This window comes from Triticum urartu, chromosome 5, assembly GCF_003073215.2.
Source record: "Triticum urartu cultivar G1812 chromosome 5, Tu2.1, whole genome shotgun sequence".
Taxonomy (NCBI): domain Eukaryota; kingdom Viridiplantae; phylum Streptophyta; class Magnoliopsida; order Poales; family Poaceae; genus Triticum; species Triticum urartu.
In genome coordinates this window covers 474715981-474788069 of record NC_053026.1, presented here as the reverse complement: position 1 = coordinate 474788069, position 72089 = coordinate 474715981, and the positions used below count along the sequence as shown (strand labels likewise).

At 46.0% G+C, this 72089-nt stretch overlaps 3 protein-coding genes and 3 pseudogenes across 3 annotated transcripts; 4 read left to right on the top strand and 2 right to left on the bottom strand.

Moving 5' to 3' along the window:
• Nucleotides 1-509: 509 nt before the first annotated feature.
• LOC125507181 lies at nucleotides 510-1960 on the bottom strand (annotated as a pseudogene).
• A 32051-nt stretch (nucleotides 1961-34011) lies between these two features.
• LOC125507180 (ankyrin repeat-containing protein At2g01680-like) lies at nucleotides 34012-36687 on the top strand. The gene is made up of 5 exons (XM_048671847.1): nucleotides 34012-34240; nucleotides 34350-34429; nucleotides 35002-35079; nucleotides 35841-35872; nucleotides 36675-36687. Exons 1-5 carry the CDS (start codon nucleotides 34012-34014, stop codon nucleotides 36685-36687), a joined length of 432 nt encoding a protein of 143 aa, XP_048527804.1.
• Nucleotides 36121-36195, top strand: LOC125511780 (annotated as a pseudogene).
• On the top strand, nucleotides 36559-36634 carry LOC125511789 (annotated as a pseudogene).
• A 17223-nt stretch (nucleotides 36688-53910) lies between the features above and the next one.
• Nucleotides 53911-55803, top strand: LOC125509942 (nuclear transport factor 2-like). Its single transcript, XM_048675011.1, has 2 exons — nucleotides 53911-54291; nucleotides 55484-55803. The coding sequence occupies exons 1-2, from the start codon at nucleotides 53998-54000 to the stop codon at nucleotides 55556-55558; spliced, it is 369 nt and encodes a 122-aa protein (XP_048530968.1). The 5' UTR covers nucleotides 53911-53997; the 3' UTR covers nucleotides 55559-55803.
• A 591-nt stretch (nucleotides 55804-56394) lies between these two features.
• LOC125509943 lies at nucleotides 56395-58711 on the bottom strand. Its single transcript, XM_048675012.1, has 2 exons — nucleotides 58159-58711; nucleotides 56395-56863 (listed from the first exon to the last, which is right to left on the bottom strand). The coding sequence occupies exons 1-2, from the start codon at nucleotides 58502-58504 to the stop codon at nucleotides 56832-56834; spliced, it is 378 nt and encodes a 125-aa protein (XP_048530969.1). The 5' UTR covers nucleotides 58505-58711; the 3' UTR covers nucleotides 56395-56831.
• Between the last annotated feature and the right edge of the window lie 13378 nt (nucleotides 58712-72089).

Here is a 72089-nt window from a genome sequence, read left to right as displayed (position 1 = left end):
GAGAAACTACCCAGGTAGTGCGAAGCTACGTTGACTACATCCTTGTCCCAAAAAATCGCTGCGCCCCCTCTAGTCCCCGTTGCCGGCAGCAGCACACACCCCTGCAATCTTCTACCTCCTATCTCGCTAGCTACCGCAGTCGTCCAAGTGTCGATCTTAGTTTCCTGTAAACAGAGCACTGCTACTCTATGGGAGGAGGCTACGTCGCTGACGACCGTGCATTTTGTCAGGCAGTTCAAACCTCTAATGTTCCAGGTCATGAAGGTTAAATTGCCGTCATCCATCGAAGAAACTGAAATTGCACCGCCAAATGAACCATCTACTTGAAACAAACAGAGACACCATACAACGAAACCAGGGGCGACGACGGCCACCAGTAGCCCCAAAACCCCGTCGTCGTTGAGCCGTCCACAATGCCAGAGAACTAAACATAGAAACTAATCCTAACTCGAACTGGTTTAAGACCAGCCACTGGCGGAGACTAGCTAACACTAAAACTACCAACATAATCAGCCTTGCATGATCTCCTTCGCGTCAGCGATTCCTGCCATGCCTGCAGCAATCTTCAGAGCACCCTGGTCGAGCCCCGTGAGCTTGGCAATCGCAGCAATGTCACCGTCGGAGAGTGGTTCCTGGAAGCGCTTCATGATCCGCGCTGTAGCTCTTTCAGTCATCTTGTCCTTCGGGCCGAGCTCTCCCAGCTCCTGAACAAGGCGCAACACCGCCCTTTGCGCCACGGGGGTGGAGGTACCCACGGCCGCCTGCCGAGCGCTGCGGCGAGATGGGGCGGAGGTGGCCCTGGACTTGGGCGGGGCGGAGAGGCGAGGACGAGGAGGCTGGCTAGAGAGGATCGGGGCGGCACCGGGGTGAACAGCTCCTCAACCTGCGCCTTCCCATTGTCGATGCACATGGTGCCCACCTGGTGGGTGACCGCCTCCATCTGGAAACCCACCGTCACCGTAGTAGGGGAGGCGATGCAAGGCAGCAGGCACGGAAGCATCTCCGGGCTCTCCAGCTCGGGGGGGTTTGCAGCTTGAGGGGGAGGGGGAGGGGAGCGGCTACCGTCTTCAAAGGCTAGCGGGGTGACCAAGGCTTCCTGCATGGCGCTCTCAAGCTCCAATTGCATGCAGTCCGTGCGCGGGGGTGGAGGTAGGGTGCGCCCATTATCGGAGAAGGAGAAGAACTAGGCCACCGGGTCCGCCTCTGCCGCGGGGGGAGGAGGAGGCGCAGAGCGCAGGGGGAGCGGTGGTGTTGCGCGCAGGACTTGAGCACCCGCGGCCTTGCCGCCCGCCTGACGGCCACGCCGGTCTGTCCCATGGCGACGCCCGGCAGGGGATCTGCTGCGGCGCCGATGCGCCTCCCTGACGACGTCCTCGTTGCAGCTCCTGGCGTGGCAGCCGCCGCCAAGAAGGCGATCCCTCCAGGAGCGGCTTGCCCCAGCGCCTCCACTTCCGCCGTCCTCCTCGCGGTCACGGGCACCACCTCCGAGCACAGGGCCGCAGGCCACAGCCCCGACGCGCGGCGCCCGGCTGCAGGCCTTGCCCTGCCCATCCTCGACGTGCGCCACCCATGTGCCAGGCTCGTAGCGTGGGAAGGGGCGGTCGTCATCTTCATCCGAGGATGGCAGCCCGCTCTGGCCGAAGTGCGAAGAGCGCGGCGAGAGGGGGGTCCAGTCCTCCAACAGTTCGACGTGGATCAGGAGATCGTAGCGCCGAACGCCTGGCGGCGGGGGGATGCGGCGATCAGCGGGGGCGAGGCCGACGATCTCGTCCGCCCGGCCCGCGCCCCGCTTGAGCACCCAGAGCGCGCGCTTGGTGGGGATGTGAGCAACATCCCACACCCAGAGCCAGAACGCGAATGTCTTGGTGTGCCCTCTCTCCGGGGTGCGCGAGTCGAGCCGGTCGATGCGGCCGACGTCGCCGAGGGCCTCCTCTGCACCCAGCAGCGACCAGAACTGCATGGGCAGGTCTTCAACGATGACGCGAACGTGGTGGTGGAACTTGAGTAGCGCGGCGTGGTCGTCCTCATTCCAAGCCCTGATGAAGTACTTGCATCCCTCCACCTTGATGATGCCCCGGCGCACGGCGTTGTCCCGGTGCGCAGGGAGGTCGAAGTGGACTAGGAAAGCTTCTGGCTGGTGGGCACTGACGCGAAGCAGGTGCAGAGGGGTGGAGAGCTGCTCGAGGATGACCCTGCCCACCGAGGCGGGGGTGGTGGAGTGCGAGCGGTCCGCAGCGGTGAGGGTGACCGCGTGCTGGCGCAGCACGTGCTCCTCGATCTCCAACGCCAGGGAGGCCACGATGATCTTGCTGCTCTCACGCGGCCTCCTGGCCGGGTCGCAGAGAGCGAGGCCTGCCATGGGGGCAGGGGGCGGGTGGGGGTGGCGCTGGCGGGAAGATGACGCGGTCGCGGACCGGAGCTCTTGGCGCAGCCAGGAAGACCAAGCGAGCACGGGCAGCCCCTCCCGGGCAACCGTTTCTTGGGTTTTGAGGGCACTCCTTGCCGAAATGACCCGCCCGCTTGCAGATGATCCAGCAGAGGGGATCCCGGCAATCTACACAGCGGTGGCTCTTACTGAGGCAACGGAAGCATTTACCTTTGAACTTGCTAAAAAAGGCCTCCCTCCCTGCATCCGCATTGAATGATCTACGGCGGTCCGAGTGCTGGGTCGGAGCGCACCCGCCTCGATTCGCCGAGCGGGAGCCGGCCCTCCCCTTCTTTCGGGACTTGACCTCCGTCCATCCCCCCCCCCCGACCGAGCTGGCCTGGCCCAAAGAGGAAAGAGAGGCCGGTGAGGAGGGGCAAACCACAAGGATTTAAGGCGCGTCTGGCCCCCGAAGGGAGAGGCCCCCAGATCCGGCGGTCCGAGCCGCGCCCCGGCCCCGGATGGCTTGCCGCGCCGCAGGATTCGCGGCGTCGAGGCCGGATCTGACGCAGCTGCCGTCGAGCCCGCAGACCGAGGGGAGGAGACTGGGATGGTCCACCGGATCGAAGCGCGGCCCCAGCGGGCGGGGAGGGGCTCCGACGGGCCTACGCGGGGAAGCAGGAGGCGCAGCTGGCAGCCATAACGGCCGGGATTTGGTGGCCGCCGCGGCCGGAGCGGCCAGCGGCACGGGCAGAGGAGAGAAGGAGAGAGACGCAAGAGATCTCACTCGCTATTTTTTTGATTCGGTGGGTGTACGTAACGTGCTTCCCCCCCCTATCGCTTTAGACTTCCCAATTAACGTGAAGCATCAGCGTCTCAGCCCATATGTACAGCCCAATCTCTTTGCTTTTTTTAGGGAAACCCAATCTCTTTGCTAGAAGCACAAAATGAGGATAAGGAAAATAACAGCCCATCGTGGAGGACGAGAGAGGCTTTTTGCAAGGCCGTACTACGCACCCACGAGGCCACGACCTGGATTTGGACCACGCACGCACATATTGCTAGAGGCTAACCTCTTCGTTTCCAAGCCGCTTCTGTGATGGCTGCTGATCGGATCTCTCCATCGCGCCTCCATCGAGAAGAAGGGTCAAAGGGAAGGGGATGCGGGACACGCAGGCGCTGATCGATCCACGGAGACGGTGCCGCCTTCCGGCAGACCGGACGTAGTGATGAGCTGCAAGCCTATGGCAGTTTCGGGAGGAGAAAACTGGTACTGGATCGGCAACGTTGGAACCAAAATCGATCGACCCCGGGGATGTGACGCTGCGCTCCGCGACGATGGAACAACGCCAGGATATTGTGCGGTTAGTCTACTTTGCTGATATATATTATACAATGTTTGTTTGTACGCTTAGATGGAATCCGCTTACCTGCGTAGATTTGTTTTATCATCATTTAACCTGATTATATACCTTTAACTGAATGAATTGTAAATTGTGTATGTATAGTCGTGAATAGGAAAATAATTTATCCATTCTACCGCGGAACTGGTTTTACAACCTGAATTTGGCTGTATGTTTGAAAGTTTCTATCATAATCAACGAGAAGCTAGTGAAAAAACAGTACCGATTCCAGTCCAACAAATGACCACACTTGATCTAGTGACAGTAAACAGTTGGAGATGCAAAGCTAACGCTTAGGATAGCCATATCGTTTGCTCATTTTTTACTTGTTGTCTTTTGCCCCCCTATGTCTAAATCCTGGCTACGTCCCTGGATCAGCATCTAGAACATCATTCCTCATTCTTGAACTCTCTGAGATCAACAATACATCACAAGAATATCATTATCAAAATGCAAAAAAAACATAATAGTTAATGAAACATGAAGGTGGAAGACATCGACCCGGCTGGCAACTCTTACATCCACAAGTGATACTTAGCACTTCTGCCCCGTCAAGCTCCATTCTAATCATGCCCTCCTCCTTCAGCTAGCTTCCTTCACCCGCTGCGATCTAGGTTTGAGCTGAAACGGCGGGCACGGTGTGTACTAGGTGCGTGATGTCTTGGTCGCTTGGTCGACGCCTGTGTTGTACTCGTGTAGCTGCTACTAGTTGGGCCATGCCCCTTTTCTTTAGTGTAGCTAGCAGGACTTATACATAGAAATTTTTGGGCTATTCAATACCGGAGGAAGATCGGAAGAACCAAACAAGACGAGTAGTCTCCGTTAGGGAGCGTTACATGTGTGTTTGCCTCTCTCTGTGTGGCTCTTGTTGCTGACTCCATGCCTCTAGTTAGTCGTTACTCTATTACCAGCTGCGTACTTGGGAGGGGGGCCCTGGACCTTGGGAGCCCCCCCCTCTCTCAGGACCAGTCCTGCGAACGGAGCCGAAACGAGCTAACATTTTTTGTGAATTGTTTACGAAATATATCAGAATTTTGGGCCAAGGATTCAACATAGGGAGGTGTTATACCGCTGCATAAAGGGGGAGAGAGTTGGTGATGATGGGGCAAAGTTGTTGGTGTAGATCACCGTCACGATGGTTCCCCCGGCGGCGCTCCGGCACCACCAAAAGAGAGGGGAGAGAGCCCCCTCCTTCTTCTTCTTCCTTGGTCTCCCCACTGAATGGGAGGAGGGTTTCCCCTCTGGTCCATGGCCGTCATGACTCTCGGAGGGCAGGAGCCCCTTCGAGATTAGATCTCTCTCTATGTTTCGCATTCCTGTTGTTTGGCCGAAAACCGCTCCTTATATTCCCGGGATCCGTAACTCCGATTGAGCTGAAATTTTGAGGGGATTTTTATCCAGATACTAGATTCCTTGCGGCAGAAGGACACCCGCAACCGACCATTGAGGTGGCCACAAGTACAGGGGCGCACCCTAGGGTAGGAGGCACGCCCTTTGAGCTCGTGGGGCCTGTGGGCCACCCCTTACATTGATTCTTTTTCCCAAAAATCACATATATTCCAAAAAAATCTTCGTAAAATTTTATCGCGTTTGGACTTCTTTTGATATGGATTTTCTGTGAAACAAAAAACATGCAACAAACAGGAACTGGCACTGTATCAATATCTTAGTCCAAGAAAATCATATAAAGTCTTACCAAAAGTATGTGAAAGTTGTAGAATATTGGCATGGAACAATCAAAATTATAGATACGACGGAGACATATCTGGGGTAGGGTGCGCCACCTGCATTTGTTGGCTCACCGAGGGTCTTCTCTCATACTTCTTTGTTCCATATTTTTCATATATTTCAAAAATAATTATCCAAAAAATTTCAGATCATTTGGAGCTTCGGAGAATAGCTATCTCTGTTATAGCTTTTTCATGCTCAGAATTCCAGCTGTCGGCAATCTCCCTCTAAGTGTATCTTGCATTTTAAGAAGGAAAAGACATTAGAATTGCATCATAAGGTGAAATCTAGATCTAGAACATTATAAATAACAGTAAGAAATCATAATGCAAAATGGATGTATCAACTCCCCTGATAACCCACAAGTATAGGGGATCGCAACAGTTTTCGAGGGTAGAGTATTCAACCCAAATTTATTGATTCGACACAAGGGGAGCCAAAGAATATTCTCAAGTATTAGCAGTTGAGTTGTCAATTCAACCACACCTGGATAACTTAATATCTATAGCAAAGTATTTAGTAGCAAAGTAGTATGGAAGTAACGGTAACGGTAGCAAAAGTAACAGTAGTAGTTTTGTAGTAATTGTGACAGTGGCAACGGAAAAGTAACTAAGCGGAGAACAATATGTGAAAAGCTCATAGGCATTGGATCGGTGATGGAGAATTATGCCAGATGTGATTATTCATGCAACAGTTATAACATAGGGTGACACAAAACTAGCTCCAATTCATCAATTTAATGTAGGCATGTATTCCGAATATAGTTATACGTGCTTATGGAAAAGAACTTGCACGACATCTTTTGTCCTACCCTCCCGTGGCAGCGGGGTCCTAGCAAAAACTAAGGGATATTAAGGCCTCCTTTTAATAAAGTACCGGACCAAAGCATTAACACATAGTGAATACATGAACTCCTCAAACTATGGTCATCACCGGGAGTGGTCCCGATTATTGTCACTTCGGGGTTGCCGGATCATAACACATAGTAGGTGACTATAACTTGCAAGATAGGATCAAGAACTCACATATATTCATGAAAACATAATAGGTTTAGATCTGAAATCATGGCACTCAGGCCCTAGTGACAAGCATTAAGCATAGCAAAGTCATAGCAACATCAATCTCAGAACATAGTGGATACTAGGGATCAAACCCTAACAAAACTAACTCGATTACTTGATAAATCTCATCCAACCCATCACCGTCCAGCAAGCCTACGATGGAATTACTCACGCACAGTGGTGAGCATCATGAAATTGGTGATGGAGGAGGTTGATGATGACGATGGCGACAGATTCCCCTCTCCGGAGCCTCGAACGGACTCCAGATCAGCCCTCCCGAGAGAGTTTAGGGCTTGGCGGTGGCTCCGTATCCTAAAACGTGATGAATCCTTCTCTCTGTTTTTTCTCCTCGAACATGAATATATAGAGTTGGAGTTGAGGTCGGTGAAGCTCCAGGGGGCCCACGAGGCAGGGGGCACGCCCAGGGGGTAGGCGCGCCTCCCACCCTCGTGGACAGGGTGTGGGCCCCCTGGCCTGATTCTTTTGCCAATATTTTTTTATTATTTCCAAAAATAATCTCCGTGAAGTTTCAGGTCATTCGGAGAACTTTTGTTTTTGCACAAAAATAACACCATGGCAATTCTGCTGAAAACAACGTCAGTCCGGGTTAGTTCCATTCAAATCATGCAAGTTAGAGTCCAAAACAAGGGCAAGAGTGTTTGGAAAAGTAGATACGTTGGAGACGTATCATCCCCCAAGCTTAGGCCTCGCTTGCCCTCAAGCGAAAGCCGAACTCAATAAACATGACTACAAGTTGAGAGAGAGAGAGGTGTCAATAAAAGAAAATACGGACATGGCAGCATCATGCTTATGTTCATTATTATAACAACAATTATTCAGCATAAAACTTCTCATGATAAACTAATAATATATCCACAAGACAAAGTATAAACAGTAAACTCTTTTGGAGACTAACAAACTATGCTCACAGTCATCCAAGCAATTACAATTCATCATATTTTTCATAAAGGTAAATAATATAAGAGCTTTTGATAAGCAAATTTCAGGTATTCAACCATCATATAGTCTTCCATGATTGCTGACACTCAAAGCATATTTTTAGAACAAACCATTTCCAGTAGACACAAAGGAAGATAGGGGTTTATTTGTCACCACCCAACTTGCTTATCACAGGGATAAAAGTCAACAATAATAGTTCTCGTTCACATATATTTAACTGCATATATTTGCCTGGATCTTTCCCCGCCACATCATGCTTGCCAACCAGAGAATATTTAAGATTGAAACAAGGGAAAATATTTTGACTCTTACATAAAAGTAAAACAAAAAGCATAAAAGATAGGCCCTTCGTAGAGGGAAGCAAACGTTGTCATGTGATAACTCACAAGTACGGGGGATCACGACAGTCTTCGATGGTAGTATTTCACCCAAATTTATTGATTCGACACAAGGGGAGCCAAAAATATTTGTAAGTATTAGCAGTTGAGTTGTCAATTCGACCACACCTGGAGAACTAAATATCTGTAGCAAAGTGTTTAGTAGCACAGTAGTATGATAGTTTGATAGCAGTAGTAACAATAGCAATAGTAATGGTAATAGTAGCAGTTTTGTAGTGATTGTAACAGCAGCAACAACAAAAGTAACTTAGCAAAGATCAATATGCGATAAGCATAGGCATTGGATCAGTGATGGATTGTGTTGAATGACATTCATCATATAATAGTCACAGCCTAGAGCGATACGCAATAGCTCCAATTCATCAATGTAATGTAGGCATGCATTCCATATATAGTAATACGTGCTTATAATAAAAACTTGCATGACATCTTTTGTCCTACCCTCCCATGGCAGCGGGATTCATCAGGAAACTAAGGGATATTAATGCCTCCTTTTAATAGAGAACCGGAACAAAGAATTAGCACATAGTGAATACATGAACTCCTCAAACTACGGTAATCACTAGAAAGAAGCCCAATTATTGTCACCTTGGGGTATGCTGATCATAACACATAATTGGTGCATATAACTTGCAAGATAGGATCAATAACTCAAATATATTCATGAAATCATAAAGGGTTCAGATCTAAAATCATGGAACTCGGGCCCTAGTGACAAGCATTAAGCATAGCAAAGTCATAACAACATCAATCTCAGAACATAGTGGATACTAGGTATCAAGCCCTAATAAGTTGACTCGATTACATGACAAATCTCATCCAAACCCAGCATCGCCCAGCAAGCCTGCGAAGGAATTACTCACTCCCGACGGTGAGCATCATGAAATTGTTGATAAAAGATGGTTGATGATGACGACGGCGTCAAATCCCCCTCTCCGGAGCCACAAACGGATTCCAAATTAGCCCTCCTGATGAAGAACGGGAGGTAGTGATGACCCACAAGTATAGGGGATCAATCGTAGTCCTTTCGATAAGTAAGAGTGTCGAACCCAACGAGGAGCAGAAGGAAATGACAAGTGGTTTTCAGCAAGGTATTCTCTGCAAGCACTGAAATTATAAATAGCGAGTAGTTTGATAGCAAGATAATTTGTAATGAGAAAGTAACGGTAATAGTAACAAAAGTGCAGCAAGGTAGCCCAATCCTTTTGAGGCAAAGAACATGCCAAAACGGTCTCTTATAATAAGAAAAGCATTCTTGACGGTACACGGGAATTTCATCTAGTCACTTTCATCATGTTGGTTTGATTTGTGTTCGCTACTTTGATAATTTGATATGTGGGTGGATCGGTGCTTAGGTGTTTTTCTTACTTGAACAAACCTCCTACTTATGATTAACCCCCTCGCAAGCATCCGCAACTACGAGAAAAGTATTAAGAATAAATTCTAACCATAGCATTAAACTTTTGGATCCAAATCAGTCCCTTATGAAGTAGCGCATAAACTAGGGTTTAAGCTTCTATCACTCTATCAACCCATCATCTAATAACTACTCCACAATGCATTTCCTTAGGCCCAAGTATGGTGAAGTATCATGTAGTCGACGTTCACATGACACCACTAAGGGAATCACAACATACATACCATCAAAATATCGAACACATATAAAATTCACATGATTACTTGCAACAAGATTTCTCTCGAGACCTCAAGAACAAAAGTAACTACTCACAAGTGATAAACATGTTCATGATCAGAGGGTTATTAAATAGCATATTGGATCTGAACATATAATCGTCCACCAAATAAACCATATAGTAATCAACTACAAGATGTAATCAACACTACTAGTCACCTACAAGTACCAATATATAGTTCCGATACAAATATTGAACACAGGAGATGGTGCTGGTGAAGATGTCGATGGAAATTGCCCTCCCCAAGATGGGAGAGTTGTTGGTGATGATGATGACGATGATTTTTCCCTCCGGGAGGGAAGTTCCCCCGGTGAAATCGCTCCGCCGGAGGGCAAAAGTGCTTCTGCCCAAGTTCCGCCTCGAGACGGCGGCGCTCCATCCCGAAAGTCCTCTCCTTATTTTTTTTATAGATCAAAATGACTTATATACCAGAAGAGGGGCACCGGAGATGGGCTCACTAGGTGCCCCCCCCTCTGATAGTTATTTGCTCCAGTATTTCTTATTTTTTCCAAAAAAATTCCTCGTGAAGTTTCAGCTCATTTGGAGTTGTGCAGAATAGGTAGCCTGACGTAGCTTTTTTAGGTCCAGATTTCCAGCTGTCGGAATTCTCCCTCTTTGTGTGAACCTTGCATATTATGAGAGAAAAGGCATTACAATTACTCAAAAAAGCATTATTATGCATAAAAACATTATAAATAACAGTAGGTAAACATGATGCAAAATGATCGTATCAACTCACCCAAGCTTAGACCTCACTTGTCCTCAAGCGAAAACCGAAATCAAAAAACATGTCCACAGGCTTAGAGAGAGGTGTCGATAAAAACAAAATACAGACATAGAAGCATCATGTAAATTATTATAACAACAACAAACTTTAATATGAAACTTTTATCATAGACATCTCATGAGTAAGTAACAATTCATCACAACATCGAAGTATAAAGCATAAACTCTATTGGAAACCAACAAACTATGTTCTCAGTCAACTTTGCAACTACAATTCATCATATTTTCAAGAAGGGTCACGTATCGGAGCCTTTAGGCAAGTCCACATACTCAACCATCATATAGTCTTCTATGATTGCTAACACTCACCGCATACGCATGAGCAAAACTTTTCAACCGGACACATAGAAAGATAGGGGCTTATAGTTTCGCCTCCCGGCATACTCACCTCAAGGGTGATGTCAAAAATAATAACTCATGCTATCCATATCCAACTGGATATATGTGCCTAGATCTTTCCTCACCACATGATGCTTGCCAAAAGAGAAAATAAAAAGGAATAGAAAGAAAAACTTTGACTCTTGCATGAAAGTAAATACATAAAAGTAAAAGATAGGCCCTTCGCAGAGGGAAGCAGAGGTTGTCATGCGCTTTTTGTTTGTATGCTCAATCCCTTAGTGCAAAAGAACGTCACTTATATTGCCCCCTGTGATAGCAACCTTTATTATGCAGTCTGTCGCTTTTATTCTTTGCCATCACAAGTTCGTACAATGCTCAATTTTCCCTTACACTGAATGATCTAACACTTTTAGAAGCAATTTTTATTGCTTTATTGCACCGATGTTAACTTACTTGAAAGATCTTACTCAATCCTTAGGTAGGTATGGTGGAATCTTAAAAATAAGATCTGGGTTTAAGGGTTTTTGGATGCACAAGTAGTATCTCTACTTGGTGCGGAATTGTTGGCTAGCAAAGATGGGGTGCAAGAACCACATGTTGGAGTATCTATGACAATATAACTTCTATGTGAATATGAACAAACATAAATCATTACGTTGTCTTCCTTGTCCAATGGCAACAATTTTGGCATATAATATTTTGATGGGGGCTCACAATCACAAAAGATTTCTAAGATAGTGTACTTGCATGTGAATCTTCTCTTTACTTATTAATTCTTTCATGAATTGCATCATTGACCAATTCTATGTTTGTCAATCTCCAATAAAATTTTCTACTTATACTTTTCATTATTTGATGTCATTACTTACCACAAGATTAGCATATGATCTTTTTCATTTATTTCCTTTCTTTTTATTGAACAAGAAAGTAAAGAAAACAAAACTCAAACTAAACTTTATTATATATCTCGCACACGATTACAAAGAAAGATCACTAAGCAAACTCTCGAAAAGAAAGGATCGAACTAAACTTTTATTCATCTAAAGCAAAAGATAACTATGGATCGAACTAAGGTAAATAAAGGCAAAAGATAGTGGAGGTGATATGATACCGGGCACCTCCCCCAAGCTTGGCACAAGCCAAGGGGAGTGCCCATACCCGATACTCGATTTTCTTTTGGTGATGAAGAAGGAGGTGGTAGTGATGAAGTGATAGCGATCTTGTCCTCGGGTTTCCATGGCAGAGGCTCACTGAGGGAGTCCTGGATTAGGGGGTGTCCGGATAGCCGTACTATACCTTCGGCCGGACTCCTGGACTATGAAGATACAAGATTGAAGACTTCGTCCCGTGTCCGGATGGGACTTTCCTTGGCGTGGAAGGCAAGCTTGGCGATACGGATATGTAGATCTCCTACCATTGTAACCGACTCTGTCTAACCCTAGCCCTCTCCGGTGTCTATATAAACTGGAGGGTTTTAGTACGTAGGACGAACAACAACCATACCATAGGCTAGCTTCTAGGGTTTAGCCTCTCTGATCTCGTGGTAGATCTACTCTTGTACTACCCATATCATCAATATTAATCAAGCAGGAGTAGGATTTTACCTCCATCGGGAGGGCCCGAACCTGGGTAAAAACATCGTGTCCCTTGTCTCATGTAACCATCCGCCTAGACGCACAGTTTGGGACCCCCTACCCAAGATCCACCGGTTTTGACACCGACATTGGTGCTTTCATTGAGAGTTCCTCTGTGTCGTCACCATCAGGAAGGATGCCTCATCCTGTCTTGAAAGACAGCACCGTTGCTAAGGGAGCTCTGGCTGTAGGCCAAACTCTCCGGCTAGGTGGTTTTCTTATGACCGCCTGTTCGGCTGCTGCACCGATGATGACCTCTCGGGTCATCAAAAGCAATCTTCACGTCAACTCGGAACTCGCCGAGCAGTTAGATCCAATGGAGCTGTCTTCCCTAAACGAGCTCTTGGATCGCATCGCCGCCATGGGAGTCGCTACAGACTACGACCAGATTGGGCCTAAACCCGATCTGAGGGAGATTAACTCTCCCCAGGTCACCCATCACGTTGCAGTGGTAGAGGGACAATGCGGCGACCCTTCATCTATCTTAAGGACTAGCTATGTCCGGATTCCTGATCCCTCCAAGCCAGATACCCGCGGAGGGGAGGACGTCACTCAAGACCTGAACTTAGAGTCAGGCAACGGGCTAGATTCATCGGACAACATCCAAGAATCCAAACTTCCGAGTTCGGAAACTCCTTGGCCCCGGAGTCTCAGATTGGGTGAGGTTTTGGATTTAATTCCACCCACCCACCCGAACATAAGCGATCTATCCCAAGTTAGGCAAGAGCCCGAAGAAACAGTACATCATTACTGGGCCAGATTCCTCCTGGTTATGAACAGGATAAAGGACTGTCGCGAGGAAGACGTAATTTCATTCTTCTACAACAATTGCACGGACAAGGGAATCCTCAACGCCATAAGTCACCGTGATATTACACGCTTCGCTGACTTGGCCTCCATAGTACGAAAGTACTGTGCGATGGAAAGCGCCTGGAAAACTGAAATAAAATTTTGGGACAATCCGGCCCTAAATACAAACCCAGTCCGAAATAAATGGGTGCATCATCGCCAGACACCCGGGTTAAACACCAAAAAGCAAAAACCCTCCATAGGGCATGGAACCGTACAGGAAGGATGGCTTAATGGACCCTGTAAAATTCACAGTACAGAGGGCGCCACACCAACCCATAGCCTTAGAGCATGTTGGATACTCCGGCAGGTGGCCAAAATTGGCGAAGATCTTCTAATTCTAGAAGCCACAGAAAGCTACCCCAGGGACACCAGTACGGTATTAACAGTCTTCGAGTCTTTTGCATCAAATAATATGCAAAAAAGAACACTCCGCGGCCTTGCCGAAGTCAATCAAGTAGCAACAATAAACCCATGGAGTGACACGGCTATTACTTTTAATGTTAGTGATGAACCTAAATTCCGAACAGCCCGAGCACCATCCGCATTGGTCCTCAGTCCAATAGTGGACTGCTTTCGCCTTACCAAGGTACTCATGGATGGCGGCAACAGATTGAACCTCATTTATGAGGAAACCCTTTAAAAAATGGAAATAGACTGGAACCGCATTGAGCGAAGCAGCACAGCCTTTAGGGGAATAATCCCCAGTCAGGAAGCGCGCTGTACAGGAAAAATCACACTAGATGTGGTGTTCGGCACGCCGGATAATTACAGGTCCGAAGAGGTCACGTTCCAAGTGGCCCCGTTCAGTAGCGGATACCACGCTCTGCTAGGGCGGGAGGCGTTTACAATCTTCCAAGCCATACCCCATTACGGGTACATGAAGCTCAAGATGCCCAGGCCCAACGGAATCATCACTCTCGCTAGTGATCCGGACACAGCACTCCGTGCCAAAAAAAAGACAGCCGCACTGGCCCTCGAGGCACTATCCGAAGCCCTAGCGGCTGAGGAACTGGCTGCGCTGCGCTCCACGGTGAATAGGGACGATGTGATACTCGACAAAAGATCTAAGTCCACCTCCTTTAAACCGGCAGACGAAATAGTCAAATTCCAGGTCCATCCAACGGACCCCAATAAAACAGCTTCCATCGGGGCATAGTTAAACCCGGATGTAGATGCCGCACTGCGAGAGTTCCTACGTGAGAACTGGGACATTTTCGCCTGACACCCTTCAGACATGCCAGGAATCCCACGCAGGCTGGCCGAACACAGCTTAAATATCCTAAAAGGATTCAAGCCAGTCAAACAGGCTCTTCGGCGTTTCTCCGAACCTAAGAGACAGGCCATGGGAGAGGAACTAGCCAAGCTATTGGAGGCCGGATTCATCAGAGATATAAAACATCCGGACTGGCTAGCAAACCTGGTGATGGTACCAAAGAAGGACAAATCCTGGCGCCTGTGCGTTCATTTTAAGGACCTCAACAAGGCCTGCCCAAAGGATCCCTTCCCCCTCCCCCGCATCGATCAAATTATCGACGCTACCGTAGGAAACGATACGTTGTGTTTCCTCGACGCATACTCCGGCTACCATCAAATCAAGATGGCAGAGTCAGACCAAGCCGCAACGGCATTCATCACACCATACGGCCCATTCTGCTTCAACACAATGCCTTTTGGGCTCAAAAATGCCGGCGCAACATATCAGCGCATGATCCAGACATGTCTGGCAAACCAGATCGGCAAAACAGTGGAAGCATACATAGATAACGTGGTCGTCAAAACAAGACATGTCGAATCTCTAGTAGACGACTTGAGTCTCACATTCGATAACCTCCGAACATACGACATCAAGCTCAACCCAGAAAAATGCGTTTTCGGCGTACCAGCCGGAAAGCTCTTGGGCTTCATTGTATCCGGTAGAGCAATTGAAGCAAATCCAGCCAAGATCCGAGCTCTGTCACAATTGGATATCCCAAAGGACCTCAAACAAATACAAAAATTAACCGGATGTGTGGCGGCTCTAAGCCGCTTTATCTCCTGCTTGGGAGAAAAGGCATTACCCCTTTATCGCCTCCTTCGGCGCACCGAACACTTCGAGTGGACGGATGCAGCCACGGCCGGACTCGACGAAATAAAGGCCATATTAGCAACAAACCCAGTCCTAGCCACGCCAAACATTGGTGAACCAATGCTATTATACATTGCAGCAACCCATCAGGTTGTAAGCACAGTGCTCGTCGTCGAACGAGAGACGGACGGACACAAGTTCCCCCTTCGAAAGCCGGTTTATTACGTGTCCACTGTCCTTACTCCGTGCAAGTCACGGTACCCGCATTATCAAAAGATAGCGTACGCGGTATTTATGGCATCCCGGAAGCTGCGACACTACTTTCAGGAGTGTTCAATAACAGTAGCCTCGGAAGTGCCACTTAACGATATTATAAACAACCGCGATGCGACGGGCCAGATCGCAAAATGGGCCATTGAGCTCCTCTCGTTCGATATAACTTACAAGCCACGGCGAGCCATTAAGTCGCAGGTTTTGGCCGACTTCGTCGCCGAATGGACGGAAGCCGAACTCCCTAAAGAGTACGTCACATATTCAAACTGGATCATGCACTTCGTCGGCTCCAAAATGTTGGCCGGTCTAGGGGCTGGTGTCGTTTTGACGTCCCCCACAGGAGACACAGTTCAATACGTACTCCAGATAATGTATACGGACTCCAACAACACAGCCGAATATGAGGCCCTTCTACATGGCCTCCGGATGGCAGTATCCATGGGCATTCAACGCCTAGAGGTGCGCGGGGATTCGAACCTCGCGATATCCCAAATAAATGGAGACTTTGATGCCAAGGATCCAAAAATGGCAGCTTACCATAACGTCGTCCTAAAAATGTCAGCTCGGTTCGAGGGGCTCGAATTTCATCATATAGCCCGGGAAAATAATCAGGCGGCAGATGTCCTGGCATGCATCGGTGCAAAACGTGATGCAGTCCCCCCCCCAACATCTTCTTGGAAAGGCTTTTCAAACCATCCGTGGTATGGGAAGGGGAACCCGGCCATAACAGCCCGGACCCAACCGCACTACCCGACACCGAACACTCTGACATAATTGACGGCTCTGCCAACGAAATAACATCTTCAGCCCACGTAATAATGGCCGTCATCGCCCCGTGGATAGAACCATTCCTAGCCTACCTTACTAGGCAGGAACTCCTCGAGGACCAAAATGAGGCACGCTGCATAGTGCGGCGATCTAAGGCCTATAAAGTCCATGAGGGAGAGCTTTATAAAAAAAGCACTACCGGAGTCCTTCAAAGCTGCATCTCCGAAGAGGAAGGGCGGAACCTTCTAGCAGAAATTCATGCCGGACTCGGCGGTCATCACGCTGCAGCTCGGTCCCTTGTAAGCAAGGCCTTCCGTACAGGCTTTTATTGGCCGACGGCCCGGGCAGACGCTCAGGACTTAGTCCAACGATGCGTCGGTTGCCAGCTCTTTGCAAACCAAAGCCATATGCCACCCACCGCCCTCCAAACTATCCCCATCACTTGGCCCTTCGCGGTCTGGGGGCTTGACATGGTTGGACCCCTTAAAGGTGGAACCCACAAGAAAAAATACTTACTGGTCATGGTGGATAAGTTCACCAAATGGATAGAAGCCAAGCCTGTTAAGACGGCCGAATCCGGACCGGTGATAGACTTTATATCCGGGGTTGTACACCGTTACGGCATCCCCCACAGCATCATCACTGATAACGGCACGAACTTTATGGCCGATGAGGTAAAACTCTGGTGCAAAAACATGGGCATCAAGCTCGATTATGCTTCCGTCTATCACCCACAAACTAACGGCCAGGTCGAGCAAGCAAATGGTCTTATCATGAGCGGCATCAAACCCAGATTAGTGCGGTCCCTCAAGGAATCTAATACGCATTGGGTAGAGGAGCTCGACTCCGCACTCTGGGGGCTGCGGACCACGCCGAATCGCACCACCGGATACACACCATTCTTTATGGTATACGGCGCAGAGGCAGTTTTGCCCTGCGACATAATTCATGACTCACCTCGTGTGCACGTGTACGAAGAAAGAGAAGCCGAGCTCGATCGGCAGGACAGTCTGGACGCCTTGCAGGAGGAGCGTGACGTGGCAAAAGCCCGTTCCGCATTCTATCAACAGCAGGCTCGAAGATACCAAAGCAGAGAAGTACGGGCCAAAAATTACAATGTTGGCGAATTAGTTCTACGCCTGCCGGACAAGAAAAAGGACAAACTCAAGCCCAAATGGGAAGGTCCCTTCATTATTGACCAAGTCCTGACTAGTGAAGCGTACCGCCTGCGAGATGCATCGGATAACCGACTCGAGCCGAACCCATGGAACGCAGCCCGTCTCCGAAGATTCTATGCCTAGCGCCGGACTCTGTGTTCGTCTCCTTCCTCTGTCCATTTTTTATAAACTATCCGTCTTATATTTCTCTCCTTCTCCCCTCCCTTTCTCTTATAGCCTTTACAGGCTCATCCGTGCCTTATTCGCACACAACTGACGTGCTATCCGCGCTCATTAGACCTGGGGGCTTCTTTAACAGAAGTTTATTTATACGGGCTTCATGCCCAACACATGCTTCACACTTCCGCATGTACCTTTTATTCACCATTATATGCATCGATATGACTTAAGTTTTGGCCAAGATGGGTTACCTGGCTCCTGTGCTTACCCCTACGTTCTCGATTGTTCGGCTAGGTGGTAAAGGGAGCACCTCTGTGATTGTTACTGCCGGGTCAGCCGGATGTGTACCTCAGACTGGGTGAAGCCGAAAGCTAGCATTCTTAAGGGAATATTCGGTCGGTGAACTAAACATGATTCCTCACTTATTTATTTATGCGCCCCCAGATGTTTCTCCTGCGTCTCTTTTCGCAGTCCGGACATGCACTTTAGGGCATGCCTCCCAGGGAAAGGAACCCCTAACGGAACTATTCTCCCTGGAAGATGTTTCTTACTAACCATGTAATATAACATAACTAGTTGGGCACTTGTCTGTTCAAGCACTAATGACCCCTACGCCTGGTCTCCATGCATACCCCGGTTCTTATATAACTGCGAGGGTATTCGGACACACTCTGGATCGTCAGGTCCCGAGGTTGAAGCGAAAAGGTCGGCCATGACAAACGATCTACAATCCGGCTAAAAGGCATTATACATGTCACTTAAAATTACATAGTAAATCTGACTGATTGTATTCCTCTTCAATACCATCTAATAGGTTGTCTAGTTTACAGTCCTATTGGGAATACTTTGCGGCCAACTCTACTTGGCCGTACACTAAGCTCAGGGGGATCTCCTTCCCATCGGGCCCCACAGGTCTGACCTCGGCCATGTGGTTTGGGTCAGCCTTCGTGTACCGCGTCTTCACCATGGCCCAGGCCTCCCTGGCGCCTTGACGGCAGGCCGATATCTTCCACATTCGGAAGCGCCGTCGTGCTCCCTTCAGCTTCTTTGCAAGCTCTCCAAGGCCTTCGGGCATGGAGACGGATGGCCACAAGGCCTGGGCAACGCCTTGCATCACCTGCCGAACTCGTTCGTGCAGTTGTGAGAGCTCGGGAAGAAGGTCACCCGTAGGACCGGGCATTTCCCCCGCAGGCCGACCTATTAGCAGACCTGCAGACATAACTCTGTTAATCGACTTCCTCGCCGAACTCTTTTTTCGAAGTTCATTCAAGCACTTACTAAAAATGTCGCGTCAAAGCCGCCAATTCTCCTTCACGGAGTCCGACAGCTGGGCACGAACATCCTTTAGTTCCTCGCCCAGCTGGGTGTTGGCATCTTGGAGATTATTCTTCTCCTGCCTCACCTTCGTAAGCATGCTCTCGCCGGCCTTTAACCGGCGCAAGAGTTGTTGCCTATCTGGATCTACTCCGGCGCCATCTGCAATATTATTGTCAGATTTGCACCCACGCCGCACTTCACAAAATACTTATTTTTTGAAGCATATATTACCAGAGGGGGTCTTCTTGGGCTCCCCTGCCACGGCTAGTGCGGCCTCAAGTTGGGCTTTGCACTCTTCTAGCTCCTGGGACAGTTGGGTATTATTTTCTGTAAGAACTTGTATAGTATATGATCCTTAAATCAGTTAATCTATCTGTTTCAAGTCTCGGGGGCTACTGATATATATATATATTCATCAAATTTTCTTACCCGTATGTCTTTTACATACTGCTCCGTGGCTCTAGCTAGACCATTCTGAGCAGCACAGAGGTGCGCATCTCTCGAATTGAAGGCATCCAATGCCTCTTGGGAGAAACAAGCGTCGCGAAGAACTGTCCGGCGACGCCTGTGGTTCATGGCACTCTCCACCTCGGAATTGGTGGCAGACAGCCTGTCCGCATCCTCTGTCGGAGGAGCGTCCGGTGCGCGCCTCGTGTTCGCCTCCGCTTCCGGACCAGGCTTTGGAGCCTGGCTGGTGGAGGCGCGATTGGCAACCTCTCCGGATATAGTCCGACGAGGTCTCTTTGTCCTGAAGAGAGCACGAGCGTTAATATGCCTTGAAGGACTAACACCTGGGAATAAGATGGCGCGCTATACCTTTGCGTCGGCATCTCAGTCCGGACCGCACTTCTTTTCAGCCTGCGGGGCCTTGCAGCCCCTCATTGGCTAGTCGCCGCAGGCTCGGCCTCCCGCCTCAAGGACCTCCCCTGCAAAACACGGTTGTTATACGGTGATCGAAAACACGCGAGGACGGATCCCTTTTCAAAGTGCTGGGACTTCGGTCTCAGTTACCTGTGAGGCTGGGAGTAGCCCTGGGTAATCGGCTGTAATGGCCACCAAGGCGTTGTCCTTGCTCAATTGATGAAACACCCCATCAATTAGCTCCATAGATAAGTCTGGATCCTCTTGGGAGGCCGGGTTGAGGGATCGTCCCAGATCCTCGGGTTGTGGGACTATCCCAGATCCTCGGGTTGTGGAGGAGGGCTGTTTATTTCCTTAACAGCCTGGCGCAGCTCCTGCGTTGAAATCGCTAGACTGAATACTTAACGATGGGAATTTAAAACAGATGGGCGAGTAAAAGTGTCCACTTACCCAACTTGAGGGATTGTACATAGAAAATCCACCCTGTGGGTTGACATAGAGAAATTCCTCCTCTTCTCCCTTGTACAAAGCGGACAAGATCTTTATTAGAGCAGCAGCCGATTCCGGCCCCTTATGGCCATGGCGGGTGGCGTCGTCCTCCCCGTTGAAGTCCCACATGGGGTGGCCTCTATACTGAAGCGGCTGCACCCCCCGCATAATGCATGCGGCCATGACCCCGATCATGGTCAGACCGGAATGAGCTAACAACCTTATCCTGCCCATCAAGTAAAGAACGTCCTTGTCACTTTCCTTCTGAGGGCTCCGTGGACGCCAGCTTAGGCGTTTCTTCAGGGGAGCACTGTCGAACTCAGGAAGGCCGATCCGAATAGGATCCGGCAGCGGGACGTCCTCTATATAAAACCATTCCGAAGGCCAGTCTTCGGACGCCTTCTTTGGGGTCCCGGATAGATATCCGGTCCCGGCGATGCGCCACACTTCGGCTCCGCCCACTTGATATACTGACCCCTTCTCAGAACGGGGCACAAGGCAGAACAGCTTCTTCCACAACGCGAAATGAGCCTCGCAGCCCAAAAACAGCTCGCAAAGAGCTACGAAGCCCGCGATATGCAATATGGAGGCAGGTGTAAGGTTGTGCAACTGGAGGCCGTAGAACTCCAGGAGCCCCCGGAGAAACGGATGAATTAGAAATCCGAGCCCTCTTATCAAATAAGGGACCAGGCATACCCGCTCTCCTTTGGAGGGATTTGGGACGCTCTTCGCTTGCTCTCCGCCATTATAGGTGGCAAGCCCGGCTCGAACCGGGACCATGTAGGCTGGGGGAAGAAATCCCTTGGTTTGGAGTGTCACTAGCTCGCTGTGCGGGACGGAACATCTCTCCCAATCTCCAGGCTGAGGGCTGGGAGGGCGAGAGGAGGAGTTGCATCGACTGGCCATGATGGAATGGATCTCTGTCGGATGCGCTCTGGTGAATGCTCGCGAAGGGGAGATGGTGTGATTCGGATCTGAATCCTCATCTTTTTATAGGCAGCTCATTTGTGCGGCTAGGGGGGTAAATGTAAAAAACACCCTGGCTTTTCGCATTCATTTGACACGTGGAATATGGCCATTATTAGGCGTGGAAGCCAAGGAGCGCAATATTCACAAGAAGCCGGACATTATTCAGCAGGTACACGGAATCTGGAGAAGAACCCGCCTTGCAATGCCGAAGACAAATTTGCGTGCCGGACTCATCGTCATTGAAGCCTGGTTCGGGGGCTACTGAGGGAGTCTTGGATTAGGGGGTGTCCGGATAGCCGGACTATACCTTCGGCCGGACTCCTGGACTATGAAGATACAAGATTGAAGACTTCGTCCCGTGTCTGGATGGGACTTTCCTTGGCGTGGAAGGCAAGCTTGGCGATACGGATATGTAGATCTCCTACCATTGTAACTGACTCTGTGTAACCCTAGCCCTCTCCGGTGTCTATATAAACCGGAGGGTTTTAGTCCGTAGGACGAACAACAATCATACCATAGGCTAGCTTCTAGGGTTTAGCCTCTCTGATCTCGTGGTAGATCTACTCTTGTACTACCCATATCATCAATATTAATCAAGCAGGAGTAGGGTTTTACCTCCATCGAGAGGGCCCGAACCTGGGTAAAAACATCGTGTCCCTTGTCTCCTGTAACCATCCGCCTAGACGCACAGTTCGGGACCCCCTACCCGAGATCCGCCGGTTTTGACACCGACACTCACCATCATAAGAGGAGGAGTGAGTCTCTCGGGTCCTGCAACTGGCACCCAAACTCATACCTTTAAACCTTGCCTCATATTCAAAGACTTGGTTTTGAAGGTCGTAGATCTGGCTCTGGAGGAAGCTAATTTTCTCATTGAAGGAAAAGACGATGTCCTTCATGGACTTTCCATCCACCTTGAGATCATGGGTGTAGTACGCGATCATGAGGTGATTGGCATAGAGTCCACGTTCCACCATTCCCTTGCACAGGAAGACTTCCTGCTCCTTAGCTTCAAGCCTAGCCTCCACGGATCCAGTCCCCTTGGGGCCTTGCACATCACAGATGTGGAGCACCCCCTCACGCATCTGGATAGCTTGAGAGTGTTGCATCACCTCCCGCAAATATGGGTTGATGACGTTCTTGAAGAACTTGTCCTTGGAGGAGCTTGAAGCGGCCATGGTGGATTAGATCTGTCAGAAAACAGCAAGGAAAAGAACACAGGAGATTTCTCCGCGATACGGATGTCAATAGGTTCGGGGGGTATATAAAGATTTTTTTTATCTTGGGAAACAAGCAAACGGAAGAAAACGGAGTCCGGAAGGTACCCGAGGTGTCTTGTGCCCACCAGGGGTGCCTTCCTAGTTTTTTCTTATTTTCCTAAAAAAAATTATATTCCAAAACAGACAGAAAATATTTTTGCAGATTTTTCGGAGTCCGTTTACTTACCATATCACATACCTCCTTTTTTCACGATTCTGGAGTGCTCCGGAGGGTTTCTTTTATGTGTTATTCCGGTGTCATAGTTTGGATAATATTTCTTTCAACATTAATGGGCGTACCTGAAATATAATGTTTTATTCGTTGCCCATTAACAACCTTCGGGTTAGTACCTTCGTCATTATTTATTTTGATGGCTCCAGATCGATAAACCTCCTCGATAACATAGGGTCCTTCCCATTTGGAGAGGAGTTTTCCTACAAAGAATCTGAGACGAGAGTTGTACAAAAGAACATATTCTCCAACTTTGAACTCATGCTTTTGGATTCTTTTATCATGCCATCTTTTAACTTTTTCTTTAAATAACTCGGCATTTTCATAACCTTGGGTTCTCCATTCATCTAGTGAGCTAATATAAAATAAGCTCTTCTCACCAGCAAGTTTGAAATCATAGTTGAGTTCTTTAATTGCCCAGTAAGCTTTATGTTCTAACTCAAGAGGCAAATGACAAGCTTTTCCATAAACCATTTTATAAGGAGACATACCCATAGGATTTTTATATGTTGTTCTATAAGCCCAAAGTGCAGGACCTATTCACAGTCTTTTGTAAAATTAATTTTATTTCTCTATTGCTAAGTTCAACTTGACCACTAGACTAAGGATGATAGGGTGATGCAATTCTATGGTTAACATCATACTTGGCAAGCATTTTACGGAAAGCACCATGAATAAAGTGTGAACCACCATCAGTCATTAAATATCTAGGGACTCCAAACCTTGGGAAAATAACTTATTTAAGCATTTTAATAGAGGTGTTGTGATCAGCACTACTAGTTGGAATAGCTTCTACCCACTTAGTAACATAATCAACAGCAACCAAAATATGTGTATACCCATTAGAAGAAGGAAAAGGTCCCATATAATCAAATCCCCAAACATCAAATGGTTCAACAGCAAGCGAATAATTCATAGGCATTTCTTGACGCTTACCGATATTACCTATTCTTTGACATTCATCACAAGATAAGACGAACTTACGAGCATCCCTGAAGAGAGTAGGCCAATAAAACCCATATTGCAATACCTTGTGAGCAGTTTTGTCTCCCGCATGATGTCCTCCATAAGCTTCGGAGTGACATTTCTGTAGGATTTGTCCCTGTTCATGCTCAGGTACACAACGTCTAATAATACCATCTACTCCTTCTTTATAAAGATGTGGGTCATCCCAAAAGTAATGTCTTAAATCATAGAAGAATTATTTCTTTTGTTGGTATGTAAAGATAGGTGGTAAATATTTAGTAACAATGTAATTAGCATAGTCAGCATACCAAGGAGTGTTATGAGAAACATTTATTGTAGCTAACTGCTCATCAGGAAAGCTATCATTAATAGGTTGTGGGTCATCAAGAATATTTTCAAGCCTAGACAAGTTATCAGCCACGGGGTTCTCCGCTCCTTTTCTATCAGTGATATGCAAATCAAATTCTTGTAGCAAGAGAACCCATCGAATAAGCCTAGGTTTGGCGTCTTTCTTTTCCATAAGATACTTTATTGCAGCACGATCAGTTTGAACAATTACTTTCGAATCTACAATATAGGATCTAAATTTATCACAAGCAAACACAACTGCTAGAAATTCTTTTTCAGTAGTAGCATAATTTCTTTGTGCATTGTCTAGAGTTTTACTTGCGTAGCGAATAACGCTCAGTTTCTTATCAACTCTTTGTCCTAGAACAGCACCAACAATATAATCACTAGCATCACACATAATTTCAAAAGTCAAGTTCCAATCAGGTGATTGAACAATAGGTGCAGAAATTAAGGTCTTCTTTAGTGTTTCGAAGGCTTCTAAACAATCATCATAAAAAACAAAATGAATATCCTTTTGCAAAAGATTTGTAAGAGGCCTAGAAATTTTAGAAAAGTCTTTGATAAATTTCCTATAGAAACCAGTATGGCAAAGGAAACTACGCATACCTTTGATATCTTTAGGACATGGCGTTTTCTCAATTGCATCAACCTTAGCTTTTTCCACCTCAATACCTCTTTTAGAAATTTTATGACCCAAAAAATACCTTCATTAACCATAAAGTGGCACTTCTCCCAATTCAAGACAAGATTTGTTTGCTCACATCTCTGCAAAACTCGATCAAGATTTCTTAAATAATCATCAAAAGACTTCCCATAAACAGAAAAGTCATCAATGAAAACCTCAACAATCTTTTCACAAAAATCAAAGAATATAGCAGTCATACATCTTTGAAAGGTAGCAGGTGCATTGCATAAACCAAAAGGCATACGTCTATAAGCATAAGTTCCAAAAGGACAAGTAAAAGTGGTCTTTTCTTGATCAGGTTGAGAAACAGGTATTTGTGAAAAATCAGAATATCCATCAAGGAAGCAAAAATGTGTGTGGTTAGATAATCTTTCTGGCATTTGATCAATAAAAGGCAGAGGGTAATGATCTTTTCTATTGCTTTGTTTAATTTTCTAAAATCAATTACCATTCTATAGCCTGTAACAATTCTTTGTGGAATAAGTTCATTCTTATCATTAGGAACAACAGTAATACCTCCTTTCTTAGGGACACAATGAACAGGGCTTACCCATCTACTATCAGCTATAGGATAGATTATACCTGCTTCCAGAAGTTGTAATATTTCCATTCTTACCACTTCTTTCATCTTCGAATTTAACCAACGTTGGTGATCAACAATGGGTTTAGCATCAGGTTCCATATTAATCTTGTGCTGACATAGAGTGGGACTGATGCCCTTAAGATCATCAAGAGTGTATGCAATAGCAGCTCGGTGCTTCCTTAGAACTTTCAATAATCTTTCTTCTTCATGTTCTGAAAGGTTAGCACTAATAATAACATGATATATCTTCTTCTCATCAAGATAAGCATATTTCAGAGTGTCAGGTAACTGTTTTAATTCAAACACAGGATCACCTTTAGGTGGAGGAGGACCTCCTAGAGTTTCAATAGGCAAATTGTGCTTAAGAAGAGGTTGTTGTTCGAACAAGATTCTATCTATTTCATTTCTTTCGTGCATATGCAAATCATTTTCATGGTCTAGCAGATATTGTTCTAGTGGATTAGCAGGAGGTACAACAATAGAAGCAAGACCAATAATTTCATCCTTACTAGGCAATTCTTTTTTATGATGCTTTCTACTAAACTTGAAAAAAATAAACTCATGAGACTCATCACCAAAACTAAAATCGATAGTTTGTTTCTCACAATCTATTTTAGCATTAATGGTGTTCAAGAAAGGTCTACCAAAGATAATGGGACAAAAGTCATCTTGTGGGAAACCAAGAACAAGGAAATCAGTAGGGTATTTTATTTTCCCACACAAGACTTCAACATCTCTAATGATCCCAAGAGGTGTGATGGTGTCTCTATTAGCAAGTTTAATAGTAACATCTATGTCTTCTATCTTAGTGGGTGCTATGTCATTCATAATTTCTTGATATAAAGTAAAAGGAATAGCACTCACGCTAGCACCTATGTCGCATAAACCATGATAACAGTGATCTCATATTTTAACTGAGACAATAGGCATGCCAACAACGGGTCTATGTTTATCTTTTCCATCAGGTTTGGCAATGCTAGCAGCTTCACCAACGAAGTAAATAACATGCCCATCAATATTATCGACCAAGAGATCCTTAACCATAGCAACACTAGGTTCTACCTTGATTTGTTCAGCAGGTTTGGAAGTTCTAATATAACTTTTGTTGACCACAGTTGAGACTTTAGCATGTTCCTTCATCCTAACAGGGAAAGGTGGTTTTTCAATATAAGCAGTAGGAACAACTGGATCAACATTATAAATAATAGTTTCATCCTTAGATATTACCGGTTCTTTAATTTCTTCTTTAATAGGGGGATGATATTTAAACCACTTCTCTTTAGGGAGATCAACATGAGTAGCAAAAGATTCACAAAAGGAAGCTACTATCTCAGAGTCAAGTCCATATTTAGTGCTAAACTTTTGAAAAGCATCGGTATTCATAAAAGATTTAACACAATCAAACTTAAGCTTAATACCTGACTCTTTACCTTCGTCGAGTTCCCAATCTTCAGAGTTGCGTTTAATTCTTTCAAAAGATCCCACCGGAATTCAATAGTATTCTTCATAAAGGAACCAGTACAAGAAGTATCGAGCATGGATCGATCATTATGAGAAAGCCGGGCATAAAAATTCTGAATAATAATTTCTCTTGAGAGCTCATGGTTGGGGCATGAATATCACATTGACTTAAGCCTCCCCCCAAGCTAGAGCGATACTTTCTCCTTCACGAGGACAAAAATAATATATATAATTTTGTTCACGATGAACTAGATGTATAGGATTTTTTTTGGTGAAACTCCAATTTCAATCGATTCCAATTCCAAGATCCAATATCATCGCATAGCCTATACCATGCCAATGCTTTTCCCTACAAAGATAAAGGGAAAACCTTCTTCTTAGCTTCGTCTCTGGGTAAACCTGCAAGCTTAAATAATCCACAAAGGTAGCCCAATCCTTTTGAGGAAAAGGACAGGCCACAACGGTCTCTTATAATAAGCAAAGCGTTCCTGAGGGTACATGGGAATTTCATCTAGTCACTTTCATCATGTTGGTTTGATTTGTGTTCGTTACTTTGATAATTTGATATGTGGGTGGATCGATGCTTAGGTGTTGTTCTTACTTGAACAAACCTCCTACTTATGATTAACCCCCTTGCAAGCATCCGCAACTACGATAAAAGTATTAAGAATAAATTCTAACCATAGCATTAAACTTTTGGATCCAAATCGGTCCCTTACGAAGTAGCACATAAAATAGGGTTTAAGCTTCTGTCACTCTAGCAACCCATCATCTAATAACTACTCCACAATGCATTCCCTTAGGCACAAATATGGTGAGGTGTCATGTAGTCGACGTTCACATGACACCACTAAGGGAATCACAACATACATACCATCAAAATATCGAACACATATAAAATTCACATGATTACTTGCAACAAGATTTCTCCCGTGACCTCAAGAACAAAAGTAACTACTCACAAGTGATAAATGTGTTCATGATCAGAGGGGTATTAAATAGCATATTGGATTTGAACATATAATCTTCCACCAAATAAACCATATAGTAATCAACTACAAGATGTAATCAACACTACTAGTCACCTACAAGTACCAATCTATAGTTCTAGTACAAAGATCGAACACAAGAGATGAACTAGGATTTGAGAGGAGATGGTGCCGGTGAAGATGTTGATGGAGATTGCCCTCCCCAAGATGGGAGAGTTGGTGGTGGTGATGACGATGATGATTTCCCCCTCCGGGAGGGAAGTTCCCCCGGCGAAATCGCTCCGCCGAAGGGCAAAAGTGCTCCTGCCCAAGTTCCGCCTCGAGACGGCGGCGCTCCATCCCAAAAGTCCTCTCCTTATTTTTTCTAGGTCAAAATGACTTATATACCAGAAGAGGGGCACCGGAGGTGGGCTGAGTTGAGCACAACCCACCAGGGCGCGCCTGGGGGGCCTGGCGCGCTCTGGTGTCTTGTGCTCACCAGGTGGCCCCCCTCTGGTAGTTATTTGCTCCAGTATTTCTTATTTATTCCATAAAAATTCCTCGTGAAGTTTCAGCTCATTTGGAGTTGTGCAGAATAGGTAGCCTGACGTAGCTTTTTTAGGTCCAGATTTCCAGCTGCCGGAATTCTCCCTCTTTGTGTGAACCTTGCATATATGAGACAAAAGGCATTAGAATTACTCCAAAAGCATTATTATGCATAAAAATATTATAAATAATAGTAGGTAAACTATTGGGGAACGCAGTAATTTCAAAAAAAAAATCCTACGCACACGCAAGATCATGGTGATGCATAGCAACGAGAGGGGAGAGTGTTGTCTACGTACCCTCATAGACCGGAGCGGAAGCGTTGACGCAACGTAGAGGAAGTAGTCGTACGTCTTCCCGGTCCAACCGATCCAAGCACCGTTACTCCGGCACCTCCGAGTTCTTGACACACGTACAGCTCGATGACGCACCCCGGGCTCCGATCCAGCAAAGCTTCGGGGAGGAGTTTCGTCAGCACGACGGCGTGGTGACGATCTTGATGTTTAACCGTCGCAGGGCTTCGCCTAAGCACCGCTACAATATGATCGAGGTGTAATATCATGGAGGGGGCACCGCACACGGCTAAGGAACGATCACGAAGATCAACTTGTGTGTTCTAGGGTGCCCCCCTACCCCCGTATATAAAGGAGCAAGGGGGAGGCCGGCCGGCCCTTGGGTGCGCCAAGGAGAGGGGGGAGTCCTTCTCCTAGTGGGAGTAGGACTCCCCTTTCCTAGTCCAACTAGGAATAGGGAGGGGAAAGGAAAGAGAGGGAGAGGGAGAGGGAAAGGGGGGCCGTGCCCCCCCCCCTCCTAGTCCTATTCGGACTCCCCATGAGGGGGGCGCGCCACCTCCTGGGCTGCTGCCCTCTCTCCCCTCAGGCCCAATAAGGCCCATTACTTCCCCGGGGGGTTCCGGTACTACAAGAAATATGTCAACTTATGACCTTCTGTCAGTGACCCTCGAAGAATTGTTATGACCATTTTAGACCAATTGGTCAAAAGCTGTTCAGGGGGCTCCAAACCCTAAACCATTGCGACCATTTTGGTCAGAAAGGTCGTAATTTCCTTACACGAAATGGTCACAAAGCAAATAGTGCTAGTCCGCTGCCTTATTTCTAGTTGTTAATGACCAATATAGATGGTCATAGCCTTGTAGATTGTGGTGGGTTGTGATGACTAGGCGCCATCTCATCAGTTTTGCCTATGTGTCATGTCCATGTGGCAGTTTTTGCCCTAGGTTGTGAAGCAACCTATATTTCTATCATTCCCAAAATTCCCACAAAAATCTCATAAATTCTTTGGGGCATATCTTCATCAAATATGTAAAAATCCTTCCTTGCCTAGTTCAAAACTAATTCAACAATATTCATTTTCCTATTCTGTTCACAACAACACTTTATGAAGGAAGTGCTATTTTTATATTCTTGATTGCCCTCGGAATTTTTGGGCACTCTTTCCTATCCAAATCATTACTGCATGACAAAATTCAGCTCCATTTGCCTAGCAAATCTTCCTCGGCAAATTTCCAAAGTTTTTGTCCACCTAGAAGCATTGTGAAGGAAGTACCTTTTTTATATCTCTAAATGACATGAAATTTATACAGTTCCTTCATATGCCCAAATTATCACCCTCCTCCAAATTGTAGCTCAGTCAAATCATCTATGTGAGCCCAGGTTCAATTTATATTTTATGGCCAAATTGGCACATTGCAAAGCAAGTGTTATATAGACCCCTCCTATTACCCTCAAACTTTTTGGACACTCTTCCATACCCAAATCATTGCCACATGATAATATTCAGCTCAATTTTCCTAGTAAATCTTTCTCAGGAAATTTCCAAAGTTTCTACCTCGAGAGAAGCTTTGTGAAGTAAGTACTAGCTAGGCTTACCCAAATGATCTGAAAATTTACCAGCGCATGACCATACCTATGTAACTTACCTACACCAATTTTTAGCTTATTTCATTCATCCAATCTCTCTCACTAGTTTTCCCAAGTTTTTGTCCATAGAAGAGCATTGTGAAGGAAGTACTACTTTGGCATGTCAAAATGATATCAATTTTCTACAATGCTTTCCTATGCCCAAATAACCATCCTCCACCAAATTTCAGCTCAATCCATTCATTATTTTGAGCCCAGCTTCAACATTCATATTTTTGTCCAGTGTGGTACTTTGCAAAGCAAGTACCACCTAGGCTCCTCCTTTGAGGTGAAAATTTGTGAATACATTCTCCTTAGTAGATGATCATCCTCGGCCAAAACTCACGCCCATTGGCCATGTGCATTTCCCGTACCGCAAATCAAACACTTGGCTGCTTATTCATGTTTGAGCATCGATCGGTCTCCTCGTGAGAATCTTATGTTGTGATTTTCTTCCTAGCACCTACCTGGGGAGTGCCCAACCCACTAGACATGCCTAGGCCGCACATAACACATGGCAACGCCACGGTCACGCGGTGACCACGCGGCGGGCATGTGAGCTTACGCGCTCTAGAGTTGGGGCCCTCGGCCACTGTCCAAACCTCGATGTCTCGCCATCAAACCATGTATTTATGATTAAATAGATACTTATTTACCTAGAAATGATTTTTGGAAAAAATAAAGAGCAAACTATGAGGCAGCTGCAGTTCAAATTTGACCCGCTTCCAGCTGAATCAACGGGAATTTGTCTTTTTCACCAGAGGTGGATCAAAAATTTTGACACCCAACCATTTTGTCAATTGTGCATTAAATATGGCCTAGTATTTTATAAAATTGATTAGGTCCAATTTTGCAACAAATATATGGTAGGTCCTTCACAAAAAAAACTCATTTTAGGCACTCAGAAAATGGAAAATGGTTTTTCCGTGCAAAGAAAATGAAAACTTCCTTAGGCAACATTGTTTGGAATTCCAAGATGCACCCTCGTGCACAATATGAGATCATTTGAACAAACTATGCCATGAATGTGGCCATAAGATTGATCATTTGGCTTGAAAGCCATGAATCTTCACGCATGATAGCTCATTTCTGAGAACATTTTTTTAAAATAATTACCGTATTACAAGTTTATTATTTTCCCTGCAAACTTGGTCACATATAATGACACAATGCGAAGGTTTTCCAATTTTTTGATTTTTTTTGAATTTCTTATGCCCGTTTCAAAATGCGGTCAAAACGGCGGGCTTGACCGTTCCTAGCTAGTGGTTGAATCTTGGAATTTTTTTGGTGTTTCTATTATTAAATAGATACTTATGTACCTAGAAATGATTTTTGGAAAAAATAAAGAGCAAACTATGAGGCAGCTACAGTTCAAATTTGACCCGTTTCCATCTAAATCGATAGCAATTTGTCTTTTTCACTAGAGGTAGATCAAAACTTTTTTCACCCAACCATTTTATCAATTGTGCATTATATATGGCCTAGTATTTTATAAAAATGATTTGGTCCAATTTTGCAACAATTATTTGGTAGGTCCTTCACAAAAAACCCTCCTTTTGGGCACTCGGAAAATGAAAAATGAATTTTCCGTGCAAAGAAAATGAAAACTTCCTTAGGAAACATTGTTTGGAATTCCAAGATGCACCCTCGTGCACAATATGAGATCATTTGAACAAACTATGCCATGCATGTGGCCATAAGATTGATCATTTGGCTTGAAAGCCATGAATCTTCACGCATGATAGCTCATTTCTGAGAACACTTTTTTAAAATAATTACCGTATTACAAGTTTATTATTTTTCCTGAAAACTTGGTCACATATAATGACACAATGCGAAGGTTTTCCAATTTTTTGATTTTTTTTGAATTTCTTATGCCCGTTTCAAAATGCGGTCAAAACGGCGGGCTTGACCGTTCCTAGCTAGTGGTTGAATCTTGGAACTTTTTTGGTGTTTCTATGATTAAATATATACTTATGTACCAAGAAATGATTTTTGGGAAAAATAAAGAGCAAACTATGAGGCAGCTACCGTTCAAATTTGACCCGTTTCCATCTAAATCGACGGCAATTTGTCTTTTTCACCAGAGGTAGATAAAAACTTTTTTCACCCAACCATTTTGTCAATTGTGCATTATATATGGCCTAGTATTTTATAAAAATGATTTGGTCCAATTTTGCAACAATTATTTGGTTGGTCCTTCACAAAAAACCCTCCTTTTGGGCACTCGGAAAATGAAAAATGAATTTTCCGTGCAAAGAAAATGAAAACTTCCTTAGGCAACATTGTTTGGAATTCCAAGATGCACCCTCGTGCACAATATGAGATCATTTGAACAAACTATGCCATGAATGTGGCCATAAGATTGATCATTTGGCTTGAAAGCCATGAATCTTCACGCATGATAGCTCATTTCTGAGAACACTTTTTTAAAATAATTACCATATTACAAGTTTATTATTTTTCCTGAAAACTTGGTCACATATAATGACACAATGCGAAGGTTTTCCAATTTTTTGATTTTTTTTTGAATTTTTTATGCCCGTTTCAAAATGCGGTCAAAACGGCGGACTTCACCGTTCCTAGCTAGTGGTTGAATCTTGGAATTTTTTTGGTGTTTCTATGATTAAATAGATACTTATTTACCTAGAAATGATTTTTGGAAAAAATAAAGAGCAAACTATGAGGCAGCTACAGTTCAAATTTGACCCGTTTCCACCTGAATCGACGACAATTTGTCTTTTTCACCAGAGGTGGATCAAAACTTTTTTCACCCAACCATTTTGTCAATTGTGCATTATATATGTCCTAGTATTTTATAAAATTGATTTGGTCCAATTTTGCAACAATTATTTGGTAGGTCCTTCACAAAAAAACCTCATTTGGGGCACTCGAAAAATGGAAAATGATTTTTTGTGCAAAGAATATAAAAAATCCCTTTGTCGATACTGTTTAATATTCCAAGATTTAAACTTTTGCAGAGTATAAAGAACTCATTTTGAACAAATATAAAGAATATAAAGAATATCATGTGAACAAATATTTGGTACGTCTTTTGCAAAAAAAACTCATTTTGAGCACTAAAAAATGGAAAATGATTTTTTCATGACCTATTTAAAAGGTCATAAAGTCTTCAAATTGTTTGTTGCATTCTGATTGGTCTATAGGCATATCACGCGGATCATGCATCCGGGATCCAACGGCGGACCTCATCCCCTCACCCTCTCACCCACGTAGCCCTCTCACCCCCCTCACCCACGCAGCCCCAACTCCCCATCGTTCCAACCCTAGCCCCCACGCCCCCACTCTCCCGCACCCGCACCCGCTCGCCAAACCCTAGCTGCCGCCGCCCCCGCACCATGGTCGTCGACGGCGAGGAGCCCGAATCCCCATGTCTCCCAAGCGCCCGAAACTCTAGCCCGCGGCGCAGCCATGGCGACCGAGCTCTGGATCCCATCGACTCCCCCCATCGCACCCCTCCTCTCCTCGCAGCTGTCGCCACCTCCTCCCTCGATCCAGTCCTCTCCCCAGCCTCCTTTCCCTGATCTAGTTCTCTCCCCGCCGCTCCCACCCACCGCCGACCTCGCAGCCCTCCTCACCACCACCGCCAACCTCGTCCCTCCCTCCCCTCACCATCTTTCCCTACCCTATGCCCTAGATCGAGTCGAGAAGGTCGGCCGACGCGCTAGGGTTCCGTTTGGTCAGCTCCGCGCCGGCTCTCCGGTTGGCCTCCCGCCCGACGATGGATCTCCCGCCGCTCTCCCACCAGGCGCTCTTCGCGGCCCTCCGATCCGCGGACGCCGAGGCCGTGCGCCGCCTCCTGGCCGGCGCCGAGGAGTCCGCGCTCTACGTCCCGGCGGACGCTGAGGCCGTGCGCCTCCTCCTCCCGCTCTACGACCTCGAGGCCGCCAAGCTCCGCTCCCGCCTCGCCCTCGATGCCTTCCATGTCGCCGCCAAGCAAGGGCACACCGGTGAGCCCCTCTTCTCGCTCGATTAGTAGCTTCCGCTGGGTTTTTTAGAACGATCCAAGTCCAGTGTGTTGCAGCAAGTTTAACCGATTCTCATTGGGCTCAATTGCAGGGTTTGATGCTCCGAGGAACAGCATGGAGTTCGCCATGGAGGCGCCCCACAGCTACGGCGTCTTCCAAGAGGACGTCCCGGTGAGTAGTACAATCCCCTTCCCTGTTCTTTCTCTCTATCTGTCAGACTAATTCACTGCATCATTTTCTTCCCTGGCCCGTGTATGCATGCGTTTGGTAAATTATTTTGTTTCCAGAAAAAGGACCTGGAATTCCTTCTTTCTCCTTTCATTCCAGTCACATACTACTGTCCAATTTTCAGTTAGGTGGGTAGATCTTTCTTGACAGATGATATGCATTGTCCATCCGTCCTTGGCAGCTCTGTTGCTAGGTGTACTTGTATCTGACTGTTGTTGCCTGAGAAGACAGCACGAAACACCTATTAATAATGCTGTCAAACAAACAGTAGACCACCATCTACTGCTGCTGGGCACAATCACGTTGCCCCTTAATTACCTGGCCATTCTCTGCATCATTGCTTACCATCCTTTGCCTACCAAAAAGTAGGAGGCCATGTTGAGTTGCTGGCATTGTTCTTCGAACTAGATTAGCACTGCTGCTTTCCTCCGCCCCTCTTCACCCTCGACGGTGTTCTCATCCGCCACAGCAGCTTACTGACACGGTCATTGGTTATGTCTTTGTTTTGTTGGCAGCAGGGGAAGAAGGAGGAGGAGGAGTTCAGCACGGGGCCCCTCTCCATTCTCATGCTCAGCGTCAAGAACAACGCCCTGGTTGGTTTGGTTTGGTCGACTTCTTGCCTCTGTTGATTGAGATCTCAGCTTAGCGAGGGCATATTTTCTGTAGTAGTAGTCGACCTGCTTAGCGAGCTCAGCTCACCCCGCTCGTCGTCGACCTGCCTGACGGTGGCTATGGCGGGACCCTCGAGATCGTCGTCTTCCTGACCGGGACCCTTGGTTAGTGAAATCATTTTTTTTCCACGACATTCAGACTTTGCTATAGTTTACTGAAACTATTGTGGTCTGAAGAACAGTTTACTGAAATTGTTCCAAGTCTGAAAAACAGTTGTCTGAATCTGTTGAAATCTGAAACTGTTAGTGTGAGGTGTCTGAAACTGTTCTAATCTTGTAGATAACCTGTGAACAAATTTACTTGTGTTGAATAACCTGTGAACAAATTTAGGACTTTGGAGTTGTCTAAAACTGTTGTAGTCTTGTAGAAAAGTAAAAGTAGTTGGATGGAAATAGATTTCTCAGTCTGTGTAATAGATGGTCTGAAGCTAGTTGCAAATTTCTTTCCTTGATTCAGATAATTCAGTAAGTCCATTTCATAACATCTGCTGCTAGTAGAAATTATGGAAGCTAAAAAGCCAAATCAAGTTCAGTCATCTCATTTCACCTTTGCAAAGAAGATACTAATTTTCTAAACTGTGAATTTGATGTTAACGTCTTATATGTGTGTCTTATATGTCCATTTCATAACATGGTGCGTCTTATATGTGTGTTTGATGTTAACGTCGCTTGTGGTTTTGCAGGGTTCTGAGGCTGCAGCCTGGGCACCATCAGGGTATGTTGTTTCCCTGTCCTGTTTCTTCAGTGCTCAATAGTTGCTTGTGCGACTGCTACTAGTCTTTTATGTAATGCTAAACTAAAATGGGTCTAGTTATACTAATCATTCCATGAAAGTTTAGTCTAATTTGCTGGTACTCTAATAGAATCATTGTTTCCTCATGCTCAGAATCATTGTTTCCTCATGCTCAGAATCATTGTTTTACATATGTTACTTGTGATGTTCTGCTGGCTGAGATGTGCATGATCTGGGTGATGAAGAAAATTGTTCGGATTCCCACTGATTTTCATGATTATTACAACCAGATACTTCTGACGGATCATGCCATCTCTTGGACTACATATGTACTCCCTCCGTAAACTAATATAAGAGTGTTTAGAATACTAAACTAGTGATCTAAACACTCTTATATTAGTTTACAGAGGGAGTACTCCTTTATTATTGAGCAAATACTTTCCTTTGATTTTTTGCAAACCTCTTAGCAGTAATTTTCGTATCCTCTTTTTTGTGTTCTGCTGGCTGATGAGATGTGCATTACCTGGGTGATGAAGAAAATCGACGGGTCACGCCATCTCCTGAAGTACATTTGCACATTTTTACTGCTTTAGACTGACTGTACATGCATTCCTTCATTGGTTATGAACCTTATTGATCATTGTGTTCTGTTGGGTTGAACCGCATGATTCCGGGTGATGAAGAAAATTTTTCGGATTCCCACTGATATTTCATGATTAGTGTAACCAACTACTTCTGATCCATAGCTTGTACTGCAACTAATGTGTCATGCGTTTTGTGGCAGCAACAGCAGCTAGCAGGAGCAATTCTATTGCTGGTTTGCATTGAAGATATTGTATTCTGTTGCTATATCATTGTTTAATAAAACCACAGCATGATGCTCACATGAGATATCCACATGTTTCTGTGCTGTTTTGCTACAAGCTGTGTGTTGATTTGATAACAGGAGTTTCCTTGTCCTGGTCCTATACTGCATTTTGACTCCTATGTTTCTGTGCGCGTGTGTTTAATTGATGTTGTTTCAACTTTGAACTGCTTCTGCATATACTGCAATTGAGATTTAAATTTGTGGTTGTTCCTCTTTTACGATGCTCAAGTGTGAAGCCGTGAAGTATGAAGCAAGTGTGAAGCCGTGAAGTGTGAAGCCGTCAAGTTCTACTTAGTGAAGAGTGGCATATTGTAGCATATATGTGTTGTAAAGATTGTAATAGATTTATTTAGTGGTATATTTGATAATTCTTTTTGATTATTTATATGATCTGAAAACTTGTGAAATGGAAACTTGACCAATGGGTCCACTTATGAAAATAATCTGTCAATTTTGTACATTTTTGACATGTGGGACCAATTTAAGAGATGATCATGACAAGTGGGACCCATCTGACTAGTGGGACCAACTTGAATATATAATGGCTAAGAATAGAAAAGCAATAAATAATAAAAGGCCACGGGCCAACAATAAAAAAGGCTACAACGTTGGGCTTGGCCCATGAACCCGACCAGAATTAACAAGGAAAAAAATCCTAAAAGGCTGAATTAATGGGCTTGACCCATGTAGAAAACCGAATTGGACCGGGCTGAATCTTGTGCCACATCAGCTTGCCACGCTAGATGCCTACGTGGCCTGGGGAGGTTGCTAGTGACCAAAACAGAAGGTCATAGGATCAACGACCTTTTGTTAAAGGTCGCTATAGTCAGTTTACGATGCCCAGCTTTTGACCTTATGTTTTTGGTCACAAAAAGGTCATAAATGGAAATTTGTGACCATTCAGTGACCAATAGTGGTGGTCATAAGTTGACATATTTCTTGTAGTTCCGGCATTCTGGTTTTATCCGAAATCACCCGGAACAATTCCGGTGTCCGAATATAGTCGTCCAATATATCAATCTTTATGTCTCGACCATTTCGAGACTCCTCGTCATGTCCATGATCACATCCGGGACTCCGAACAACCTTCGGTACATCAAAATACATAAACTCATAATAACTGTCATCGTAACGTTAAGCGTGCGGACCCTACGGTTCGAGAACAATGTAGACATGACTGAGATACGTCTCCGGTCAATAACCAATAGCGGGACCTGGATGCCCATATTGGCTCCTACATATTCTACGAAGATCTTTATCGGTCAGACCGCAAAACAACATACATTGTTCCCTTTGTCATCAGTATGTTACTTGCCCGAGATTCGATCGTCGGTATCCAATACCTAGTTCAATCTCGTTACCGGCAAGTCTCTTTACTCGTTCCGTAATACATCATCTCACAACTAACACATTAGTTTAATGCTTGCAAGGCTTATGTGATGTGCATTACCGAGAGGGCCCAGAGATACCTCCCCGACATTCGGAGTGACAAATCCTAATCTCGAAATACGCCAACCCAACAAGTACCTTTGGAGACACCTATAGAGCACCTTTATGATCACCCAGTTACGTTGTGACATTTGGTAGCACACAAAGTGTTCCTACGGTAAACGGGAGTTGCATAATCTCATAGTCATAGGAACATGTATAAGTCATGAAGAAAGCAATAGCAACATACTAAACGATCGGGTGCTAAGCTAATGGAATGGGTCATGTCAATCAGATCATTCAACTAATGATGTGACCTCGTCAATCAAATAACAACTCTTTGTTCATGGTTAGGAAACATAACCATCTTTGATTAACGAGCTAGTCAAGTAGAGGCATACTAGTGACACTCTGTTTGTTTATATATTCACACATGTATTATGTTTCCGGTTAATACAATTCTAGCATGAATAATAAACATTTATCATGATAGATGAGGAAATAAATAATAACTTTATTATTGCCTCGAGGGCATATTTCCTTTAGTCTCCCACTTGCACTAGAGTCAATAATCTAGATTACACAGTAATGATTCTAACACCCATGGAGCCTTGGTGCTGATCATGTTTTGCTCGTGGAAGAGGCTTAGTCAACGGGTCTGCTACATTCAGATCCGTATGTATCTTGCAAATCTCTATGTCTCCCACCTGGACTAGATCCCGGATGGAATTGAAGCGTCTCTTGATGTGCTTGGTTCTTTTGTGAAATCTGGATTCCTTTGCCATGGCAATTGCACCAGTATTGTCACAAAAGATTTTCATTGGAAACGATGCACTAGGTATGACACCTAGATCGGATATGAACTCCTTCATCCAGACTCCTTCGTTTGCTGCTTCCGAAGCAGCTATGTACTCCGCTTCACATGTAGATCCCGCCATGACGCTTTGTTTAGAACTGCACCAACTGACAGCTCCACCGTTTAATGTAAACACGTATCCGGTTTGCGATTTAGAATCGTCCGGATCAGTGTCAAAGCTTGCATCAACGTAACCGTTTACAATGAGCTCTTTGTCACCTCCATATACAAGAAACATATCCTTAGTCCTTTTCAGGTACTTCAGGATGTTCTTGACCGCTGTCCAGTGATCCACTCCTGGATTAGTTTGGTACCTCCCTGCTAAACTTATAGCAAGGCACACATCAGGTCTGGTACGCAGCATTGCATACATGATAGAGCCTATGGCTGAAGCATAGGGAACATCTTTCATTTTCTCTCTATCTTCTGCAGTGGTCGGGCATTGAGTCTGACTCAACTTCACACCTTGTAACACAGGCAAGAACCCTTTCTTTGCTTGATCCATTTTGAACTTCTTCAAAATCTTGTCAAGGTATGTGCTTTGTGAAAGTCCAATTAAGCGTCTTGATCTATCTCTATAGATCTTTATGCCTAATATGTAAGCAGCTTCACCGAGGTCTTTCATTGAAAAACTCTTATTCAAGTATCCCTTTATGCTATCCAGAAATTCTATATCATTTCCAATCAGTAATATGTCATCCACATATAATATCAGAAATGCTACAGAGCTCCCACTCACTTTCTTGTAAATACAGGCTTCTCCGAAAGTCTGTATAAAACCAAATGCTTTGATCACACTATCAAAGCGTTTATTCCAACTCCGAGAGGCTTGCACCAGTCCATAAATGGATCGCTGGAGCTTGCACACTTTGTTAGCTCCCTTTGGATCGACAAAACCTTCTGGTTGCATCATATACAACTCTTCTTCCAGAAATCCATTCAGGAATGCAGTTTTGACATCCATCTGCCAAATTTCATAATCATAAAATGCGGCAATTGCTAACATGATTCGGATAGACTTAAGCATCGCTACGGGTGAGAAGGTCTCATCGTAGTCAACCCCTTGAACTTGTCGAAAACCTTTTGCGACAAGTCGAGCTTTGTAGACAGTAATATTACCGTCAGCGTCAGTCTTCTTCTTGAAGATCCATTTATTCTCAATTGCTTGCCGATCATCGGGTAAGTCAACCAAAGTCCATACTTTGTTCTCATACATGGATCCCATCTCATATTTCATGGCTTCAAGCCATTTTGCGGAATCTGGGCTCACCATCGCTTCTTCATAGTTCGTAGGTTCATCATGATCTAGCAGCATGATTTCCAGAACAGGATTACCATACCACTCTGGCGCGGTTCTCACTCTGGTTGATCTACGAGGTTCAGTAGTATCTTGTCCTGAAGTTTCATGATCATTATCATTAGCTTCATCACTAATTGGTGTAGGTGTCGCGGAAATAGTTTTCTGTGATGTACTACTTTCCAATAAGGGAGCAAGTACAGTTACCTCATCAAGTTCTACTTTCCTTCCACTCACATCTTTCGAGAGAAACTCCTTCTCCAGAAAGTTTCCAAATTTAGCAACAAAAGTCTTGCCTTCGGATCTGTGATAGAAGGTGTATCCAATAGTTTCCTTTGGATATCCTATGAAGACACATTTCTCCGATTTGGGTTCGAGCTTATCAGGTTGAAGCTTTTTCACAAAAGCATCGCAGCCCCAAACTTTCAGGAACAACAACTTTGGTTTCTTGCCAAACCATAGTTCATAAGGCGTCGTCTCAACGGATTTCGATGGTGCCCTATTCAACGTGAATGCAGCCGTCTCTAAAGCATAACCCCAAAACGATAGCGGTAAATCAGTAAGAGACATCATAGATTGCATCATATCTAGTAAAGTACGATTACGACGTTCGGAAACACCATTACGCTGTGGTGTTCCAGGTGGCGTGAGTTGCGAAACTATTCCGCATTGCTTCAAATGTACACCAAACTCGTAACTCAAATATTCTCCTCCACGATCAGATCGTAGAAACTTTATTTTCTTGTTACGATGATTTTCAACTTCACTCTGAAATTCTTTGAACTTTTCAAATGTTTCAGACTTATGTTTCATTAAGTAGATATACCCATATCTGCTTAAGTCATCTGTGAAGGTGAGAAAATAATGATATCCGCCACGAGCCTCAATATTCATCGGACCACATACATCTGTATGTATGATTTCCAACAAATCTGTTGCTCTCTCCATAGTACCGGAGAACGGTGTTTTAGTCATCTTGCCCATGAGGCACGGTTCGCAAGTACCAAGTGATTCATAATCAAGTGGTTCCAAAAGTCCATTAGTATGGAGTTTCTTCATGCGCTTTACACCGATATGACCTAAACGGTAGTGCCACAAATAAGTTGCACCTATCATTATCAACTCTGCATCTTTTGGCTTCAACATTATGAATATGTGTATCACTACTATCGAGATTCAATAAGAATAGACCACTCTTCAAGGGTGCATGACCATAAAAGATATTACTCATATAAATAGAACAACCATTATTCTCTGATTTAAATGAATAACCGTCTCGCATTAAACAAGATCCAGATATAATGTTCATGCTCAACGCTGGCACCAATAACAATTATTTAGGTCTAATACTAATCCCGAAGGTAGATGTAGAGGTAGCGTGCCGACTGCGATCACATCGACTTTGGAACCGTTTCCCACGCGCATCGTCACCTCGTCCTTAGCCAATCTTCGCTTAATCCGTAGTCCCTGTTTCGAGTTGCAAATATTAGCAACAGAACCAGTATCAAATACCCAGGTGCTACTGCGAGCATTAGTAAAGTACACATCAATAACATGTATATCATATATACCTTTGTTCACCTTGCCATCCTTCTTATCCGCCAAATACTTGGGGCAGTTCCGTTTCCAGTGACCAGTCTGCTTGCAGTAGAAGCACTCAGTTTCAGGCTTAGGTCCAGACTTGGGTTTCTTCTCTTGAGCAGCAACTTGCTTGCCGTTCTTCTTGAAGTTCCCCTTCTTCTTCCCTTTGCCCTTTTTCTTGAAACTAGTGGTCTTGTTGACCATCAACACTTGATGCTCCTTTTTGATTTCTACCTCCGCAGCTTTCAGCATTGCGAAGAGCTCGGGAATAGTCTTATTCATCCCTTGCATATTATAGTTCATCACGAAGCTCTTGTAGCTTGGTGGCAGTGATTGGAGAATTCTGTCAATGACGCAATCATCTGGAAGATTAACTCCCATCTGAATCAAGTGATTATTATACCCAGACATTTTGAGTATATGCTCACTGACAGAACTGTTCTCCTCCATCTTGCAGCTATAGAACTTATTGGAGACTTCATATCTCTCAATCCGGGCATTTGCTTGAAATATTAACTTCAACTCCTGGAACATCTCATATGCTCCATGACGTTCAAAACGTTGTTGAAGTCCCGATTCTAAGCCGTAAAGCATGGCACACTGAACTATCGAGTAGTCATCAGCTTTGCTCTGCCAGACGTTCATAACATCTGGTGTTGCTCCAGTAGCAGGCCTGGCACCCAGCGGTGCTTCCAGGACGTAATTCTTCTGTGCAGCAATGAGGATAATCCTCAAGTTACGGACCCAGTCCGTGTAATTGCTACCATCATCTTTCAACTTTGCTTTCTCAAGGAACGCATTAAAATTCAACGGAACAACAACACAGGCCATCTATCTACAATCAAACATACATAAGCAAGATACTATCAGGTACTAAGTTCATGATAAATTTAAGTTCAATTAATCAAATTACTTAAAGAACTCCCACTTAGATAGACATCCCTCTAATCCTCTAAGTGATCACGTGATCCAAATCAACTAAACCATGTCCGATCATCACGTGAGATGGAGTAGTTTCATTGGTGAACATCGCTATGTTGATCATATCTACTATATGATTCACGCTCGACCTTTCGGTCTCCGTGTTCCGAGGCCATATCTGCATATTCTTGGCTCGTCAAGTATAACCTGAGTATTCCACATGTGCAACTATTTTGCACCCGTTGCATTTGAACGTAGAGCCTATCACACCCGATCATCATGTGGTGTCTCAGCACGAAGAACTTTCGCAACGGTGCATACTCAGGGAGAACACTTCTTGATAATTTTAGTGAGAGATCATCTTATAGTGCTACCGTCAATCAAAGCAAGATAAGATGCATAAAAGATAAACATCACATGCAATCAATATAAGTGATATGATATGGCCATCATCATCTTGTGCCTGTGATCTCCATCTCCGAAGCACCGTCATGATCACCATCGTCACCGGCGCGACACCTTGATCTCCATCGTAGCATCGTTGTCATCTTGCCAATCTTATGCTTCCACGACTATCGCTACCGCTTAGTGATAAAGTAAAGCATTACAGCGCGATTGCATTGCATACAATAAAGCGACAACCATATGGCTCCTGCCAGTTGCCGATAACTCGGTTACAAAACATGATCATCTCATACAATAAAATTTAGCATCATGTCTTGACCATATCACATCACAACATGCCCTGCAAAAACAAGTTAGACGTCCTCTACTTTGTTTGTTGCAAGTTTTACGTGGCTGCTACGGGCTTAAGCAAGAACCAATCTTACCTACGCATCAAAACCACAACGATAGTTTGTCAAGTTGATGCCGTTTTAACCTTCGCAAGGACCGGGCGTAGCCACACTCGGTTCAACTAAAGTTGGAGAAACAGTCACCCGCAAGCCACCTATGTGCAAAGCACGTCGGGAGAACCGGTCTCGCGTAAGCGTACGCGTAATGTCGGTCCGAGCCGCTTCATCCAACAATACCGCCGAACCAAAGCATGACATGCTGGTAGGCAGTATGACTTATATCGCCCACAACTCACTTGTGTTCTACTCGTGCATATAACATCAAACCATAAAACCTGGCTCTGATACCACTGTTGGGGAATGCAGTAATTTCAAAAAAAATTCCTACGCACACGCAAGATCATGGTGATGCATAGCAACGAGAGGGGAGATTGTTGTCTACGTACCCTCGTAGACTGAAGCGGAAGCGTTGACGCAACATAGAGGAAGTAGTCGTACGTCTTCCCGGTCCAACCGATCCAAGCACCGTTACTCCGGCACCTCCGAGTTCTTGACACACGTACAGCTCGATGACGCACCCCGGGCTCCGATCCAGCAAAGCTTCGGGGAGGAGTTTTGTCAGCACGACGGCGTGGTGACGATCTTGATGTTTAACCGTCGCAGGGCTTTGCTTAAGCACTGCTACAATATGATCGAGGTGTAATATCGTGGAGGGGGGCAGGGGGGCACCGCACACGGCTAAGGAACGATCACGAAGATCAACTTGTGTGTTCTAGGGTGCCCCCTGCCCCCGTATATAAAGGAGCAAGGGGGAGGCCGGCCGGCCCTTGGGTGCGCCAAGGAGAGGGGGGGAAGTCTTCTCCTAGTGGGAGTAGGACCCCTTTCTAGTCCAACTAGGAATAGGGAGGGAAAGGAAGAGAGGGAGGGAGAGGGAAAGGGGGGCCGGGGGCCGCCCCCCCCCCCTCCTAGTCCTATTCGGACTCCCCATGATGGGGGGTGCACCACCTCCTGGGCTGCTGCCCTCTCTCTCCCCTCAGGCCCAATAAGGCCCATTACTTCCCCGGGGGGTTCCGGTAACCCCTCCGGCACTCCGGTTTTATCCGAAATCACCCGGAACAATTCCGGTGTCCGAATATAGTCGTCCAATATATCGATCTTTATGTCTCGACCATTTAGAGACTCCTTGTCATGTCCATGATCACATCCGGGACTCCGAACAACCTTCGGTACATCAAAATACATAAACTCATAATAACTGTCATTGTAACGTTAAGCGTGCGGACCCTACGGTTCGAGAACAATGTAGACATGACCGAGATACGTCTCCGGTCAATAACCAATAGCGGGACCTGGATGCCCATATTGGCTCCTACATATTCTACGAAGATCTTTGTCGGTCAGACCGCATAACAACATACGTTGTTCCCTTTGTCATCGGTATGTTACTTGCCCGAGATTCGATCGTTGGTATCCAATACCTAGTTCAATCTCGTTATCGGCAAGTCTCTTTACTCGTTTCGTAATACATCATCTCACAACTAACACATTAGTTGTAATGCTTGCAAGGCTTATGTGATGTGCATTACCGAGAGGGCCCAGAGATACCTCTCCGACATTCGGAGTGACAAATCCTAATCTCGAAATACGTCAACCCAACAAGTACCTTTGGAGACACCTGTAGAGCACCTTTATGATCACCCAGTTACGTTGTGACGTTTGGTAGCACACAAAGTGTTCCTCCGGTAAACGGGAGTTGCATAATCTCATAGTCATAGGAACATGTATAAGTCATGAAGAAAGCAATAGCAACATACTAAACGATCGGGTGCTAAGCTAATGGAATGGGTCATGTCAATCAGATCATTCAACTAATGATGTGACCTCGTTAATCAAATAACAACTCTTTGTTCATGGTTAGGAAACATAACCATCTTTGATTAACGAGCTAGTCAAGTAGAGGCATACTAGTGACACTCTGTTTGTTTATATATTCACACATGTATTATGTTTCCGGTTAATACAATTCTAGCATGAATAATAAACATTTATCATGATAGATGAGGAAATAAATAATAACTTTATTATTGCCTCTAGGGCATATTTCCTTCATAAACATGATGCAAAATGGACGTATCGGGTAGCGGTGGCTTTGTATCGTAAAATGTGATGATTCTTTCTCTCTGTTTTTTCCTCCACAAATAGGTATATATGATGTTGGAATTAGGGTTGCCGGAGGCTCCAGGGGCCCACAAGCCTGGGGGCGCGCCCTTGGGGGTGGCCGCGCCCCCTAAGCTTGTGGGTCCTGGGCGGGCGCCCCAGTAGTTCTCTTCGCCAATATTTTTTATATATTCTAAAAATATTCTTCGTAAATTTACAACTCAATCGAGAATTTTTATTTCTACACAAAACCAACACCATGGCAATTATGCTTAAAACAGCGGCAGTCCACGTTAGTTTCTTTCAAATCATGCAAATTAGAGTCCAAAACAAGAGCAAAAGTGTTTGGGAAAGTAGATACGTTTGGGACGTATCAACTCCCCCGAGCTTAACACATTGCTTGTCCTCAAGTAATTTAGTAGACAAACTGAAAGTGATAGAGAAAAACTTTTACAAACTCTTATTGTTCTTGTTTTTGTATATATGCTTAACTAGTGCTTAAGTTTTTAGCAAAGATTATGAACAAACCATATGAATGATAACACTTAGGAACTCATATTTACTCATGTCAATAACATAACCAACTAGCAAGCAATAATAAGATATCTCAGATGCCAACACTTTTTCAAAACAATCATGATATAATATGGTAATATGGTATATTGCTAGCCCTTTATGAGACCGCAAAACATAACTGCAGAGCACCTCTGAAGTTCAAGTAGCGACTAAATATTGTAATTCATGGTAGAAGAGATCCAGTCATGTCACATCCAACAGTCAAAAAATATATATACATTGGAGACGTATCACCTCATTACCAGTTTTGTTCTCTTTTCTCGTTCCCGCATTCCGGCATCCTTGTGCTCAAATCACAGTGTCCGGCCATATGATGATGGATATTGTAACACCGAGAGGGCCCTAAGAATATTTCTCCATCGTCGGAGGAGAAAATCCCAGTTTTGAGCTATCTAATTCCTTGTCATACTTTTTCGTGAACTCGCAAGCCGCCATAATAGCCCCATGTTATAGATGATATTTAACAAACCCAAAGTTCATGAAGCAAGCATGAAGGAACTCGATACTCTCATGGTCTAAGGAATTATGCAACCGTATAACTTTCTCTGTGTTATAAAACCATTAACTCATGGCGAATGTATCTCATAGCATAACATCAATTGGGTCAATTCAACACATGTGTTCTTCTAACATTGTGTCCTTAAATTTGTCGGCATAGTCATGCCCATGATTAGGAAAACGTGACCATCATGCAACACTTGATCTAGTCTTAGAGAAAAGACTAGGAATATATTTTATCATTTATTATTCCACACATGCACATGGGTTTTCCTATGATCCTTTATGGGTATACGGGCTCAAGGACCATTGCAATTTTAGCACGGAACATAAACATTGATTACAAACTTGGAGATAAATAATAACTATTATTATTGCCTCTAGGGCATATCTCCTACACAATGGACCCCCACTTCCAAGTTATTGGAACCAGGTCGTCTTTGGCTTTCGAGACTCTATTGTCATTATCGGTGAAATGAATGGAACATGATTTCTGATGGGCTAAAGAGGAGAAAAATGTTTTATCTTGCTAGCATGATCTAGAGGACAACTTTATAAAGATGATTTGCGAGATGAAGCTCTGGTTAAAATTTATCTTGCTGGATTTGGTTTATTTCCTGGTCAGATAGTCTTTGCTGATAAGGCTAGAGATGTGGCATTGATTCTGGTTAATTCAAATTGTGATGGTCTTCAGATGATCAAACTAGCTGATTCAAAATTATTTGAACGTGTTGTCAAGAGGGACATGGAATTACTAACGATGGGTTACGTCTTTGTGGCTAATGGTGCCATTAAAGAACCGGGAACCTCTCACGATTATTCAAAGTAATGTTTATTTTCACAAAGAACTTGTGTTAAAAGTTCCTACTATTCGGTGACTTAATATTTAAATACGTATTATAATTCTTCATTGGGGCATGATATCTTGCCAGTGTCTTATACATCAACTTCTTAGACTCCATGGTCGCATTTTTTTTGCCTAGAAAGGAAGGAAGACATGGCTAATAGGAATGCATGCTGCAATGATGGAGGGCACTTGATATTGCATTTCAGTGCTACTGATAAAAGATGGCTCGGCGCCAGATGTATGAGTGATAGAAATAGCTAGATACTACGCCGATTCAAAGAATTTTTGGATCCTCGGCGTAGTAAAACATATATTCTTATAATAAACTTTTATGCTTATTTAAACTAGTCGTATAATACTATATTTTAAATTAGTAGGATTTTCTATTATTTAGATATCATAGTTAACAACATTTAATTGTTGCTAGATAATACTTATATTGTTCTCTGTTTGTTATGCAGTTTTAATGTATATCACTTAGATTTTGCTTCTCCTAAATGTAAATTGTATGATGTAACAAAATTTCTCTTTGAATAGTATAAGTAATTGCATTAACTATATGCTGTATAAATATATTTTGCATGTGCGTGTTCATATGTATTAATATCATCAAATATCATGATACGGATTTGTAAAACATACAGTCTAACAAAAATACTAATACTTGTTTCTAGTGTATTATTACGTAAGCTTATATATACTTCTAGTGTGTGGCAAATGTGTCTTGCAAAATGTATTTATTAATTATTTGACAACAATGTGCATGATTTGTATTTCAAATAGCACAATTATGGTAATCATAGAAGAACATAAAAAAATTGGAGAGTCTACTTTTGCGTACATATGATTTGATATGTTCATCTAGAATGTGATTAGTTTAATTTGGTGTACACAAGAGCTTCCACTAGTTACCAAATAAAAACTTGTGCATTAATAAACATAGAAATGTACTTAACATTTATTTCATTATGACATGCATATGACATCTATGAGAGGCTAGCATCCAAATTAAATTCAGCTTCACCTATCAGATTAGTTTTTCCTCACATACTATTAGTACGTAGTGTGAATTTGCTTCCATAAAACTTAGTCTTGTCTTACGTTTCAATAATCGTTCGGATGTAATGTATAATAATATGGTGATTACTAGCATAATTTAGTATTTTGGGGTCCTATTGCTCCCGAGGCCCGAGGAATTTGCCCTTATTGCCCGGCCTATGGACTGGCCCTCGCTAGATAGTGTTGTGTTCGTATTTGATATTAATAATTGTTTATGTTTTCAGAAGGACCTCTCACTTCCTCAAATGATTGAGAAGATCCTTACAGTAGCATGGTGAGTAGAAGTGTTCTTGTTGCGCAGAATTTATCTTAAGTTTTCCTTACGATTATGTGAATATATCACCCGCAAAAAATGTGAATATACAATCAAGTAAGTTTGAATTAGTAATAAGTATGAACCAACAAACTACTACCTCTTTCTCAGTTTACAGGGCGTGCGCGTGCCCCTAGGTCGTCAATTTGACCAACCTAATACAAATCATATATTACAAAAAATATACCAACATAAACTTTGAAGTTTCTAATTTCAAAAGATATAATTTTGTGTTATATAGTTTATATTAGGGTCATAAAATTGGCAACCTAGGTATACGCGCAGGACTTGTAAACTGAAACGGAGGTAGTTTCACATAACACCTAGCTTTTAATACTTCTATGAATTACCATAAAGCGAGGATGCATGTTTCAACATGGTAGCACTGCCAAGGACTCCACCAATCTCAATCTTTGTTCTTGGCTAAGCTAAAACTATAGAATATCACATACACACGCACGCACGCCACACACACACACACACACACACACACAATCTTTGGACCACTTGCATTCTCCTACGTGATGAGGGCTGAAACATATGATGGTCGTCGTCTCACCTCACTGCCGTTGCGCTCGTCAGGTGTCGCACCATCACTGTCGCTAGCGTCAGTGTTACAGCTGCGCTGTTCGCACCCTCGTCATGCTATAGAGGTTTTGTCCGGTGTCGCATTGTTGCGCATGCTGGGAGCGGTGGATGCGAGCCATGAGGGAGGGGGAGACGCCCTGCATTGCTATGGGTCTAACAGGCACAAGCACCAGATCGGACAACTCATCTCTGATCTTTCCCCAAAGAACGGCCAGGTGACGCCTAGCATCCGCCAAAAGATAAGGGTCGAGACTTGGTATTTCCTATTCGCCGCTCGTTGCGTCGAAATGTCGACGCAACGCACATGCCAACGACTCAACCGGTGGATCTGGGCCGGCCCACTTAGATCGTGACCACAGTGGGAGCAACCGGTTTTGGGAACCTTCTAGATGGTTCCCAGAACTGGGTTTTTCTGTTTATTTTCTTCTACTGGTTTTTTGGGGTTTTTTCTGTGTCTTTTTTCCTCCTTTTTCTTCTTTTTCTTTTCTATTATTTTTATTTTTTTATTTCTTTTTCTTTTCATATCTTTTTTTAAATCGAAAATTTTAAATTTTGTTCATGTTCCCAAAAAAATGTTCTCAAAATAAAAAAAAATTCTCATTACACAAAAAGGTTCAAAACTTTCGAAATTCAGAAAATGTACCGGATTTCAATTTTTTGTTCACATATTCAAAAATGTTCGCGCTTCCAAATTTGTTTGGGATTTTTTGAAATTGTTCTCCATTTCAAAATTTGTTCTCAAGATTCAAAAAATGTTCGTGTTTCCAAATTTTTTCTCAGGATTCAAAAATCGTTCGCGCTTCCAAATTTGTTCGGGATTTTTCAAAATTATTCTCCATTTCAAAATTTGTTCTCAGGATTCAAAAAATGTTCATGCTTTAAAAAATAGTTCACGCTTCCAAATTTGTTCTCAAGATTCAAAAATCGTTCGTGCTTTAATTTTTTTTTCATAAATTCCAAAAATGTTCATGTTTTCGAAAAATGTTTGGGAAATTCAAAATTTGTTCGTTTCATAGAATTTGTTTGCATTTTTGAAAAAAAATGTACGTTCAGAAAATTACTCAAATTTTGGAAAAAATAGGGATTTTGTCGAATTGTGTTCGCAATTTAATATAATGTTAATAATTTACGCTGCTTCAATTTAATAAATTCTTTGTGTTTTTTAAAACATTGAGTAATGGTCATTTACGTTGCTGCAGTTTTGTTCTTTAGACTTGGTGCTACTAATTTTCGGATCTGTGTATACAATTCGGCTGGCTAGCGCCGTACCGACCACAACATAAGGGCTAATTTTTTTTTTAAATAATACATTTTTTCATTAATTTTCAGAAATAATACACGGCTTTGATTTTTTTCAAAAATAATACAGTCTCGTCTTCCTGGAGGACGACTGGACCTAATCGTCCTCCACGAAGATGATTAGGCTCCAGTCGTCCTCCAGGAAGATGATAAGCTCTAGTTGTCCTCCAGGAAGATGATTAGCTCCAGTCGTCCTCCAGAAAGATGATTAGCTCCAGTCGTCCTTCAGAAAGATGATTAGTGGAAAGAACTCCTCAGGTTGCACGTTAGGTGGAAGAAGCAACATTTATGGACTGAGGAAAGCGAAAACAAAGACGATATCTTCATGCCGAGCAGTAAGGCCAAGACACCTGCATCGTCGAAGGGCAAGAGTGAATCATCGTCGAAGGGCAACAGTGCCTCATCATCGAAGGGCAAGAGTGACTCATCGTCGAAGAGCAAGAGTGCTGCATCGACGAAGGATGATGATGATATCTTCATGTAGTTTGTATGTTGTATTATCTAAGCTAAGTCGTACGGTTTAATTTTGATGTACTTGTATCTTAATTATCTGTAAAAGTGTTGTATTATCTAAGTTAACTCGTACCGTTTAATTTCGATGTACGTGGAGGTGGTGGAGGCGGCGTAGGCCACATATACCTGTGGGGTGCCCGAACGTTACGGGGAGGAAGCTCAGACCATTCCTGGTCATACTGTGTTTCCTGTGTGGGAGGTGGTGCCGGAGTCGAATACATGTCCACCCACTCGTTGTGCCGCGACAACTAATCATCTTTCTGAAGGACGACTGAAACTAATCATCTTCCTGGTGGACGACTGGAACTAATCATCTTCCTGGAGGACGACTGGAGCTTATCATCTTCCTGGAGGACGACTGGAGTTTAATCATCTTCCTGGAGGACGATTAGGTCCAGTCGTCCTCCAGGAAGACGAGGCCGTATTATTTTTGAAAAATATCAAAACCGTGTATTATTTCTGAAAATTAATTAAAAAATTTATTATTAAAAAAAATTAGCCTGGAGATCGAATTCCAGGTTGCGCATTCTTTCTATTTCGGATATTTTGCGCCCAACCAATCACTATCAGTTTTACTCCAATGGGCCGGCCCAGTTGCGTTCGCTCTGTGCGAAGAGGCATCTGTTTGCCGCATAATGCGGTAATTTTTTTGAGTGGATAATGCGGTAAATAGGGGGAGCACCTATAGGCCGCTCGCTGCGGCGAAATGCCGGCGCTTCGCACAGGAGCGGCTAGCGTGGGCCGGCCCATTTACAGTGGCACGCGGCGGAACGTTCCCAAGATGAAAAATCGCTAAAAAGGAATTAGCGCTCGCGCTCTAACTCGAACACGCGACTTCACACTAACTGGCCTGCCGTGCAAACCACTGCGATGTAGACATTCTCACGTTCAACTAGCAGCGCGACAGTTAAAGACTACAGATAATTTATTGGGTCGAACCGACAACCTCCTACAACTGAATTTTTCAAAATTATGAATATTTTCTTCAAAATAAAAACTCATGACAGTAGTCCACCAGATCCCTAGTTGCTGTTTTTGTCCTTTTGGATACCACCTATTTTCATATTGAAAAGGGTGAATCTGGAATAGAGGCCGGGTGGGAAAGCAAAAGATGCAAGAGAGCCTTTTTCCGGGAAGGAAGGGACGGCCGAGAACGCCTCTCATTCATCTCTATACCAGAACAATTAATTAGGCCCAGCCCTTCTATCATCGGCCTTGTTGAACTAATTACTTTCGTCTTTGTGCCACCTCAAAGAAGACATTTGATCATGGGCTTTTCATTTTCCGAATTTTCCTACAAATTTTGTAAAACAGGAACATTTTGATGATGTGAACAAATTTGAGAAAGGGGAACATTTCTTGAATTTGTGAACAAAAAACAAAAATGTTTATATTTTTAAAACTTCCAGAACATTTTTTGAATTTGTGATTTTTTTTGAAAAACATGAACTATTATTGAATTTGTGAACAAATTTGGAAAGCTGGAATATTTTTTTCAATCCCCAAACATTTTTTTAATCTTGAGAACAAATTTTGAAATGGTGAACAATTTTAAAAAATCCTGAACAAATTTCGAAGCGTGAACAATTTTTAAAGCATGAAAATTTTTGTATCTTGAGAACATATTTCGAAACGGAGAGAAATTTTGAAAAATTCTGAACAAATTTGGAAGTCCGAACAATTTTTTAAAGCACAAAAATTTTCTGAATCTTGAAAATATATTTTGAAACGGAAAGAATTTTGAAAAATCCTGAAAAAATTTGGAAGAGCTAACATTTTTTGAATATGTGAACAAAAAATTGAAATTCAGTACATTTTCTGAATTTCAGAACTTTTGTACTTTTTTGTGTAACAAGAACAAATTTTGAATTTTGAGAACATTTTTTGGAAACACGAACAATATTTAGTTTTTTGTTTTTTAAAGGACAAGAAGAAAAGAAAAGGAAATAAAAAATAAAATCATAAACATTTGTAAAACTACGAACATATTCTGAAAAAGAAAAATAAACTTGAGAAAGAAAGTGAAACAAGAAACAAAAAACGAAAAAATGAAAAAGAAACAGAAACGAAAAAAAGAGAAATAAAAAAAATAATAGAAAGCCGAAAAAGAACCAGAAAAAACGATACAGGAAAAAAACCGGTTCAGGGACCGGTTTGGACGCATTATGTGTGGGCCGGCCCATTTCTGTCGCTCGCTGCGCTGCCCCTGTGCGATCGCTCCACAGTTTGCCGCAGCGAGCGGCGAATAGGATTTTCCGTAAATAGGAGGTCCCGCGAGACTTCTCTAAGAAAAAGGTCCGGGCTTGACTCTATGGGCTGCAGAGGCAAATAAGGCCTGGTAGAGTTAGGCCCCGTTACACACGTTCGGGCCATGACCTCGTCGCGTCGTCCGTACGCAATCAAAACGTTCCTAACGCGACCGGACGCCTCGCAAACCCATTTCCTATCCATCCAAAAGAATAAAAGGCCTCCGCAAACCCTAACCTCACCGGCGGCGGCGGCGGCGGCGGAGATGGACCCCGACTCAGTGGCGAAGGCGTTCGTCGAGCACTACTACCGCACGTTCGATACCAACCGGGCGGCGCTGGTGGGGTTGTACCAGGAGGGCTCCATGCTCTCCTTCGAGGGCGAGAAGTTCCAGGGAGCCGCCGCCATCGCCACCAAGCTCACCTCCCTCCCCTTCACCAAGTGCGCCCACACCGTCGTCACCGTCGACTGCCAGCCCGCCGGCCCCACGGGCGGCATGCTCGTCTTCGTCTCCGGATCCCTCCAAGTCGACGGCGAGCACCACATCAAGTTCTCCCAGGTACAGCCCCGTTTCTTTGGCCCGATCTAACGATTCCCGCTCCCTCCAAATGTTCGGATTGAAGCGTGGCAGCTTTACTGGATCGGATGCCTCGCTGCATACTTTTGCGCCTAGATCTCCGTTCTGAAATGGTCCACGATGCTTGCTTGCGGGTGCTGTGAATGAATTGTTAGATTTCCGTCAGGCATGTTATGTGAATATGTGGGTTAGAACTGGCTCGTGAGTGCTGTAGATTTGTTTGATTTGGTCCCTGGTTGATGTCTATTGCCCTGTAGATTGAAATGCTATGAGCTTGCTCTCAGGATCTAGTGTCACCCTGCGATTGTAATGTCTTTGGGCTCTTATATTTGTCACGAGCTTAGTTTGATTTTACGTTCTTCAGAAAGTCTGTACGATTCTTGATGTGGTCTGCACCATTGCTAGTAGTACTTCTTCCTGCGGCAACAGGTTTCTTAAGTGTTACCGCTTACCATTCATTTACGCCTTTGTTGTATGCTCGCCCCTGATGTCTTTGTGGAGGGATCAGGATATGTGTAATTTATCTTTAGTATTTAGTGACAGTGTTGATTTACTTTCAGCCGAACCAGTCAAATTAGGTGTTTTCTTTGTTTAGGAGTACACACATTTCTAATGTCTATTGTGCATGTTTATTCTTCTGACTGCTCTAGAATCTTATCATGAAAGTTCATAAAGTTCTATATTAATGTTTATGTATCTTGCTAGTTAAATTATTAGCTGATCCCTGCACTGTAGCTTGTTGGTGTTTTTGCACAGAACGGCAGCTATTATTTACCCCTTACGGTTAAAACAGTACTTATGTCATATCTTATCACTGGTGTATACAGAATAACTTGGCATCTCTAGTACACGCATTCTTATAAAGTGGATCAAACCAAACTCCTGTAATTTGCTTTCACATGTGCATGGCAAGAAACACAATACCATTAGTTGTATGTATTTGCCATAATGGTTGTGGTTTGAGCTAAATATTCCTAGACCACATTCATTGTCTCATCTTCTGTATGTTATCTTTGTGAGAATATTATATATGCTACTCCATGTATTCTTTCATATCTTTGTTATGGTATGACAGTCAGACACTGTGCTTGCTTGTTGGTTTTGTGTCTCTGGCAGTTGTTTTGTATTTTACCATGACCGTGGAATTCATTTTACACATTCGTTGCTGATGCAGATGTTCCACTTGATGCCACTCGGACCAGGGAACTTCTACGTGCACAACGACATGTTCCGCCTGAACTACGGCTAAGAACCGTCACAGAGGTTGTGCTTCGTCATTGAAGACAGAATGCTATGCAAAAGGAAATAATCTAGTTGTGTTTTTTGTGTTCAATGGTGAAAGCTTTGTGGTGCTTCCTGCTCAGCAGCATATGAGATTCAGTGGGGATAAAACATGACACCCTTTATGGACCTGGGTCTGAAAATTGTACTGTGGTCATTCTCACATCAATGTTATGTGGAGGTCAATGGGAAAACTTTGGCCCATTTTCATCATATCTGTCAAAACTTGAGAAAGTTGCCTATATCGATATTCTGCAAACCACCTCTTTATCGCCCCTAATCTGTAGTGTGTGATGCTTAGAAGCGAAGGTGTTCGAAGCTGTGTTTGGTTGCTCTCGAGTTCTTGTGCTCCTCCCTGATGCTGACGGTCATACACCAGAGCGGAGGCCGTTGCTGCAAGAGCTGGCTGAACTTTGCTTCTGAGGTTGCTCTCCTTTTGCTTTCACGGCCCCCACGTTCGACCTGACCTCACAACCTTTCAATTCGTTGCGTCTCAGGGTGCCCATTTTAGAGCTCAAGTCAGGGTCCAGTATCTGCAGTTACCTGTAGCAATCTCATAGCTCTTTTGGGTCCAGCCGTCCAGGAGAAGAGGCACTTTCGTGAAGGCCCCTTGTTAAGCCTTGCTAGCTCAGGCTAGGACAAGGACAGGTCAAGTTCAAGCAGAGGAGACAGATAGTAGTGCAAATCAAAAGCCAGACGCCACTACCACCGGATTGGACAAAACCCTATTTTCTTCTCAATATCCAGAAAGAAAAGCCTAAAATTCATACAAGTAAAATGTAAGTACAGGAAGCACTGCTAACCTTTTGAACTTGGACAAAAAACAGTCGCCCTTTTTTTCTTCTCATTCTTGAAAATGAAAAGTTCATTTATGGTCAACATCATACAAATTTGAAGCTTACATGGACAAGCATTCCACCGAACGAGACTATCCAACTTGCGGCCATTCCTCACAAACAGATACAAACTTATCCGGAAACACGGAATTTCCTGTCATTCTGGGAAGAAACAGAGGCTCTTCATTTCTCAAACAATAATAAGCCTCACTTCACAATTACACCAGAGCATTCTTCCCATATGTACAAAGTTTGCTGTCAAGATGTATCCTCCTAGTTATAAGTATACAACCATTTAGACCTGTTGCATTTGTTACATGGTAAATGTTGCCCAGGAAGGAAAATACTGCTGCCCAAACTCATGTGCTTCTTCTGTACATCGCTGCTCCGTATTTGACTTCACGTCTACATGAATGGAGGCTTTGGAAATATATGCCCTGTGACAAGAGGATAATGAAAAGGTCAAGTTATATACTCTTGTATTGGATAGTTGAGCAAGCAATAGATTGGCAGAAAGTCTTGGCAGCAAGATAGTGACATATGCACACCACTATTTTAGCACGTAGCAATGAAGGATATGGAAAGGAATTACATTGATATCATCATATTGTAACATTGGATCTTGAGGGTACACTTAAATCTATGAGCATTATTTATTACAGGGATATTACGGTAGAGATTCTAACGTGTAAATCAAAATGATCAAGAGCAAATCGTGGTTGGTGGGGCAACAAGGGCTCACCTTGAGCACAATTGCTCACTAGGTAGACAGTCTCTAATCAAAATATTAAAAACTGTCTATTTCAAAAGTCTGCTCTTATTGGAAATGTAAGGGTGACAGCGACATGTTAATATAATAAAGGTTAAGTTCCAAATTTTCTTCTCTTGTTTTTATCGTTCAAGAGACCAGGAAATATTTTTTTCCGGCAAGATTTTCGATCCTTACTTATTCTTGTTATTATGAAGTTTATATCCTAAGAACCCTACCCATGTCCTGTCAACATTAGCCGAGATATAAAGTTTCTTTTTCTTGTCTCCTGCTTAACAAGCACTAGAGCACATAGGCAATCAAATCCACCTTCACTTTTACATATACATTTTGACTTTATATGTTTACCTACTGCTCCTTTCCCATCTTTGATTTCATACGGTCATTAAGGCAGCTATACTATTTCCCCTCGTTTAGCTCATCAAGCAGCAACTACAGGGAGTTTTTCTTGATCTAGATTACAGAAGAACATTATCCAGGCAATAAACACGCACTGGCATGCACCAGCAGTCACTGGCTGCTTGCTTTCCTTTCCCCTTCTCTAGGAGATGGGGTAGGGATGGCGGGTGCTTCAATCCTAAGTTAATCTCAATTGCCCAGGGAGAGAGGAAAAGCTTTTGTGAAATCATAATTTCTGCATCATCAGCATGCATATACGATGCCCTCATGGAGAGAATTGGTGGGCCAATCCTACAGTTTCAAGTTTGATCCGCACGAGGAGCTTCATCAATATTATCATTTAGAATAGAACAATTTAAACAGCCAGAGGCCACAGACGCTTCAAATTTGGGCAGAACTTAAGCGGAGGCGGCCAATTCGGCGCGTTTTAACCCCGATCGAGCCCAGAAACAGCACCAATCCTCGTGTCTGTTCCCAATCACGCTAACATTTACACCAAATCGAATCGCGATACCGAACAATCCGCCCCCTCGGGGATGACGCGGAAGAAAGGGGATCACGTACATGTGGAGGCGTCCTTATGGGGCGAGGAGGAGGAGCATGCGGCGGGCCAGCAGAGGATGGCCCTCCAGATCCCGGAGAGGTTGGTGAGGAAGCCGACGAAGAGGAAGACGCAGGCGAGGCCGACGACCCAGGGCATGAGGAAGAAGCCGAGCATGAAGGTGACGGAGCCGCAGAGCATGAGCGCCATGGAGGCGCCCAGCATCATGGACGCCACCCCGGCCGCCGTCACCTGCCGCGGCTCCTCCCCCGGCCCGAGCGGCGACCGGATGATCGTCAGCAGCAGCGCGCCCAGTTCGTACAGGAGCCGCGACTGGTGCGCCTCCGCCGCCGTCGCCGCCGTCCTCATGCCGCCTCCGCCTCCGCCGCGCGGGAGCCCCGGGCCTCGAATCGTCGGAGGAGGGGGGCGAGACGGGGACGGGGGGCGGGGCGGAACAGCGGGGTTTGCGCTGGTGTTCGGGGGATGCGTTGTGTCGTGGGGTGGGGTGGGGTGGGTTTGCGCTCGCTTTCGTTGCTGCGGATGCGGAAAGGGGAAAGGAGCGTGGGCGACGGTGAAATAGAGGGGGGCGGGACGGGATGGGTCTGCCACCGTCTCTCCCGCGAGAGGATAATGGTGGAGGCCGAATGAATAAATGAACGAGTGCTCGTGCAGTCGTGCTGACCAACAGAATTCAGAATACGCTAGTGGTACTAGTGTATTCTTTACGTTATCGGGTTGGTTAATTGTTCCCGTTATACGGCGTGGATAACTGTGCGGGCAGACTCGGTAGGCTGCTAGGCTGGCCGTTGGTCATCGTCACGAGCCAAGGGCGCCCGCCATGGATACGTACGCCAATAGTACTACGTGCCAAACTCTTTTTTTTTTCTTTAATATCAAGTACACAGACACAAACGCTTGTACATACATGTACATACCCTATAAACGCACACACGCACATCCTAAAAAAATCAAAACAAGGTTATAGAGATGGTTCGTTTTGATGTGGACAAAGCAAGGTTATGGAAAAGAAAAGCATCAACTCGATGAGAGCATCTACAGCCAGGCGCCTCAAAACCGCCTTAAGCGCCTAGATGGGCCGACCGATCACTGACTGGTCACCAAAATTTAACCCAGCCGGACGCCTCAGATATGCCTTAAACGTCCGAGCTGACCAGCACCCCTCGTATCCCGCCCAAATATGGGATGGATATGAGGCGTCCGGCCGCGTCTGCCACATCGGCCTGGTCCGCTATGGACCACAACGACCCTGCTCCAGCCCCCACAAATATATGACGACCGACGAGCAAACCCTAGTCAAACTCAATCCGTACTCGCTCGACCTCTCCACCTCTTTCCTAGATCCACTTCATCTTCCCCCGCCTGCCATGTCCAACAGTGAATCCGACCTATCGTAGGAGGAGCGCATTGCCCTCTGCCTGTCACTGCTGGACCGGGGCGGCAACTCCTTTTCTGGGGTGTCAATGGCTGGCCAGTAGGCAGCAACAACTCCTCTTCTGGGGCATTGGCGACTGGCCGGGTAGGCAGCAGCAGCTCCACGGTGCCCCGCGCTCGTCTGGCGCGATCCCTGCCACCCCCCCCCCCCCCCCCCCCCCCCCCGCCAGGCGGCACCCGGCACCGCTCGCACCTGCCCCTCCGGGGGCACCGCTGGGTGCTATTGCCGGCGGAACCGCACCTGGAGTCTGTGGGCCGCGTGTATCGCCTTGCGAATAAGTGGGCGGCGGAGGCGGCTAACGGTCGCGGATCCAATGGAGTATCGAGTAGATTTGCGCCACAACCACTTCCCCCGGTCAGCGACGACGACGAGGACCTCCGAACCGCCGCCACCCGCCGCTCGTACACATTCGCGGAGACGGACACCCGCTGTCGTCGCCGCAAAGATGCGAAGGCGCTCCACATGGCGCTGGAGGAGTCGGAGCGGTTGGCGAGGCAGCGGACGACAACAGTGGAGAGAGCCACACGACTCCGAGAGAAGAACCGTGAAGCTCGTCGCATGGCGGGCATCATCATCTCGTCATCGTCCTCCTCCGCTTCAGACAACGATGACGACAATGACGCGCTCGGAGCCGCTGACGCCTACGCCGAGTCCAGCCACCGAGACCCTAAGGGGAAGCATCCGACATGGAGGAGGTGGTGAAATCCCCTCCCCCTCCCGGTTTTAGTTGTTTTTTTTAGTACTTTTAGTGATGAACTCGGGCGACATCTTTTGTATGGGAGTATCGGACTATGTTATCTATGCCGGATTGCTATGTTCTGTGTTGAAGTACGTGGAAACTCCATTTGCATGGTTTTGTATGGAATTGGGGTAGGACATATGAAGGATGCGGTTGTAGAACAGGAGAAATAAGGTCCGCCCAATCATCTTCAACGGACGCGTCCGTGGGCATATAGGGGTCAAATTAGATGATCGTGAATGTAGATGCTCTAACTTGTGATGTTGGATTCGGCACGAGATGGCCCCGACCGGTGACGAGAGATGCCGGGTTGCTGTAGACCAAATGTCAAACACTCCCTCCGTCGTATAATATAAAATCGTTTTGCAATTCGATCATGAGCTTGGTTCTTGAATGGTTTTGACATCATATCAGTGACAGGCGAAATGACGACCGAAGACGATGCGAAAGGTCCTCTCCGCGAGCCCTCGATCGGGAGTCCCCACGGACAATCTTGTACTCATTTCTTGAGCTGAATCTTAGGCTTACTCTTGTGCACACCCGCAAGCATGTCGCATACTCGCATTTGGTCAACCGAGTGATCGAGAGAATCGACTTTATCATTACTTTGCACGACGACGGAGATCTCCTCCAGCCTCCAGCGATCAGAAATGATATTCTTCGCCTAACAGTTAGCGAGCAGGTGTGAGCAAAACTTGGATTAGATTATGGAGGCACGGGGACACGCGGAATCTTTCTTTCTCAAGAAAGAAACACCGACACGAGGAGCGGAGAGTAGCACCGAAGCAAGCTCCGTGTGTGTGTGTACGCGATCCGCTTTTCCCAGCTTAGACGCCAATTAACGGAGACACGTCCGTACATTGTAATTCTACTAGGGAAGAAGAAGAAGTCACCACATTGCCCCGCGTCCCCCCCCCCCCCCCCCCCCCCCCCCCCCGCGCCGCCGCCGGGCAAAGCCCGCGAGGTGCCGGCGGCGGCGGGATTCATATGGCCCTCACTTGGAGCGGTGGTCGGGGGGACCACCTCTTTGGCCTGGCGGCGGATCTCGGTGGCCGGCGCGGCAGATGGATGCGCGCTGGCGGGAGGTGGTGCAGGGCGTCGCGGCGGTCTGGTGGCGGCGCGTCGCGAGCGCAGGCTGGCGGGACTGCTTCTTCAGCTTGGCGTCCAATCTCGGTGGCCGGCGCGGCGGATGGATGCGCGCCGGCGGGAGGTGGTGCGGGGCGGCGCGACGGTCTGGCGGCGGCCCGTCGCTGTGGAGGGCGCAGGTCGGTTGCGGGTTGGTGCTCCTCGCCACGAGGGAGTTCGTGGATGGCCAGATCCGAGCAGGCTGATCCGTTTTCGGCCCGGATCTGGTGTGTCTTCAGCACTGGCCGGCGTCCTTGGGGTGCTCACGGCAGGGAGTGCGGCGGTTGTCTCTGGATCCTTGCGTGAAGCGTAGCAGGATGGAGGATACAGGTGGTGCACCGGCACTGGCGGTGGAGGCTGTGCGAGCGCAGCCATGGCGGCGGCGGCGCTGCGAGGCCTTGCCAGGAAGGGTCTTGGCGGGCAGCGGGCATTCGGTTGCTGTCGTGTGAGGCGTGCGGCGATGCCTCGGCGGTGTGGATGCTTGAGGGTGGTCGGAGGTGCGGGTCGGATTCATTCTGGTGGCAGTCCCCTGGCGTGGGTGAAGGCGACCGTGGCGGAACTGGCCTTGCACCGTTCGATGGTTGCTGCGGCTCCTAGTCGATGTTGAAGGTGATGGCTTTAGGCGTGTTCCCTCGACAGTGAGGGGGGCTTCGATGGCAAGTTGTTGCGGTGGCGGCGGTGCGAGGCATCTGATCGGGATTGGCCGGGATCTTGGAGACTTGGAGATATGCAGAGCTACGGATGAAAATCCTGTTCGGTTGTGGCCAGACTGGTGTTGATGGCACCTGCGGGTATCATTTACCTTCCTGGAGGCTTTGCCGAGTGCAGCACCATCTTCCTCGCGGCCTCGTATCGGCAGCTGTCTCCGGAGCGAAAGCCTTGATTCGTACGATCGGCATGATGGCAACGTCTTTGAGGTTGTTACTCTGTTGGGAGCATTGTGCTGGGAGACTCGAGGTCCCATGATGCGCTCCTTCGGTGTTCACCGCTACCCGGATCTTTCTCCTTCGGCGCCATGTACGGTCGTCGCTAGCTACTCCAAGGAAGCTGGAGTTGCTGTTCTTCGGAGGTCTTCAGTGTTGGCCGAGACGCGGCAAGGGGCTCGGTGTTGGGTAGGCTTCTTGTGTCGTAGCCGTGTTGTTGTGTTTAGTTGTCCTTGTACGAACCGGGTGTGGAGTTGGTCACCCTCATTCTTTGTAGCGAATGGTTGACGTTGTTGTATATCTTATTTCTCTCTTTCTATAAAGTCAAGATACACAATTTGCGTACCCTAAAAAAACGAAGACACGTCCGTCGTCGAGCCACTGCCTTTGACAGCTTGACTCATTTGGATGATGAAACGGAGGGAAAGTTGCCTTCACGTTGTAAATTCTAAACCGGTCAGTGGTTAACTATACAACTCAAAAGAAAAGTACAAGGATCTTCACGGGTTAATCGTTCTTGTTTGCCAATAAAAATAGGTAATCGTTGTCGACTGCTCCGAGGAGAGAGGCGAGGATAAATACGAGGGCGGAAGGAATTACCCGTCGTGCTCACCCCGGGTAAAAATATCCAAGGAAAAAGGTGGAGGTGAGCTGATTTGGCGCGTGACATGGCAGCGACAGGAATATCATATCGATGGATTCCCCTTCGACAGGAACCGTGACGGTGGACTCTTTGGCGTAAATCCATGATTGAATCCGGCCGAGCTGTCGCCTCACGGCTTCTGTAATTCTGCTAGACCCCAGCTACAAGGAAAATCTTGACCAGAGGAAGAGCGATGGAGCTAGTTAGCACGATGCCGGAGCCATGTGTCACTACGGCAATACCACTCTCTGAGCGGTACCGTAGTACCGAAATCACCTGCTTAGCTTTTTTTTTTTTTTTTGCTTGTTTGAGGGTCACCCGTCACCTTGTTGCTTTGCTTGGATGCTCCGTTTCATCTGGGACGTGGGGTTCCTCGCCTACCGTGTGTACGTGCTTGATCGCGGATCGCCCGAGGCAAACGTATGGGCGCGCGACCGAACGTCGACGTCACACGTTAATTACTTCCAACTTCCACGGACGCACGCCTGAATGAATGAACGCGACCGCGTGGATCGTTGTGCGTGCGTGCGGGGAGAACGCAACAAGCCCGGGAAGCGAGGGGGGAGGGAGGCCGAGTTCACGCCATGCCTCCGCGTCGGTGATTATTATTTTCGTTGTCAGACATGGCCGCCAACTCGTCGAGAAGAAACTTGGCTCTTGAACTCATTCATGTACTTACTCCCTCCGTATTTAGTCCGCGCATTAGTTTTGATCAAAGTCTAGCTTTGTAAATTTTGCTAAAATTTATAAACAAAAATATTAACATATATAATAACAAATCAATATCATTAGCTTCATTATTGAATGTACTTTCACAACATTTTAATTTTTTATGATAATTTTTTTTCATGAATTTAGTCAAATTTTATGAAATTTGATTTCAGTCAATCCTAATATGCAGAGTAAATAAAAAAGAGAGAATACTATTATTATCAGTGAACCACAGTCTAATAGAAGGAATAAGATAAGAGCATTCAAATATAGAGTCGCGAGCAGCACGCTTCGCCGTCGTCAGGCTGGTCATAGTGGGGAGTAACTTAGACTAGTGTCAATATGCATGACACTAGTCTAAGTTACTACCTTCATAGTGCAAAGTAACATAATACTAGTGTCATAGGTGGCCTCATTTAATAGTTTGTAGACTCATGTTATCTTGAAAAGCGCTATGTTACAGTAACATATTATGTTACTACTTCTCATTAACTACTTGCCACATAAGCAAAAAATTCTCGAGGTGCGCTATGTTACTACTACCTCCATTTCAGTTTACAAGTCTTGCACGTATACCTATATTACCAATTTTATCATCCTAATATAAACTATATAACACAAAAATTATACCTTTTAAAAATAGAAACTCTAAAGTTTATGTTGGTATATTTTTTATAATATATGATTTGTACTATTAGGTTGATCAAATTAACGATCTAAGGGTACGCGCACGCTCTGTAAACCGAAAAAGAAGTAGTACCTAAGTTACTCTCACTATGACTAGCCTCAGCCGCATGGAAACACCGGGCACTGACTCAGAGGAGCCTGCATGCGTGTGAGGAGATGGTTCGTGGTCTGTGCTGCCTTGTGATTGGTGTGTTGCAAGACAAGAGGGCATGGGCATTGTTGAAATAGAGGTGGAATGGGTCTGGATAATGGAAGGCGAATCGATGCACGTGTTTGCTGAGGTGATGAACGAACACATCTTTATTTTTAAAAAACTTCAGGATTGTTTTTTAAATACCATAGTACTAACGACTTCCAAAATATATTAGATTGGTGATGGTCTGTAAGTATGTAGAATTTCAAAGCTCAACTCCATTCATTTGAGAGGTATGTAAAAAAAATCAGCAATAATAATACAATACTGCTGGAACTAACCATCATTGGATTTATTTTTCACGCCTCCCTCCTGAATTTGAGTTTGTACATAAATTGTAACTACCGGGTGAAAAGGAACCCTCGTCCGCCCCTCCTCCTCCCAACCCTAGCCGCTACTCCTCTTCCCTTCCTCGCCGCCGCCTGAGGCAGCCGCCGGGCAAGCCCGGGGCGCCAAGGATGGTGGCGGCGCGGCCTCGGTTGCCCTGCTTGTGCATGGGGAACCCCAGATCTGGAGCGGCGGCTCCATTGGCAAGGCACAGCCGGCTAGCATCCGTGCGGGCGGTGGATCTGGTGTCCCGGCCGCGCGGGCGGCTGGATTCGGTGGTCGTTGGTGGCCGGCGGCGGCTTCTGCGGCGATCGGTGTGCGCGATTTGGCGCCTCCCCTCCTCCCCTGTTCGGCGTGCGGGCCAACCTGGTCGGGCTGCGCTTCCTCTTGGTCGCCGGTTCTGTACAGGAGGCGCTGTTGTTGGCGGGGATCTAGTTTGCGCAAAATTCCTGGCCGCGCCGACGGCGACGCCTGAGGGCCCCGTTCCCCTCCTTGGAGGCGTCGGTATGGACTGATCTTCTCATTTCACCTTCCCCCTAGGTCTCCCGGGCGAAAGCCCCAACTTTGTTGGGCGGAGCGGCGCTCACAGCGTCGTTCCCTTCTTGAAGGCGCCGCTTTGGGAACCTTGGGGTTGGGTGGCGCTTGTGGGTGGTGGGCGAAGGTGGTGGTGCGGCCCTATCCTAGCATGGATTTACGTCCGTTGCTTGGAGATGGACTCGCATAGGTGGAGGTCATCGTCTGGCGTCGTGGCGGCGTCAATGGCGGAGGACCTGCCAAGGTTCGCGCAGGTGGAGGTCGTCGTCTGGCGTCGTGGTGGCGTCAATGGCGGAGGACCTGCCAAGGTTCGCGTATGTGGACGTCGTCGTTTGGCGTCGTGGCGTCGATGGCGGAGGACCTGCCAAGGTTGTAACCTCAATCTCCTCTGAAGCTGGACCAGTGGAAGATGACGGTGACGACACATGTGACTGCTCGGACCGGTTTGAGCCCCGGACCCGGCAGATGACTCGGGCGGGGCCTCCGGCTTTAGATGTTAGGTTTAGGTGAGATGACTGGGTATGTGGCCCTGTTGGGGAACGTAGCAATAATTTAAAAGAATTCCTACGTGTCACCAAGATCAATCTAGGAGATACTAGCAACGAGATAGAGGGAGTGCACTTCATACCCTGGAAGATCGCTAAGCGGAAGCGTTACAAGAACGCGGTTGGTGGAGTCGTACACGCAGCGATTCAGATCGCGATCGATTTCAATCTAAGCGCCGAACAACGGCGCCTCCGCGTTCAACACACGTACAGCCTGGGAACGTCTCCTCCTTCTTGATCCAGCAAGGGGAGAGGAGAAGTTGAGGGAGAACTCCGACAACATGACGTCGTGGTGGTGATGGAGCTCGTGGTTTGATACGTCTCCAACGTATCTATAATTTTTGATTGTTTCATGCTATTATATTATCAACCTTGGATGTTTTATATGCATTTATATGCTATTGTATATGATTTTTGGGACTAACCTATTAACCTAGAGCCCAGTGCCAGTTTCTGTTTTTCCTTGTTTTAGAGTATCACAGAAAAGGAAAATCAAACGGAGTCCAATTGACCTGAAACTTCACGTAACTTTTTTTTGGACCAGAAGAAGCCCACGGAGTATCGAAGATGGACCAGAAGAGTCCCAGGCTGCCCACGAGGGTGGGGGCGCGCCCACCCCCCTGGGCGCGCCCCCCTGCCACGTGGACAGCCCGGAGATCCACCGACGTACTTCTTCCTCCTATATATACCCATATACCCTAAAAACTTCGAGGAGCACAATAGATCGGGAGTTTCGCCGCCAGAAACCTCCGTAGCCACGGAAAACCAATCTAGACCCGTTCCGGCACCCTGCTGGAAGGGGGGAATCCCTCTCCGGTGGCCATCTTCATCATCCCGGTGCTCTCCATGACGAGGAGGGAGTAGTTCACCCTTGGGGCTGAGGGTATGTACCAGTAGCTATGTGTTTGATCTCTCTCTCTCTCTCTCGTGTTCTTGAGGTGGTACGATCTTGATGTATCGCGAGCTTTGCTATTATAGTTGGATCTTATGATGTTTCTCCCCCTCTACTCTCTTGTAATGGATTGAGTTTTCACTTTGAAGTTATCTTATCGGATTGAGTCTTTAAGGATTTGAGAACACTTGATGTATGTCTTGCCGTGCTTATCTGTGGTGACAATGGGATATCACGTGATCCACTTGATGTATGTTTTGGTGATCAACTTGCGGGTTCCGCCCATGAACCTATGCATAGGGGTTGGCACACGTTTTCGTCTTGACTCTCCGGTAGAATCTTTGGGGCACTCTTTGAAGTTCTTTGTGTTGGTTTGAATAGATGAATCTAAGATTGTGTGATGCATATCGTATAATCATACCCCACGGATACTTGAGGTGACGTTGGAGTATCTAGGTGACATTAGGGTTTTGGTTGATTTGTGTCTTAAGGTGTTATTCTAGTACGAACTCTAGGATTGATTGAACGGAAAGAATAGCTTTGTGTTATTTTACTACGGACTCTTGAATAGATCGATCAGAAAGGATAACTTTGAGGTGGTTTCGTACCCTACCATAATCTCTTCGTTTGTTCTCCGCTATTAGTGACTTTGGAGTGACTCTTTGGTGCATGTTGAGGGATAGTTATATGATCCAGTTATGTTATTATTGTTGAGAGAACTTACACTAGTGAATGTATGAACCCTAGGCCTTGTTTCCTAGCATTGCAATACCGTTTACGCTCACTTTTATCATTAGTTACCTTGCTGTTTTTATATTTTCAGATTACAAAAACCATTATCTACTATCCATATTGCACTTGTATCACCATCTCTTCGCCGAACTAGTGCACCTATACAATTTACCATTGTATTGGGTGTGTTGGGGACACAAGAGACTCTTTGCTATTTGGTTGCAGGGTTGCTTGAGGGAGACCATCTTCATTCTATGCCTCCTACGGATTGATAAACCTTAGGTCATCCACTTTGAGGGAAATTTGTTACTGTCCTACAAACCTCTGCACTTGGAGGCCCAACAACGTCTACAAGAAGAAGGTTGTGTACTAGACATCATGGTTCTCCGGCAGGACTTCACCAAGCGCTACGGAGGAGGAGGAGGTGTAGGAGAAGGGTGAGGGGTTGCGCCAGGGGAAGGGTGCAGCTGCCCTCTCTCTCCCTCACTATATATAGGGGGGAGAGGGGAGGAGGAGGCACCCTACGGTTTCCCTAGGGTAGGGGCGGCCACAGGGAAACCCTAGATGGGTTTGGGCGCCCCCACCCCTAGGAAACTTGCCCCCCAAGCCGGGAGGGGTGGCTGCCCTAGGGGAGGCGCCCCCATCTCTCCAGGTTACGGGAGATGGAGTGGGAGGGGTGCTCATCCCCTTAGTGGGCTGATGTGCCCCCTCCCCTTGGCCCATAAGGCCCCCCAACGCTTGTCGGGACCTCCGAAACCCCTTTCGGACACGCTGGTCGTCACCCGATACCCCCGGAACAATTCCGGACTCCAATACCCTTCGTCCAATATATCGATCTTCACCTTCGGACCATTCCGGAGTTCCTCGTCATGTCCGGGATCTCATCCGGGACTCCGAACAACCTTCGGTAACCACATACTATTTCCCATTACAACTCTAGCATCACCGAACCTTAAGTGTGTAGACCCTACGGGTTCGGAAACCATGCAGACATGACCGAGACATCTCTCCGGCCAATAACCAATAGCGGGATCTGGATACCCATATTGGCTCCCACATGTTCCACGATGATCTCATCGGATGAACCACGATGTCGGGGATTCAATCAATCCCATATACAATTCCCTTTGTCTATCGTTATGTTACTTGCCCGAGATTCGATTGTTGCTATCCCCATACCTCGTTCAATCTCGTTACCGGCAAGTCTCTTTACTCGTTCCATAACGCATGATCCCATGACCAACTCCTTAGTCACATTGAGCTCATTATGATGATGCATTACCGAGTGGGCCCTGTCGGTGTCAAAACCGGCGGATCTCGGGTAGGGGGTCCCGAACTGTGCGTCTAAGGCGGATGGTAACAGGAGGCAGGGGACACGATGTTTTACCCATGTTCGGGCCCTCTTGATGGAGGTAAAACCCTACGTCATGGTTGATTTATTCTTGATGATATGAGTATTACAAGAGTTGATCTACCACGAGATCGGAGAGGCTAAACCCTAGAAGCTAGCCTATGGTATGATTGTATGTTGTCCTACGGACTAAAACCCTCCGGTTTATATAGACACCGGAGGGGGCTAGGGTTACACAAGGTCGGTTACAAAGGAGGAGATATACATATCCGTATTGCCTAGCTTGCCTTCCACGCCAAGTAGAGTCCCATCCGGACACGGGACGAAGTCTTCAATCTTGTATCTTCATAGTCCAACAGTCCGGCCAAAGGACATAGTCCGGCTGTCCGGAGACCCCCTAATCCAGGACTCCCTCAGTAGCCCCTGAACCAGGCTTCAATGACGATGAGTCCGGCGCGCAGTGTTGTCTTCGGCATTGCAAGGCGGGTTCCTCCTCCGGATACACCACAGAAGAGTTCGAATAAAAAGGATAGTGTCCAACCCTGCCAAATAAGTTCCACATACCACCGTAGAGAGAATAATATTCCCAGAAATCTAATCTGCTGACACGTTTTGGCAACATAACATCATGCCATGGCTCGGCGATTATTCGAACCATTTTTCTTTAACCAGCCCCGCACATAACGCGAGGCGGTTTCTTGACACGTCTTGTCAAAGCAGAGATCGTGTCCCCCTTATTACGGGATTCTCGTCAATACGGGCGTGGGTAACCTAACCGCGCCATCAATTACGGCGCTTGGGGGATAAGCGAGTTTTACCAGGCTAGTGGGGGCGCATAGTTTCGTCCGCCCTTATAAAGGGATAAGGTTTTACCTTTCTCTACCCACGCCTTCTTCCTCCTTGCTCATCCATTCTCGCCCACTCGAGCTCCAACGCCCAAGTCCACATCCTTCTCCTCCACCTTCTCCAAACATGTCCGGAGCGGGAGGCAAGTGGATGGCTTCCTCCGTCACGGAGGGACACATCAAAAAGCTGCGCGGAGCCGAATACTTAGCCGCGAATATCGCGCATCGGCAGCCCGCTGCGGGGCAGATCGTCCCTACCCCGGAACCTCACGAGAGGGTAGTTTTCCTCCACCACTTCCTCCGTGGACTGGGATTTCCCCTTCATCCATTCGTCTGCGGTCTCATGTTCTACTACGGGTTGGACTTCCATGATATGGCCCCGAACTTCATCCTCAACATTTCGGCGTTCATCGTCGTGTGTGAGGCTTTCCTCCGCATCCGCCCCCACTTCGGCCTGTGGCTGAAGACCTTCAATATCAAGCCGAAGGTGGTGGGAGGCCAACAAGCAGAATGCGTCGGAGCCATGGTCGGCAAGATGCCCAATGTTACATGGCTTGAGGGCTCCTTCGTGGAGACCATAAAGGGGTGGCAATCGTCCTGGTTCTACATCACCGAGCCACGTGACGCCAACTGGGCGGCGGCCCTCGAGTTTCGATCCGGAATCCCCACGCGGCTCACCTCCTGGAAAGAGAAGGGCCTGTCCTGGGGTGCATCAGCGGAGTTGGACGGACTCCAGAAATGTATCCGGAACATGGCAAGCAAGAAACTTAAGCTTGTCAACATAGTCCAGGTCATGCTCTTCCGCCGGATCCTCCCGTGTCAACAACGGGATTTCAACTTGTGGGAGTTCGACCCGGCCCAGCACCAAACTCTGAGCGAGCTCTTCGACACGATGCATAAGGATATCTGGAGGGTGCTGTTCAAGGGTGCCGAGGTCCCTCCCTCTCTCACCGAGGACCTCGGGCTATGCGCGAAGCGCCCTGCGAATCCGGTAAGTTTTGTGCATCCGGTAGGATATTTATTTCCCCTAGCTTAATCATGTGCGGGGTCTGAGTTCCATGCCTTTGACAGGACTGGGTGGAGACGTCGGGGCAGATTAACTGTCCGGCCCCTCTGCCTGAAGACACTGCGGACGCTCTCCTGACGGAGATGCTGACTCCGGCTCCTTACAAGGTGCCGAATAAGACCAAGAAGGCCAAGGGAACCCGAAAGAGTTCCCAACGCCAGGTGTTATCAGACTCATCGTCCGATAACTCCGCGATGCACTCCTCCCCCGAAGACGAGGAGGAAGATGAAAATGCTCCCCCTTCAGTCGGAGGAGACAAGAAAAGGAAGGCCGCCCCCACTGGGGGGCCGAAGGGTCCAAGAAGGGAAGGACTCTCCTTCCGGACTACTCCACCACCACCGTTGAAGGCGAAGACGAGTGGCTGCTCAGGGCCAAGCCCCTGGCGAAGTCGTAAGTATTCGGATACCAGAGTAACTCATACCATACCTTTTTCGCACTGCTTCTCCTAACGCCGAATTGTGATTATGCAGACCATCCCGAGCCCGTATCGACGTATCGTCGTCGGACGACTCCCTAGACTCGTCGGACATGGATAGCGATCCACTTCCGACCGCCACCTCCCCTTACCCTCCGGACAACGCCGAGGTGTTGTCTCAAGAGGCACCGGGTCGAGGGGAGACAGTCCCGGAGGCGCCTCAAGGCGACCTTCCGGACTCCGGGAGCAGAGGGAGCAAGGCTCCCGAGGGCTCCGAGTTCGGCCCTCGGCCGAACACCATGCCGGAACCTCCAATGGTTCCGGACTCGGGCAGGCGGCCTCCTTCCAAAAGGGGCAAGACGCCTGTGCCGGTGACCTCTGTCCATCCAGAGGCACCGGATAATCTGCTGGGAGCGCTTCGCAGTGCTTCCATCGATGAAGAGCACCGCACTATTATGAGTGCGGTGATCCAGAAGGTTCAGTCCGCCAAGAGCGGACTGACTGAAGCATGTGCCATCCTTCTAACAGGCTTTAAGGTAAGTATTTGAAATATAGGAAAAATATTACCGCATAGACAGTAGCCCCTGATGCTCTGTTTGGTGTTCAAAAAGAAAATCCGAATAGAGGATCAACTAATATCTGCAGGAGTCTAATATAAGTATGTCTATATGCGTATGTAGGCTTCGCTGCTGACCTCTGTCGCACTGACTGCGGAGGTCGCCGTACTGAAGCAGGACCTCGAAGGGTCCAAGAAGGAGCTCGGCCTTGCCAAG

Bases quoted from the DNA above. Each gene is read 5' to 3' on its own strand.
- LOC125509942 (XM_048675011.1), top strand. From the start codon at position 53,998: ATGGACCCCGACTCAGTGGCGAAGGCGTTCGTCGAGCACTACTACCGC. The intron at 54,292-55,483 runs GTACAGCCCCGT...TTGCTGATGCAG, and splicing joins ACCACATCAAGTTCTCCCAG to ATGTTCCACTTGATGCCACT.
- LOC125509943 (XM_048675012.1), bottom strand. From the start codon at position 58,504: ATGAGGACGGCGGCGACGGCGGCGGAGGCGCACCAGTCGCGGCTCCTG. The intron at 56,864-58,158 runs GTACGTGATCCC...CTCTTGTCACAG, and splicing joins CCATAAGGACGCCTCCACAT to GGCATATATTTCCAAAGCCT.
- LOC125507180 (XM_048671847.1), top strand. From the start codon at position 34,012: ATGGATCTCCCGCCGCTCTCCCACCAGGCGCTCTTCGCGGCCCTCCGA. The intron at 34,430-35,001 runs GTGAGTAGTACA...TTTTGTTGGCAG, and splicing joins TCTTCCAAGAGGACGTCCCG to CAGGGGAAGAAGGAGGAGGA. The intron at 35,080-35,840 runs GTTGGTTTGGTT...GTGGTTTTGCAG, and splicing joins GCGTCAAGAACAACGCCCTG to GGTTCTGAGGCTGCAGCCTG.